This window comes from Hyalella azteca, unplaced genomic scaffold (genome assembly GCF_000764305.2).
Source record: "Hyalella azteca isolate HAZT.00-mixed unplaced genomic scaffold, Hazt_2.0.2 contig10642, whole genome shotgun sequence".
Lineage (NCBI taxonomy): Eukaryota > Metazoa > Arthropoda > Malacostraca > Amphipoda > Hyalellidae > Hyalella > Hyalella azteca.
This window is the reverse complement of record NW_025940673.1, coordinates 18,078-90,166: the sequence shown is the minus strand read 5'-3', so window position 1 is coordinate 90,166 and position 72,089 is coordinate 18,078. Positions and strand designations below refer to the sequence as shown.

The window sequence follows — 72,089 nt, the reverse complement described above, 5'->3', positions numbered from 1 at the left end:
CTTTTGCAGTGAGTTATTAATATTATTATTAATAAAAACTATTATTATTAATAATAGTAATTAATATTATTTGCATGGTATGCAATTTTATAATTTTCATACGGAATAACGAGTAATTGAAACTTAAAATGCATATATGGCGAAGAAATATGTCTTTAACCGCCGAATAAATCATCCAGCGGCTTTTTACTAAAACTTAAATTTTATAACAAAAATAAACACACAAACATTGCCAGAAAACAGACCTTGATTGATCTTCGTAAGACCAGTCAAGGTTTTTTAACACTATTCTTACAAATATATCAATATTATACTTTGTACGTCATTTACCGCGCATCGCAGACTTCACACAGTCTGCAATTGACGAGCGCAACGGAGCGTGAGATGTGACGCTTCGTTTTAATTGAAACACATTCGACAGAATTTCCTGTCCGTCGATAAGTCAAGAGGCGTAAGTCAGGCTTAAATAAGTCAGTCAAAGTCTTCACGCTTCGTTTTAATTGAAACGCATTCGACAGAATTTCCTGTCCGTCGATAAGTCAAGAGGCGTAAGTCAGGCTTAAATAAGTCAGTCAAAGTCTTCAAGTTAGTGAGCTCAAATCTTCATCCTTCACTCAAGATAGGGGCTACATGAGAGCTCAGCCCTGACAGCGGTAGAGATTTGGTGAACCCTGTTAAAAATAATCGATGGATCCAATATGCATGATCCGGCAGTTTAGCCATTAATTTGTTTCGTAAATAGAATAATTAATTAACTTATCATTTAATTAACAATTAATACCTTATCATTAACTTACTATGTTTAGAAACCATTTGCGATGACAGAAAAGAATTTTAAAATCATCTGTGAAATAACAATGACAGATTAAGCCCATGACAATGCTTCAAGTATTTCCTTATGTTATAAGGTGTAATAATAATAACAATAATGATAATTATGATATTAATAATAATAATAATAATAATAATAATAATAATAATAAAAATAATAATAATAATAATAATAATAAAAAACATTATAAAATTAGTATAATTATTTTCATTGTAATTTGTATTATTGACTTCAGGTCAACCTAGCAGTATTGTTGTCTTCCTCCTACGTAGGAGCCTCACCATACACCATCGCACTTCACATTATTTTCTACATCTTGCACGAGCATTAGAAGATGTAAGGAACATGAATATACACGGGCCTATAGAGGGCAGGCTTACTTATCATACATCAATCATTTAATATGACACATGAAATACATGCATGTTTCTAGCAGCCTATCCCAGCACTGTCACGGCCGCCTGTACGGCGACCATTCGATCACAGCATGATAGTGGATAAATCTTTTATTAGTGACTGAATTTGAAAAGTCTAAAAGATTCACTATGGGATTATTGGTGTTGCCTTCTCAACTTCAACTAAGCCTCCTACATGGCACATTATTCCCATTCTAATGATAAGAACGTCGTATAAAACTCGGAAGTTCCACAAAACCTTGTAATCTCACTCCTGGAAGTGTTGTTCCAATGTTTTCTGTTACAGGTCTTTAATCTGCGTGCATTAGAAAGGCAACAAAAAGAGTGATTGGCTTTAAATATTTACGAAGTCGTGTCTCGCAGGCCGCTTAAAACAATCACTTTACTGGCCATCACGTCTCACGCCACCGACGGACAGCCGCGGAAATTTGCAACAATTTCATTTTGTTTTTTGCAACATTTTTGTTTTTTTTTTCATTTTTGTTTTTGCAACAACCGCCTGCACCGACACCAAACACAAGAAAATTTCTCAGAATTCAGAAGTTAAAATGGGAAAATACGCGTATAAATGTAATTCATATATAAGGCAGTTGCCTTCCATCAGCAGGTGGTTATTTTCCAGTATCGGGCAACGGAAAAAAGTTAGTTGCAAGGGTGCATTTTAAAATGGTTTATTATGTTCTGTCATCAAGACCGTCTCTTTTATTTTTCCCTCTCACTGTTCCACTAACTGGCAATCATATATGAAAAGCTATACTGGCAACTGATGTTCATTCTCAACGATCCTTTCCTATATCAGATAGTGAATACATTGGCCAGAGGTTTATTCTTTCCATTCGTAGGTCATTTTTAACCTCGAGTTACAAAATAAATCAGACTTACGTTTCCTCTCGCTTTAGGATAGTTTCTTTTATTTCAAAGACGACCTCATTATCAGTCCAGCTTCGCTCTCAAACTTTAAATAAAAATATTCTTAAAACGTTGACTGAGTTTTTCTAGGTGTTTCTGAGTTTTCTTTTATGATTAGTGAAGAATAATGCTAATTCTTAGTCCGGAAAGCATTTTCCTACCACTGATGCAGCTTGGATATTCAGTACATGATTTAGAGTTTGGAAGGGTCTTTGATATTGGAATTATTAAATGTCACATCGTAACCACACTCTTCATTATTACTGCCATTCAAAAGGGGTGTCTGTAACTGCACACGTGCGGTTACAGTCACTGGACTTTCTTTTTAAATTCCCGTCATTTCAGCGAGCCTTTTTGGATAGACTAAAATTTAGCGTGACCTGAGAAATGTACTCGGTTAGTGAAAACTAAAATGAAACAATTATCAATCTTTTAAATCTGTCGCAGCAAGCTATGATGATATTAAATGTGCTTGAAATAAAATTAGCTCCTCTATAAGCTTTGTGAGATGTTCATAGTTCAGAGGACATTGAGCTGTAACGTTATAACCACACTGACAAAAATGTTACGTTACATCTTGAACCTCGTGCTGAACATACCAGTTTACTGGCTATTTTGGATCCTTTCTTTCCTCTGTGAGCTGAATTCGCGTTGCATCGTTTTTGGTTAAAAAATACTAGTTAAATTTTGTCCGTAAGTGTTCTAATTCATGGAACTGCCGAAAGGCTCGTTTTCCAAGTCGGGTTTAAAGTGCCGAAAATGAGATCCCGGTGAATATGAATTGGATCATGAATTTTGCACCTCAGCGATATAGAACCGCGTTAGCGCTTGTAATACGCCGGGCATAAGTACGTAATTGGTCGCACAAGTTAGAGCAAATTACCGACGTGTTGGGTGACAGACGACAAGATGCTTCATTCAGGTTCATTGGAGGAAATTGAGTGAGGTTTAACGCTGGCAAATCATTGGCCATTGACTGGACATCGATAAACCTGGGATGATTTTCATGAGGGTAGTGTACTTGACACCGCGTTTGTTCGTTTGTATGTTCCGAGATGGTGCAGATGCTCCTTATTTTGCCCTTATCTTGCCCTTATCTTGCCCTTATCTTGCCCTTATCTTGCCTTTATCTTGCCCTTATCTTGCCCTTATCTTGCACTTATCTTGATGAGTTCACATTAGCCTTGAACGCCTGAGCCTTAAGTCACGCCTTACTGGGTTCAGTGAGCGGGCCTTACTGGGTCCAGTGAGCGGGCCTTACTGGGTCCAGTGAGCGAGCCACGGTTCCACGTTTGCAATATTTGTAACAAGCAGACTAAGATGAAGAAGTTCAGTCCCTGTCTTAATTTATCATTTTTTTCTTTGCTTTGCTTTAGGTAGTTGTGCACTGTTATATTTTGCCATCCTCTGCTCTGAAATCCTTTGTTCTGCTCTACTATACTTTGCTCTGCTCTGCTCTGCAATCCTCTGCTGTGCAATCCTCTTCTCTGCAATCTTATGCTCTGCTCTACTATACTTTGCTCTGCTCTGCTCTGCAATCCTTTGTTCTGCTCTACTATACTTTGCTCTGCTTTGCTCTGCTCTGCAATCCTTTGTTCTGCTCTACTATACTTTGCTCTGCTCTGCAATCCTTTGTTCTGCTCTACTATACTTTGGTCTGCTCTGCAATCATTTGTTCTGCTCTACTATACTTTGCTCTGCTCTGCAATCATTTGTTCTGCTCTACTATACTTTGCTCTGCTCTGCAATCATTTGTTCTGCTCTACTATACTTTGCTCTGCTCTGCAATCCTTTGTTCTGCTCTACTATACTTTGCTCTGCTCTGCAATCCTTTGTTCTGCTCTACTATACTTTGCTCTGCTCTGAAATCCTTTGTTCTGCTCTACTATACTTTGCTCTGCTCTGCAATGCATTTCTCTGTTTTGCTTTTTTTTTCAGAGCAGCTCGCATTTGCCTCTAATATTCGAGAAAATCGTCAATAATTACTAGAGTTTAGATGCTTACTCTATTTTGGCTCGTTGTGCTTCTTGAATGAGGAGCGATGCAGCTCTAAAGTTCAAGATTTGAATGCCCGCATTTAAGTCATTATTTGTTGCCACGTAATTGCTGAATAAATAATTAAAAAATATGTTATATATACATATGTTGGGTAATTAGCGACACCACTATTTACGCAAGCCGTGGTTTTGACAGTTACCGTTGCTCTGACCATTATTCATGCAAGCCTATCGTAAGATATATGTGGTGCCAAAGAGGGTAGCCATTCTCAGAAATGCTAAATAAACTTTTTTCTGCTTCTTCTGAGGTACATGGAAGGCTTTATTGCTATTTCTTAATTTAAAGATGAAGGTATACAAGTTGGGAATATAAATAATTAAAACATTCTTCATATATAGTAATTGGAGTAATTATTTAACTATAGTAGAATTTGCAAGATGGGGTTATTTTTTTAATTTAATTCACTTTATCAAGAAAGCTTTCTTACCTTCATGAAATTGAAATGGAACGCTTTCTGATGAAATATGTAAATTATGCGTATAGCAAAGGCAAGAAAAATCTTTGAATGAAGCTTAATAGAAATAATTGTACTATATATACTTTAGATGATAACTGCCTGCTGATAAAGAGATACATTCCCAAAAAACAACGGCCACTATATAGAAACGTATGAACATTTTTGATTAGAACAGAACTTAACTTTGAGTGAAGTAACATGGACGTGGGGAACGTTGCCCGGCTTTTTATAAGGTGCAGGGAAAGTGTCCTAAGCAGAGCGTGACGATAGAGCGATGCATAAATTCAATGGCCCGACCCTAATAAATTGCTGTTGAAGCCGTCATGTACTATCGACGGACTCACTGTAACTAATTCGCTTGCCAATTACAACGAGACTATCGATTATGCAGCTCAATTGGACTATTTGAGCTTAATAGAGGGTAGCTTAATTGACGAAAAGATTGTTAATTATTGTCTTTGTGAGCATAAAAATGTTTCTGAGTACAGGTGACATTTAATGAGAAGAGGTTTATAGATATTGCCAGTATTGCTAATTAAACATGAAATTCTCTGCGACTCATTTTATGGCGGCTGAATTCCACACAAAAATTTGTTACTGGTAAAATTTATTTAATATTCGTCTTTTTAAACCGAGGCAGTCACAGCAACATATGGAGTGCAGTGCTGGCAACATAGAGTGCAGTGCTGGCAACATAGAGTGCAGTGCTGGCAACATAGAGTGCAGTGCTGGCAACATACAGTGCAGTGCTGGCAACATACAGTGCAGTGCTGGCAACATACAGTGCAGTGCTGGCAACATACAGTGCAGTGCTCCATACAGTGCAGTGCTGGCAACATACAGTGCAGTGCTGGCAACATACAGTGCAGTGCTGGCAACATGCAGTGCAGTGCTGGCAGTATTCAAGTATTCATCACACATCCTGGCTACTCCTGGTCAGATTTATGAGTTTCGATTAAAGCTCCGGCCTCCGCGATGTGCAAGAGATGTATGGTCTCGATGCTTCAACGTCACTATTTAGAAGCAATTAGTTATCTTTTTAATTGTCCATCTATTCATCTCGTAGCGTAATTGATGATCGCTATCAAAATCAAAGCTTCTCTGTAAGAGGCGTTCGGACGCATGCATATCACTGATTAGATTTTGCAATAACCCACGTACGATTAAACTGAGTTTTCTTTGCTGTAATATGAAGTATGGTCCGGCGATATGAAGCTTTGACTGCGATGCATAGCTTTATGAAACACTGCATTGAAGTGAATTGGATAAACACTTATAGATGTGCTTACAGGGCCTTATGAATTAGTGTGTGGAGAGCCAGCGTGACTACGTACACATATGGAAGGCTAATAGATGTGCATAGAATGCCTAATGAACTAGTGTGTGGAGAACTAGGGTAACTATATATATATACGTGCACATATATCACCGTGGAAATAAAGGGTCTGGGTCACATGTCGCGATTCTTCACGCCACTTAAATACAGAAGAACGCATATCATAGAGCAATAAAATCACCCAAAATTGAAGGTAATTTTTAGGCAAGTAAGCTTCACTTATTAAATAACCTCACAAGCCCTCAACAAAATTTTCCATGCAATTTTCTAGAGCGAATTCAGTTGTATGAAATTTTTCTATTTCGTTTATCTTATTTCATTCATAATGGTTTTTCCATGACCATTATTGAAGGAGAGGTACAGCGATCGATTTTAAATTTAAAATATGACTTGATTTTGTAAAATAATTCACATCTACACTTTGTAAATGCGTACAATATTCAATTTATGTCTGTTCTTATCGAGCACTAAAATTCGTACGCAAGGTTTTCAGCAAAACTTTTTGATGCGATACGAAGGATCTTTACCTGGCGGGCGTTGAGGTCTCCAGATGAGCGCAAATTTGCATTTAATAGCGGTTTCAACATTTAGTAGGCCGTAGGCCTGTCGCCGATTCTTAACATAGCAGAAAATTCACAGCATTTTGCGGTCTCGAACGCGCAACTCACTGCAACAATTCTGCTGTGCTTAACCGCCCGGCCTCCTCGCCGATTCTGACCAGAAACTGGCGCGCAGAGCTGGGATCGAACCCGCGCCTCTTTGCGCCAATCTTGGTACTCTGGGGCCATACTTTCAAAACTCGCTAAGTGAACGTAAGTGCTTACGCTCTCTTTCCTTGTCTATGATTGGTGGATTTTGCTTGAAAGGCCGTCAATGATTGGCTGATGAACTTACGATCTCTTAACTTTTTTAAAGTATGGGCCCTGAACTGTAACCACTGGGCCACCCTGCCATTTGTTGTGTGCTGGTCTTTCTTCTGTTAGTTAAATTATTCATTGTGCTTTTACTATTCAAAAATAATTTTATTGAATACCTTGTAAAGATTCTATATAATTTGTGGCAAAAGTTCCTAGAATTTTCGAGGAAGGTCGTTTTGAAGAGCATTTATATGTTGAGAACAATTCAACTCATATTTCACTGAGATTCATATACTCATGTGAGGAGAATTTCTGAAAAATCTCTGATTGGAAAATTTTTATGAAAATAGATTTTGATAAAATTATTTTATTTTCATGAGGCTTCTGTAAATAATTTGCATTATCGTCCTCTTAATAATGATGAGCCGCCTAATCTTAAGATGATAATAGGAAAATCAATGATTTCATGCATATTTCAGAAGCATCAGCATTCATATTCATAGGAGTTATAAGTACATAAATTATTATTAGTTTAACGTATAAATATTTAAATTAGTAATAGCTTGATCCGGCAACATGAGAGCTAACCCTGAAAATAACGTTTTGTGTGCACTGTGCATTTGTGTGTGCACAAATCAATTAATTATTAGTTTTGTGTGCCCTTCATCAATTAATTGTGCATTTGAATAAAACGGTGTACATAAATATACACAATATTGGTCAATAAAATTGATTAGAATGATGACATTTGATTTGAAAACATCTTCGGAGTTCAGCTGTTTAATAACTGGTACAACAGTGGGGGTCGAAGAGCCTTAAAATTTCTCAATATAAAACAGCTGGAGAAATTACCTCTACAAACTTCCCGCCGTGTGCCATAGAAGGATAACAAAATGTACAGCAAGTGTAATGTGGGAACTGCTTTTTCTTAGCCGTTCACCTAATAGGGAATAATTTCATGAATGAATTTAAGTTCAATTTGATTTTCATCACGTAAGAAGCGTACACGAATTATAGCAACTACATAATATAGCAGTCAAGTGAGCGATATATTTGATTTATTTATTATTCATATATGATATTTTTGATCTATCATCATATTTGATTTATTTATTTATTCATATTTGAACGATATTCACCGAATCATTGGCTCAGTCAGACGTTCTTGCTGAATATTTCTGGCTAGCTGCATGAACGCCTGATAATACAGGGTATAGATGTGTACTTATTTATTGCGTATAAAATCTTAGGACGCAGCTTGACGTTGTCTTGCCCGAGAAGAAGATGGCATCATGACTACGTTTTCATGCACTCTTTGCGCGAAATAAATTGAAACATATACCGTAAATAACAGTTTACATTTCTGTTACATAAATCATAAGGTTGTGTCATAAGTGAAAGAAACTATCCGCGCTGGGTCTCATTACCAAATAATCTACTGATGTTATTCTACAGGCCACTCATGACGAAGACCAAAATAATATTATGATGTCGATACAGGACCCTTTATGGTGTAATTTATTAATAATATGCATATATCAGCACCCATTTCATTCACTTATTAAATATATGCGTACAGAGATTCTTATTCGCTGCGATGATCTTGGCTCTCCCGACGAGCCTGTCGAAATTTGTCGTCATTAAGTCGCGGCAAAACATCGAATAACATCGAAGGCCGCGCACGAAACTCAACTTTTTGCATATATTGTCGTCGTAATTCATCGATATTTTCCGGACAAGGCGCCTGGCTGAGACAGGTTTGTAATGGTGCATGCAGCATCCATTTGAAGTTTTTCTTGTTGACGCTAAATTGGCGGCTTTTATGCCATAAAGTGCTAGCGGCAACACTATCCAGCAATTTGAATAGACTCCGCCACTGAGGTGCTGAAGTTATCGTCGCTTATCGTTCCTTATCGTCGGTCTAGGGCTCAAGATGAAGGGTGTTCGATGCCAAACGATGTTTCCGTGCTCAAGAGATCTCCTCTTTATTAGCCTTCAGATGTGCGAGAAAAAACTCTATTTACTACCATGCCCGGCCCTACGATCTTAATTTATCTGAAACGTTAAACCTCACGATAAGTATCGCTAAAAATCATAATACTCTTGCGATGCACTTCAATGCTTAAGCACGACAACAAATTGTAATTCAATTAATGTTATTTCATACACAGGGTGTTGAAGCGCCGCAAATAAAACATCAATTGAACAGATTTATAGACGTTTTCATGAATTTTTAATTCTCAGATATCCAGCAACGAACAGGATATTTCCATGCACCGGCGCAAGGTGTATGTGATACACGTCCATTCCATTCCGACATGAACAATTTTGCTGATTCCGACAACAGAATTTATAATTTCGAAGTGAGAAGAGAATCTGAACTGACGTACAAAAGGCAGAGGGTGTGCGTTGGATTGCGACTGATGACGACCATGATATGTCCCCTATGACCAAACAATGACTAGGAAAACTGACCTCCACAAACACTGAGTTCGGAGACTGGCTTCATTTTTGCCGCTGAGTTGTCGACACGAGTAACTGAGAAGCCGGACGCCTCCTAATGATCTTGCCGGCCTTTGCCTTTATCCCGACGTTTGAAACCTAAAAATCCATATAATTTTTTTCAAGTTTAAATTTATTTTTGTTGAAATTTATAATTAATTTATTTATTTTTGTTGAAATTTAGTCACTGCTAGTGACTAAATTTTCTCATTTGATTCAAACTCTGATGGAAACCGAAACATTGCGGCCAAAAGAAGTATACAGTTAATAAGCACGAATTCAAATCATGTGTTAATTTCAACAAATCACAGCTTAAATTGAACGATTAAAAAAATTGATAAACTTGTAAGATTTTTTTTTCAAAGACTTCGTTTAGCCGCTCGGAAATAATGAAAAATTACTCTGTCTGAACATTAAGGCAGGAACAAAGCACCTAAACTATTCTTTCAAAATGTATAGTTAGTTCTTCATTTATTGCTTAATTTAGGCAAGAAATATCAACTTCAAGGCACATGGAAATCAACGTTGAGGCAAGAGTATACGGCAGCGATTGACATTCTGTAAAATATACTGAACAAAATTGCGATTAAATACGCGTTTATGTATTTTAAAACTACCTCTTTGCAGGTAAACCTTAAAGCGTCCTGCCTTGAAAATCGACGCAATTTCTATCCGCCAATTAATTTTAATCTAAAATTGTTAAGTCAGCATTTTGAAAATTCGCTCCCTGTTCACATTATTTCATTGTAGAGTATTTGATAAGCCGCATTCACAGCAACTCTCAAGTATAAATAATAGTTTATGCGACGTAAAATATCCCCCGGTAACAAAGCTTACGAGAGGAATTAGAGTACTAGAGGAATTACGGAGTGCGAACTTAATTTAAAGCTACTCATGAGTCCGCTGTCCCGTTCGCCTCGCTACGTCTTCATGTGTTGGGCTGACGATAAAAAACCGAAATTGAGGCGACACACGGCGCGTCTGAAGGGCTATTGCCGTCAGGACGAATATCGCAGCGAACAAATCGCTTCTGACGACCTGAAAAATGAGAAAAAATCCGCAAGTAAACTCAATTGTTTGGACAAAGTATTGTCGGAATGTCACTTAACTTCACTGCAGCATTTGCATCCTGAAATACTTCAGTTGGCAGTAAAAGAATCATGAGGGTAAAAATGAGTGGCATTTTGTTTTTGGTAGCTAATGCAAGCTTTGAATTCAATTTCAATCAGTAAGACAATTATTATGGTATTATGAAGGGGCACTTGCTGATGGTCGCTCACAGTCTTACTAAGACGAGGGGTTATATATTTCATCGGCCGCTCGCTACCCCTCCAAATTCATTGCTTTATATTACAGCCTTTTTCTCCTCAACATCAAATATTTACAGAAAACGTCATTCAAGAAATGTGTTTTGGGTAATTTTTTCAACACACTGAATCCAATTTATATATATCCAAGAGAAGGTTGCTGAAAAAGTCATCCAAGTAGAAATCATGAAAAAGGAATTGCCTAAAAAGTTCCATATAGAAATATTATGATAAACGGTATGATGTATGAGTATTGTTAAATAATCAACCGACAACAATAAAATTACCAAAAATGTCTCAGATTTCCAATCGCGTGTACTGCACAAAATTAATGCATCGATGTCAGGCATGCTCTCCTCTTACATTGAAATTTATTGGAAATTTCGTGGGAAATTTATTGTATATGAGAGCTGTTGCATAGAATTTACCTTATTACTGTTATCACACCACTATTACATTATTGCTGTTATCGCATCACTGTTACCTTATTTTTGTTATCTCATCACTGTTGCACATCTCACCATCACAGTAAGTGTTCACGTCAGCAACAGTGTCGCAGGTTCGCGTGTCGCAGATCTGCTTGACATGACCGAAGCTGTTCGATCGATACCAGCATTTGCGTACGAGTGTGCGTAGCATAGATACGCATGAGGCGTAACGTTGAGTAAGTCTTCTCGACCGTCGCGTGACGACCGCTCATAGAACTCAGGACGCTTCTACCGACGTATAACAGCCCTTACACCGTACACGTATCTTGCTTTATACTGTGCACGTATCTTGCCTTATATTGTGCACGTATCTTGCTTTATATTGTGAACGTATCTTGCTTTATATTGTGAACGTATCTTGCTTTATACCGTGCACGTATCTTGCTTTATACCGTGCACGTATCTTGCTTTATAGTGTGCACGTATCTTGCCTTACACCGTGCACGTATCTTGCTTTATACTGTGCACGTATCTTGCTTTACACCGTGCACGTATCTTGCTTTACACCGTGCACGTATCTTGCCTTATACCGTGCACGTATCTTGCCTTATACTGTGCACGTATCTTGCTTTATACCGTGCACGTATCTTGCTTTATAGTGTGCACGTATCTTGCCTTACACCGTGCACGTATCTTGCTTTATAGTGTGCACGTATCTTGCTTTACACCGTGCACGTATCTTGCTCTATACACTGTTAGAAAAATTACCGTTAACGGTATTACCGGCGTTTCAGTGGCCGGTTGGCACGTGAAAAGAAACACCGTGTCGCCGTTTTTATTCTAATTTAACACTAGAAATCCGTAAAACATCTGATAAAAACGGCGAAACAGTTTATTTTCACGGGGCCACCGGCCACTAGGACGCCGGTGGGACCGTTTTTTCACCGTTTTTTCTAACAGTGTATTGTGCACGTATCTTGCCTTACACCGTGCACGTATCTTGCCTTATACTGTGCACGTATCTTGCCTTATACTGTGCACGTATCTTGACTTATACTGTGCACGTATCTTGTCTTATACTGTGCACGTATTTTGCTTTATAGTTTGCACGTATCTTGCCTTACACCGTGCACGTATCTTGCTTTATACTGTGCACGTATCTTGCTTTATAGTGTGCACGTATCTTGCCTTACACCGTGCACGTATCTTGCCTTATATTGTGCACGTATCTTGCCTTCCACTGCCCACTTATGGTACGTATCATTGCTCACGTATCACCACGTTCACAGTGTATGTGTACTTGAATAAATGCAGGGTATATCACCAAGTTCATGATAAGATCACAGAGCGATGAGTAAAAAAATAAGCAAAATATACTAAATATTAGCAGGTATGCCCGGCGTTAATCAGGACCGATAATCCTCTGAAACTTTACCAACCCGTTGTCCCGAAACTCATAATTTCTGATGTCTTAAATACCTTAATAACTATGAAGCTCATGGATGGCAATTTCAGAAAATACCGTTCATATCCGTACGTTACATACAATATAGAAATCCCAATTGACTCTGGCATTGAAACATGATTAAAACAATTTAGAATTTTCCAATTAAAAATTCTTTCTTACATTTCCGATCCTATCAGGTACTTCTTAACTTAAACTAAATGTTCAGGTTCCTGCTACTTTCCGACTCGATTAGTATACTGGAAATGCCCTATAGTATACCCTATAGGGCGTATAGTATAGTATATAGTTATAGTATACCTTATAATTAACAGCCCCCAGAACACACACGCCAACAAACAAATTTTGACAAATCCATACGCGACATGACAGGATTCTTCTGAGTGGTCACATCTAATTAAGGATGCCTGTAAATATCAAAGTATTAGAGACTATTTGAAATTACCTTCTTGTTGCACCGGATGGTAAACGTTATATATTCTCGTTTATGTGTAGATAAAACGGGGACTTGGGTAAAAGTATAAGAACATTCTTATGTATTGTATTGTAGTCCCTCTACTATGTAGGAAATATAGATGTTCATATTTTAAGAAGCGAGCCACACAACGCACTTTTAATTGAGTATAATATCACACGTGTGCTGCAGGAATGGGCATGGGGCGCGTCAGGGTTATGCAGTGGCGTAGATACGCCTGTTCAACGTCATCGAAAAAGGTATTAAATGAAATCAATTACCGCTGAATATTAGTGCACATCGCTTCAGGCGTGAAGCTCACTTAGCATTACAATGCTAGGTACAACCAATAGAAGACTGATACTTTATAATGTTGTGCACAATATACTAACAAATAACGGAAACGTACGCGGCACGGCTAACTATAATCACTATCGAACCTAATTTTACGTAATTTTAATTTTATAATTATATATATAATTTTAAAATTTAAAAAATTTATATAATATAAATAATTTATATAATTTATATAATTTTATATAATTTTAAATATTCAAAGCTTGAAAATAACACTAATGGGATTCCTGCAATTAAATAAATAGTACTAGCTATAGTTTATTTCTTTACCAAGATCTTCTAATTTTCTGGATCGTACTGTTTTAAATATCAAACAACGGTAATAGGAATGAAAATTTGTCGTCTAAGTAGTGTAGACTGGATGTAAAAATTATTTACTTTTTCTTTCATTGATAAATGGAATGAATGAAATTTTTCAATGTTATAACTTTGTACGCTCACATCCACGTGCCTCCCAAGAGCCCACACAAAGAAGAATAAGCAATGAGGGTGGTCGTTGACGTGAAGCGTAAATGAGCTGGACAATTCCCAGGGAATTGTACACACACGAATATCAGGAATCGTTGCATTTCAATGCAGCAGCCACGGGCATCAAGCCTTGGCATTGTCCGAACCACTCGCGAAGATAACTGTTCGTTAGGCATCAAAGATCCATGCCTAAGCCAACAAATGCTCCACTTGTGGCAGCCAAACCAAACTTTACAGCTTGCTTTCCGTTAAAATTAGCATCTCTAAACAATGATTTTGGCCAAGGCACTCGAACGTAACCTCAGAGTCTCTTATATTCGCGTCGAATGACGTTAATGTAGCGGCCAACACCGGACTTCGTGCCGCTGCTGAGGTAACGACGGAGCCCAGGCGTGTCACTCCAAAGTAGACTTCGCGGTCCAGTTAGGAGGTGCCGTGTCTCTCCAAAGTGAAATTCGTGGTCCCAGTTAGAGGGCTTTGTGTTACTCCAAAGTAGACTTCGTGGTCCAGTTAGGAGGTGCCGTGTCTCTCCAAAGTGAAATTCATGGTCCCAGTTTGATGCACGGTGTTACTCTGCAGTAGACTTCACGGTTCCAGTTAGAAACGCTCCATGTCCCAGTTGGGAACGCTTCAAATTGGTCTTCGTAATCTCAATTTGGGAAGAGGGGGTAAAGTGTCCATCAAAAATGATCATCGTGACTCCAGTTAGTGATGAGAAGAGAGTCGTGGCAGCCCAGAATTTTCTCTTCAGTTTCCCATTGGAAAGCCATTTCGCATTATAATGGCCTTTGCTGTTATACGCAGGGAGGGCTGGCTGCGTCGCTGCTAAGTAGTTTCTGTAGTGCCTCTCGGTGAGATCTGCCGCACTCGAACGTCCTTCGATCCTTTCAGCCCCCGTGCCTCACGTTGAGACCGACGTTGAATGCATCTGCAGGGACAGGGTATAACTTTCGCCTACTGAGGGTATTTATAGGAACCAAACATTCAGAAGCAAAGAAACCTTGTCGATGGTGAGTTTATCTATAGATAAATGCTTTGCATATTATCTATTGACGGTACTTTTCGTTTCTAGGACTGTATATACGAATATCATTGATGATGGCCAGTGTATCTATCGATGAATGGTTAACAGTCCCGGGAGTACAGACCAGGGGCCATACTTTCAAAATCTGCTAAGTGAACGTAAGTACTTACGCTCTATTTTCTTGTCTGTGATTGATGGATTTTGTTTGAAAGGCCGTCAATGATTGGCTGATGAACTTACGATCTCTTAACTTTTTTTCAAAGTATGGGCCCAGAGCGCTGACTGAGTCAGGGACGTACAGTCCCGCTGCTGTAAGGACCACCATGGCACTTGGGACGCAGCCATTACTGGTTGCGCCCGTCACACGCAACCTGCCTACAGATTGCGCCCGTTACACGCAACCTGCCTACAGGTTGCGCCCGTCACACGCAACCTGCCTACAGGTTGCGCCCGTCACACGCAACCTGCCTACAGGTTGCCCCCGTCACAATCAACCTGCCTACAAGTGACCCAGCTGTGTTGTTTGTCTTTTATTAGCAAAGCATGTGCTTTGAAGTCCTTATAACAACCATGATTCAACTTGATACTTGTTTAGATTGGTCACGAGTTCTCCGTTACATCGAATTTAGATGCAAAATAACCATATTATTTATAGCTTGAGCTTCCGAAGTATGCAATTTGGTTAATGGAATAAGTGATTTTTGATTCGGATGACAGAGCAATTAAACATCTTTATTGCGCATGCTGCCATTTTTCAATTTCATGTTTCGGTCCAATGTCTTCTTCCCCTCAAAAATTTTCATGCATTTTTGTTAGCAAATATTTTCAGATCAGATTAAATTTAAAAAAAATCACGCCATTCACATCCGAATGTATTGCAATTTCTCCGCCCTTCAGGTCTTAAATGAAACTCACAAAGTCTTCATCCCCTTCCCTGAAAGAATACGCTCTATATTCTCATAATGAGATGAGAAACGGAACATTATCTGCAGTAGTCCTAATCAGTAGTCCTGCTAATATATTCCGGGAGTTCATTTACCGCAGGTGATCGCACCACGCGTTGCTCGACACCTTCCCTGTTCACTCGAGCGCGACCTGCTCTTCCATATTTCCAGCGATCGTGGTCCAATAATCCCTTCAATAATTCCTGCCTGTGAATTCCTCTTCCTCCATCAATCGCTAGACTCGTGCCTTTAAAATTAGCCAAACTTGCTAAGTCTATGATCGTGAAGAGCGAAAATTCCTCAAGCGCATCGCAACCTCCCGAAAGTCACGCCTTGAAATGGAATCCAATCGTTCTTGTCAGGTATTAAATTCGATCAAGCTCTATTTCTTGTGCTCTTTTCTTTGGAGCCACAGCTGCATTAATTCCAGCACCGTATAGCTTCACTGAGCAACGTTTTTCTTTACTGTGAATCAACCGAATTTTGTTTTTGCGTCGATTGCCAATTGAAAAAATTCGCATTTTTACCAGCTATGTACTCGCGGGAATACGTTCTAATAAATCTCCAATATAAATAAATCAAAATTTGATTCAATATTTGAAATAAATAAATATATCAATAAATCGCTCATCAAAAAATCTCCTAACAATTGCGTTATTCAGATGATTAAAAAAAACTGTCCCAGGATCTAGTCAAAAAAGTGATGGAACATCCGGGAAAAATTTAAGAATTTAGAGAGATTTGCGGTTGCTTACTTTCACATGGACCACAAAATACAAATAATTTTAAAGCCGCTCTAAATTCTTACATAATAAAATTTGCAATGATGATGTATTCGTTAAAAAAATTATAACAAAATTATGACGAAAATTCTTAGATCAAAGGTTGCCAGGAATAAAAATTCATTTGAATAATAATTCAAAACAATTTGATTCGCATTTGTCAGTCCAAGGGCTGTAGATAATTGAATTATGCCCGAAAGTTTCTAGCACAAGTCAGTGCCTCACATAAATAACACAACAATTTCTATTTACCCGGATTCATAAAAATCCTTTTAAAAGTTACACTGATATTAAACATAATAAACATTTCCCAGAGAAGCACAATCGCTTAAATATCCTTGTGTGCTTGTACAGATCATTGCGGTCTGGCGAGTGACCGGACTCTGTATCAGCGACCGCTTCTAAGATGCTGCTATTACCGATGCGTATCTTGCCCCGAGCACACACAGCAATACTCAAGCTCGTATCTCTGAACTATTAAGAGAAATCTCCGCTCCCATGACGTACAAATGGCTAGCTGCACCGAAGTTTCAGTAAATGTGGCGCATCTTCAGCAACAAGCTCGCTTTTCTGCCTCTTGCGCACATAACGCTTCAGCAGCCAAGCATTGCCACGCGCAGTCTTTTACCACGGGCAGTTGAATCCTTTGGTACACTTAAATCTCTTCCGCAGTACCTTAGTCAAACCGACGATTTCTTCACGAAATTCATATAGCCGCATTCAGGGATAGTTTTACTGAAAGTCGCTGGACATGAACGAAGCAGCGGAGAGCTTTGCCCGTCTGCAGTTCACTGGCCTCCACGAGTTCAAAAATGTTCGAGAAATCCAAAAAGTACGGTGGGATTGGAACCTTCATGAATTCTTACAATAATTTTATGATCTTACAAATTAAGCAGATAATTAACTAAGTTGTGAGTGGAAAGGTGTTCAATAGACCTCGGGAAATGATCCCAAGGCGTATTATTGACTTATCGTTCGATTTAACCGTCGTGAAAACGTAGCAACCTCGTATCTACTACGGACATGTGTCAGCAATCAGTGTTCCATCTCAGTCGAGGGAAGAAATCGACCCTGAAAGTTCGTGATTATTCCTCTTACTCTCTCCCACGTGGTCCCGTCAGAATCGTGTCTACAGATTACCTTCTTTTCATTATACGTAAGGTTGGCCTCTGAGATGGCGCGTTGTCTAATGACCCTTATTGATGCTGCGCCTGTAGTGGTACGTACGGTATCCATTATCCTGTTAATTTGACGAGGAGTTGTATGCGGTCACGGTAAAGTCTCACTCATTAGAGGGTGGAGTGCCACGCTGTGGGAATATTCGTCTCAAAACCTATCTGAAGTTTGCCATCTTGTGCTGGGCTAGTCACACTCAACTACGTTATTTTAAAAGCCCTCAGAACAACACTCTAATGATGGATGCTCTCACCCGAAGAGCTGGCCGACATTCGGAAGCGTTCACTTCCTTTCTTGGACCTGAAGAGTTGTTAGCGTGGGCAAGATGAACAGGCGCCATTAACGCCTAATTACAAACTCGTACAATTTTGAACGCTTCGCCGAGCGTGACACCAAAACGTTTGAAAAATATTGGTCGTAATTTTTAAAAGAACTTAATGATTTTTAGATGAAATAAACTTCGACCGTATGATGAGAAAACTACGCATTATTGAAAAACCATTTCATTGCGATGAAATTTGTCAGGAGTTGGTGGGTAAGGATTAATTTGCAAAACAATACGAAATTGGGTGCTTACTGAATTTAAAAGAGAAATTGCTTCCTGCCATTTTAAAGCACATTATTGCTTGCCATGCGCACGATAATGCGCGTAAAACGAGTACGTAAAATACGAAAGCGCATGTAATATGTAAACATGTAAGTTTATTTTACGAACTAAACAAAAGTTGAGCGATCGTGAGATATTCCACAGAAGCAGAATTTATTTATGACTTATATCCAAGTTTTAAAGGTTGTTGCGAGCTGTAAATCTGCTTGCCTTACGGTTGTTAATTCCTGAAATTATACCATTAATTGCCCGCTACACTCGGCGTCCTCGGCTTTTCAGAAGTTACGGCGTCTTTAGTGGACGTTATTGCGCGAGATCCCCGCCCACGACACGCCGCCCGCCGCCCATCAGAGACGCCACGCGCGGACGTGCGTTGCGCGACACCTTCGGCGTCAGGGACGAAGTGGACGGACAGACATGAGGTGTCAGGGACGAAGAGTACGGACAGACATGAGGGGTCAGGGACCTGTCTCTTATACACATCTAGATGTGTATAAGAGACAGGTTCAAGAGGCCTTCACTCGTAGAAGATATGACGTACAAGAGGCCTTGCAAACTTTGTGACGTTTGGGGAGAGGAGACGGTAACAAAACGGCTTTAAAAAGGCCACCCAGCAAGCAGCGTCAAGTACATTGCTAAACACTGCTTACCTATCAGTTCGCGGAGGACTAAAATCGAAACTCGTTTTATGCATTCGCATTAAACGAGTTTCTTACGAAGGTGAATGAAATTCGGGGATTGTTAATTGCGTAAAGGTTTAGTTAACTCGTCAACTTCAATAAAATTCTTTAGAAACCTTGCCTCACTCCCCGGCGTCAGATGTGCAATTGGTCTCCAGTTGGTCGACTGTCAGTCCTCACCACGGGTTGAACATAGCGAGTGGATGACCATCGCTACGATATACTTAAACCCTGTCTCACCGTGGCATGCGCGTCGTGATTTCCCATCAGTACGGAATGGGCACAAGTCTAATACGCGAGTATTAGACACTGGATACTCTATTTCTGGCACCTAGCGAGAATCAATTCCAGGATACTGCTGTAAGTTAGGTTCGAGGATGCTTGGGTGCGGTATTCGGGATCCTCAGTGGCGCTGGGGAATTTGAGCCGTTCTAATCTCTTTAAATGTTGAAATTTCATTCGTTCGATAACAAAGCTAGAACAAAGACTAACTATAAATAATCCACGAGATTCTCCCTCCACTCAAACTCTGCTTCCAGCTGGTCATCTCTTCCGAGAAATGTACTGGATCAAGGGTGGAATTCGCAGCATGCCCGTACCATGTCTCCTACTTTCAGGGCTATTAGTTCAGCAAAAGTCAAATTATCAAACCCGAGCAGCAAGAATTGACCGATATGCCTCCTATGTTTCGTGGCTAGCTTCATGTGGCTTTCTCCCTGGTAGCCATGAAAACTTAACCTGCCTATGATGTAAGGAGGATACACCCTCATTCGTTTGACAACCGTTCATGATAATTTTGCTCGGAGAGAAACACAAAGAACATTACACATGTTTATTGACGGGTCATACGATTGTTCAAACAATGTGATCATTCTAACTTTAAAAACATCGAGCATGAAGGTTAAGTTAAAATACCTCGCGAAGTTAAAAATGCTGAAAAGCTAAAGTTACAGGGAATTAAAATCTGAACTTCCGACAAATTAGGCTCGAACATGTCAACTATTAAATTACTCTACGTCTTTCTTAGTTATTCGCCGATAGGCATGAAATAATCTGGCATAAAAACTACATAAAAAACAACGACTGAGTGAACATTCATCCCCAACCGGCTAAACGGTCATGAAGAGCCGTTCATCCTAAAATACAGCGTCTCCTCATTGTCTCCTCCAGTACAACGCACACAGAAATCCTATGCAAAACCATATTAGAATGCCGACTATTCTGCCGGCAACCCAAGTCTCTATGGAAACTTGGACTGAGCGTTGACCGAGGCTGGCGCCAGCGTTAGGGTTATGATGGCGGGATAGTTCCTGTAGAGCTTCAAAGTTCACAAACAAGGAGAGCGACATCCCATTCCTGAGGTAGGGGTGCAGAGTGGATGGACCACCGGATGGGCGCATGTCGAAGGTGCCGAGAAGGGCACCTTCGGGGTCCCGCAGTTCGAGCGTGTACTGGAAAAGGTTGTTCTGACTGCCAGCCATTAATGTAAGTTGTCTGCTGGAGACAACTCCTGACGAGTTGCGGCCGGTGGGCACAGACATATTGCCACTGATGTTTGTAGGAAGATCTTGTCCGGTTATCCGCAAGGGTCGTTATCGGGCCTGAAAACAAGTTCGAAAGGTTAGGCACGACTGATTTACTGCTTTATTGCAAATACGTAACACAGCAGCAAGCATTGTTATACCATTAGTATGGTTACATTGGTCTAAGTAAGTCTAAAGTACATCAGATTTGTCCGAGGAAACGTTGTACACCTAAAATTCAGAATCCAAGTCAGTATGCCAACGCTGCGACCGAAAAAAACACCAGTCTAAGTCGAAGCGCAATACGTTTTCAGCAATGTTAGGTGCGTACAAATATGGCGATTTTCCGCAACAACAAATGTTACTCGAGCCTTATCCTCTCGAAAAGGTAAGTCTTGCATTCAACTCCTGCTTATTTTAAGCTAAACCGAGCCAAGCTCAAGCCGCAATAATTCCCCAGAGGCTTGTACACTATGGCAGTAGTCTACCTAGCACGGAAGGGACATAAGACTCTTTAGAACTTATGTTCATCAAGTAGAACCGAACCTCCCGAGGACTATCCGTATGTATAGCCATCGTCGGTGTTAAGCGTAGCTATAAGGGAACACTTTAAGATACAATTGAGGGTTTCTCAACAAGGATTTTGCCGAAGACCAACGACTGCACTCTGTGCCAGTACATATCCAAAATATACTAGACCGTACATTCACTGTACTTGACCACACAACTATGGCGATTGAAAACAATTAGCAAATTTCCTTGCACTAGACACCCACTCACCTGGCCTGTACTGTCACAATGAGAGGTAGAGATGCTGTGAGACGTGAAGATTTGAACGCAGCAAGTTTTATAGTCTGCCTTAGCATTGGCTTGATTCTGTCGAATAAGAATACAACACCGATGTTGTATTCTCCGGCCATAATTAAATAAGCAGGAAGGCAGTTAATCGCATTATAACAGTTGAATAGCGTTTGGGTCGGAGGTAAATTTCCTGTCACTCTAGTGGAAAAGACGGTCGAAGTGATTCTACCTGCAGCCGACTTCCAAATATAAGCAGTGAATAGTATGTATTATAATTCCTCCGCCATTTGCTTGGAATAATGTACAAGCAAGGCAGTTTCGATAATTATTTGTGTTGTGGTTACACTGCCGTCGCAATGTATCGTGAGTATCACCCGCTGTTAGGGACATATTTGAATGCTACTACTTAGATGTAGAAAGAAAATTGTTAGAAGAAGCTAGTATGTGTGAAGTTCCTTTAAGTTTTTTTAGATTCCCTATATATATAGATTGTATGTAAATTTTTAAATGCTAACGTCCAATATTGATATTTATATTTAGAGATATTTAGATTGTAGCCTATATGTAAATTTAAATGCTAACGTCCAATAGTAAGATGTTCGTATAACTTCTGGTGGGTTAAAATTCAATAAATATCTGACGGCGAAGTTTCGAAAGATATTAGATAAGATAAGTCCCTCCGCTTCTGTCCATACTCACAGAAGAGGATGTGAAATTTCAAATAATATCTGAAGTGTTAACCGAGCGCAGAAATGTCCGCTCTCTTATTTGTGTTATTTAGAGTTAAGATATTCTTGCGAAAGATTGTGATCGAATAGAGAGCAGGGGAAAATAATAAATTAAATGTTTCAGCATACAATAAAATTTGTAAACAATTTAAGATGAATAAAAATTTGTGTACCTAAACGTGTTTGTACTGTTGATGTTCTAAGAAAAGTTGTACTGTTTTCGGTCGATACGGATCCAACGACGAACTAATATATGGAAATTAAAATTTTTAAACATTTCTGTCCTGAAACGTCTCCTCTTAAACGAACATTATTTGTAATTAAACCAATTTGACCAAAAAATTCTTCTTGAGACGTAAAAATTTATATGGTAGCAAGCTCAGGCCTTGTACTCTAAGGGCTTTTAAAAACCATGCATATGACTCATAATAATAATTAAAACGCCTTGCAGCATTTGTGATAACCATCCGGCGTTCGCTCTGCATTCTAACGTTCCCGTGAACGTTACCAGCGTTGGTGAGCTGCATAGAACCCTGGGGCCATACTTTCAAAACTCGCTAAGTGAACGTAAGTACTTACGCTCTATTTTCATGTCTATGATTAAGTGAACGTAAGTACTTACGCTCTATTTTCTTGTCTATGATTGGTGGATTTTGCTTGAAAGGCCGTCAATGATTGGCTGATGAACTTACGATCTCTTAACTTTTTTTTGTAAGTATGGGTCCTGATCTAGAACTGGACTTGGTATTCGAGGACAGGAGATTTATACCTCGACAGGATCTGAGAAGTTTTACGTAGTTTGCTTAAATATTGACGTCTGATAAATTCTAATACCCTCGTGCGCCTAATTCGATCGATTTCTTCGCTTTATGTGCTGCTAAAATATTAGTGTTTTATGCACTTAATCAAAAATGGAGTGTAGTAAAGAAGGACTTTGAACAGGGTTGAAAATATGAGAGCTTCAGTCAATATTATTGTTTATGTGCTGCTTAAATTTAAGGGTTTTATGCACTTAATCAAAAATGGAGTGTAGTAAAGAAGGACTTTGAACAGGGTTGAAGATATGAGAGCTTCAGTCAATATTATTGTTTCAATGCTAGACAAAAATGGAAAAAATCAAAAAAATACTGCAAAAATAATTTTTTTCACCGTGATTCGAGTTCACGTGCATGCTGGCTTCTATACATATTACATCGTCTAAATAAGTGAAGCTTCATCTGAAGCAAGGCTCGATTTCAGAAGGTCTTTCGGGGGGAAGAAACATACATGAATATTTTAAACCTCGAGCGTTGATACGGCAAAAGATGTATGTATAGCTATTAGCTACATGTCCATTACACACACACGTGTTAACACTCACAAGTAATTATCAATGTTTGAAGAAGAATCAGGATTTTGATGAAAATGTTCTGCAATTTTTTCATTTATCTGTGCTTGTCAACACAGTTTCTCAACGCAGTTATCAACGCAGTTTCTGGGACGGGAATAATGTGGAATCAACTGTAAAAAAATTATATTACTATAGAAATCTATAGGAAATAATTCATTTCACGAACTCCGACTGACTCAGGTCCCCGAAATAAAATGTACAGCTGTTTCTCTGCCGTATGTTCTTAGATAACCCCGTATTGGTTGTCCAGGAGAGCCCGAGACCACGGAAAGGTAGGAAGTGATTCTTCCTTGCCGTGTGTTCATACATGGCCCGCATATGTGATAGTGGAGAGCAAGGGAACACACATATTAAAAAGAATTTTTTTTAAAGGCCTCCCACACTCAAGATTCCAACAAAAAGGACTTAATTTTATTAATTAAAAACAGGGAATGGTTTCATGTCAATGATCAGGGCCCCGACCTTAACGCCTCTGATGGTGGCCTACACCTGTCTCTTATACACATCTAGATGTGTATAAGAGACAGCTCTTCAAGTGTTCGGGATATCGTTTCATAAAGACTGCAAATGATAGTAAATCGCTTGTTAGTTTTAAATTGCTTAGAGATTCGCTTGATCCTTGGTTGGCATTAAAAGGCTCGTAATTGAAATACGTTGCATGGTTGATTGACATTGACAAATCCATTTCAGGTCAAGAAGATATCGCCCTCCGTCGAACAAATATTGATTTTTCTGAAAATTGAGCAAGCCAATACCCATGCCTCGGAGGAACATGATCATTGACATCGCAGGCTCTGATGAGAGCGATGATAACCTCGTTATAGCGCTTCAAGAACCTGACTGGCCTGGTCTCGACGATTTGATGGAGAGGATGGAGCTCATGAACAGATATTTACCAGAAGAACATAGAATACCACCGCCTGTTGCCCTGAATGTCGAGGTGAGGAGACCCGGGCTTGCGGACCGGACAGCTCCTCCACGCAATAGACGGAGTCGGAGTTTGTCGGCATTAGACTCACGCGACGCTCTGAACCCCGTGGTTTTGAAAGAAGTGGAAGATTTCTTGGACCGCGAGCTGCGGCGTATGCGACGCAGGAAAAGGTACCGCCGCCGCCGCCGCTCACGTCCTCTGCGCGCGACCAGATATCGCCCCCGCGCACAAGTGCAGGAAATCGCATTACGCCCGAATGTTGGGGTGCGATCTAAATTCATCATTGGCATCGTCCTAGCTGCGACCGTCGCCCTTTCGTGCATTTTTTTCTTCAAGCTCTCTGCTTCAATCATGGAGATTTTTAGTCCCTAATGTCACATCGATATTAGCTTAGGTCCTTAGGAGTTTTAATCAATTTAATCATGACTGCGGTAATTTTATGCATCTAGACGTTGGCTTTCCAGGAAGCTTTTACATACCTCGGATTAATTTTGATTATAATTTTCCGTGGTTTTGACTTACTACTGTAATGCGTGACCAAACTGTTTGATTGAACGCATTTATCCATGATTGTAGTAAATTTGACGGAAAATCAAAATTTTCTGTCTTCATTCCCTATGCGTGCGAGCGTTCAAGCTTTCATGGTCACTGACCACAATTGTCCAAATTTTGAGATTCTTCCCTTCAACATTGAGAAAAAACGTGGTTGACTCCCTATGGTACCAGGCAAATGACATTCTGTTCAGAAACATTATGTCAAGGGTACTGAATTTTCAATCATTGGATTCTTAGAGGGTCTAGAAGCAAATTTCTTGCTATACGTCAGAAATTCCAGCCACATATTCAACCTCTTGACCCAAGGGTTCAAACTCAGTAGCATTTCCTGGGCACTGCTGCGAGTCGTCAGAGTGAAGGGGCGATACAACAACGCCGGAACAATGCAGCAACTAATCATGGCTGGCGTGTCGTAGTAAATTTCTTGCCATCGAAGTTACAGATAGTTAATATTAAGTAATTAAGCCGCTCGTCTATATCGCTGAAATATATGTGCATAATGGAACCATTTGCCTCTCCCAGGCTAAGAGCGAAGAGAGGAAGGTATACGTTGCCTTATAAGTTTGGTTCGAAGCAAAGATGTCTTTCCGAACGCTTAATTGAACAGAAAACTTGGAAAATAGAAAAATATATATACAATTATACAGTTTACTTTTTACTTTGGGATTTATTAAAGGGGTCTTGCGACGAGTTTCGATCGAAATGGCTATAACCACGTAATAATTTTCGTCAATTGAAGTATTTAGATTTTCAGTTTTGGACGTCCCATCTTAAAGCGAACATCATTTTCCGTTTCACCTCGCAATGCGATAAATTTATCATGCAGCAAGCTCCGGCATTTTATCCTAGAGGCGTTGGAAACCAAATGACTCATAATAATTCAAAAGCCTCGAAGTATCTGTAATAAACATTGGTTACCTCCCCGGAATAACATTTGTTGTGATACTGTCGTTTTGGCGTTTAAGTACGGAGATCATTCACCATTCAAAGTTGCCGGCGCTGGTGAACTATTACAACCTCGATTTAGAACTGGACTTTGACTCTGAAGAAGTTATTCGAGGAGTTTTTCATTGACTTTTAAGATATTTACGCCTTATAAATACTAATATTTTCCACATAATCCGATCGTTTTTATCGTTTTATGTGCTGCTCGAGTTTCCTTTTGCATGAATCATAACTCAAGAGAGTCTAAGAATATATAAGGATTTTAAAACGCAGGTTAAGTATATATATGAGAGATCCGGTCAATGCGAAAAAAGTCGAGAAAAATTATTGCAAAAGAGAATTACGGTGATTTTATTTTATGTGAATGCTTACTCTAAGGCATCACACATTGTCAGAAGTGAAGCTAAACTTGCAACTTAATCAAGGCTCAATTAATATCAGAAGTGCGTCCGTAAGATTAAACCCAAAAGAGTTCATTTCAAACCTCGTTTGTAGATAACTCAAACGATGTGTAAATACACTTACTCGCTGCCGTGTTAACACTGACGAGTAATAATTATTATTTGAAGAATGATAGATAGCTCATTCGAGCTTGATTTCTCATTATTATAGAATTCATTTTCACAGGAGAACGAAAGTTATACCATTATCATCCGAAATTTCTTAGTGCGATATTTACCAAGGCAGGCTCCAAAAGTCCTTAATTTTTGGTGGCTGTTTTATGAAAAGTGCATTAAAAAATTGAGCCATGTATAATCAACGTAGTTTCTGGAATGTTATTGCGGGTGCTCTGTATTTGTGATACTGGAGAACCTGAGACCACGTGAACTGGAATGTTAATAAAGGTTAAAAAATATAACTCGGTACTCATTAACTGAGTGACAGCTATAGGAGCGCATTTTCTCGTCTACGAAAACGTGAAGTCACGGACGGACGGACATACAGACGGACGGCCATGACGAGCACAATAGTGCATTTTTTCCATAAATGAGAAAATGCGCTAAAAATCGCTCGATTGAGGCATTGCAGTATTCTTGGTACTTTAAATGTGTGGGCAAGCAGCCCCGCGTATTCAAGAAGATGTCCTGGACTCTTCACATAACACATCTTATGGTTAACGCGTTATCTTGTTGATTGAAAGCACTTTGTAGGAATGGTGGAATTTCCGAAAATGTTGGAAAGAGATACCTGATCAAAAAAAGAAATATGATATGCTCCTGGGAAAAACGTTATTATTTTCAATCAGGACACGGGAATGACTGCTCTGTTTTTTCCCCAAATTCATTGAAGGTTATTTCATACGTGCAGAATCATTGTTCTGCAAGGATTGAAAAAAATAAATACATGTTGCCTGCATTGAGTTACTTACTCGTACTTCATCCAGCTACATGTTGCTTGCATTGAGCCTGTTAGGATTTTCAGTAAAATGCTGCCAGCATTGAGCCAGGTAGTTCATCCAATTACATGCACAATGCACATTCTAGCACGTAGAAATAACCATAGCGCTTTCCAGCCACAAATTGTCTACCTATTAAGAATGACGATCAAACGTTAATTACGTCTCAATAACGTCCGAACGCTTGTAACTACATAAGCGATAAACTGTGGCAACATCTGCACACGTGACATTTTATGTCATCGTACACGAAATGCGCATAACGATTTTAACCGCCTAGCTGTAGGGTGAGTGGGGTTGCTGTTAGAAGGGTTGGTAAGATTTTTGACGTGTGACTTGCATGATGACGCTCCTGGTAATTTTTCAGTGAACAGGTCAGACTGGCAGTAAGCAAGTCGGAAATCATTACTTTTATTCAACAGTGACAGGATTAGTCACTGATGTAACACGATTACAACTGAATTTAGACTCTTAAGTTCACTTTCCACAATGGTAATCTGTGTGATAAGTTTTAAGCATGGAAGGTTTTGGGCTGATGGCTTGCATTAGGTGAAGTTTTCAGAGTATGGTCTCCTAGCTGAATTTTGGTCAAGCACCTACTAGATTCCATCAGTCTACTCTAATTTTCAGGCAAAATGGTGCATTAGTGAAGGGTAAAGTTTTGAATGGGTTGAGAGTTGGCAATAGCCCAGAATTTAATTTGAAAAGTTTACAGAAAAAAAGCAGGCAATTTATATTATATTCTTGACTTCTTAATATTAACAACTTAATTTCAGGTTCGGAGGACAGCAACCTTCCTCGAACAGTTTGACATCTTAAAGAAACTTGAACTAGCCAAAAGCCATGCCTGTATGGGATTTGATCTTCGACTCGTCAGACTCTGACTCGCCTGATGAGAGCGACAATAACTACGTTCAAAGGCTTCTGAACATGATCAGGCTTCGTCCCGACAGTTGGATGTCGTCCATCAACAGGAGATTTAACTTGGAAGAACACAGGAGACCGCATGGTGCCCGGAATGCTCAGGGCCTGAAACCCGCATTCGCGGAGCGGACAACTCCTGCAAGCAAAAGACGGAGTCGGAGTTTGTCGGCACTGGACTCCAGCGACGTCCTGAACACTCGGGGTACAAACGACACGGACGAACCCTTGGAACTGGAGCGGTGGCCCCCACGATGTTGTAGGTGCTACCACCTCTCACACCCCCTGCGTGACACCAGGCGTCGCCCCGGCGGCTATATGCAGGATATCGTGGACACCACGAGTGACGAGACGGCATCTTTCTTCATCTATTGCCTTGTCTTTGCTGCAGTAGTTACTCCCTTGTGTATTCTTTTCTACAAGCTCGCAACTTCTATTTTAAATTTTTAGACCCTAGTCTCGGGTTGATTTTGGTTTAGGAGTTTTAATCAATTTAATCATGACGGCGGTAATTTTATGCTATCTATGTAGACGTTGGTTTTCCAGAACGTTCTTACCAACCTCGTATTAAATTTGATTGGATTTGTTTTTGATTGTGAATTTCCGAGTAAAACATGTTTGAACTTGTTGCTCCTTGACTTGTACTATCCATGGAGGTAAATCTTAAATTTCAGACTATATACCGGATACGTGCTAATTTCCCAGCTTTTATTGCCACTGGTCGGGATTGCCCTAATTAGAAGCTTCTTCACTGTAACCATTCAGAACTAAGTGATTTACTTTATTCGGTAGCAATTAGACAATATTGGGAAAAGTATCTTTGAGATTGGGTACAAATTTCTGGTACATTGCGAGACGCATCGTTGAAGTGTCGAAAAGTTGTGTTCTTCCACTTCCGAAATTTCAGCCACTGGGCATTAACTCAAGAGAAAGTCCTTGGGCTCTTCAATGATTAGTCAGTGATGCGTGCTAATCCTCCGACAAGGTGGATCAAATGCTCTTGATGGAAGTAATGCTCGTCCAAGCGGCAGATGGAGTTCATATTAGCAGCATTCGCTTATCAATATCTGTTTGATTTCCGCGAATAAAGAAACCATAACTCTCTCCTGCTAAACCCCTATGCTGTGCAGAGTATTTCTCAACTTCTCGCAAATCAGGCCTCTTTTTCTATTTAGATTGAAGTAAACAAAGAATCTACAGCTTATTGATAGAATTTGAGAGCGAAACTAAAATATAGACTTTTTGCTGAACGTATTGTTGCGGGGGAGGGAGGCGATAGAAAGTGAGAAACGCTGGAAGTGAACTGCAACAATTCACCTTTTCCGTGAGCGTCCCAGCTTTACTTGGTGACGGGTCAAATATTAGCTGGTATTATTTGGCTCTGTGTTCAGGGCGATTAGGGAGGATCGAAACCGTTTTTGCGTTACTGATACATATCGGTTTTCAGAAAGATCGGTTTTCATTTATTAGCGTTTAGTTTTTCTCGTTTAATGCACGCCGGTTCATATTAATTCTCACTTTTAAGTCAGTCAACTCTTAAGTAAGTCAAGTTTTAAGTCAACTCCTAGATCCTCCAAAAAGCTGTTGTTGACAATGTTCGGTGGAACCGGATTTGTTGGACATGAATTTAAAAATTTGCTCGAAACTAGCGTAATCTATTAAAATGGGAACGTAAGAGAAGCTTCTAAGGAGCAATGCTTTTCGTTTGTGAACGTCTTTCATACGATCACATATTCCACCAAATTCTGAGTTTACGCTGATCAGCGTAATTAAGCTACAATAATAATCGGTTTGGCTTTGGTACGGTCGATCGTTGTGTGGGGAAGTCGTTGCCAAGGCAGCATTGTGGCTTCACTACTATCTACATGTGGGAAAAACTCGAGCTTTGTGGCCATCCAGATCATGATAGCAAAATCTGCTATTTGTACGCTGAGTTTTTGTACAGCCTGACATCTATTGTACGGGTATATGCACTAGGTATATAGATCAGGTGTCTCAATTTGGTTGCCAGGATTAGGTATACAAATGTAGTTCCTCTACTACCGCGTTTGTGAGCGTCTAATCATAAATAATTCGCACCGAAATTCACTTAAAGTTGGATTTTAAATCGTCCAAACCTTGACGAAATGAATTTGGAGTTTTCTGAACCGAACTGAAAGCTTGATCGATCGGAAATATGGTGGAATTCAGAAGTTTCTGAATAATGTTCAGCGTAAATACAAACCAGATTTTTAAAGTCATGTCAATCTACCTCCATGAAGCTGACGATATGGTCATTTAATGGAAAGAGAATTAATAGAATAGTAGAAAACTAAGTAATGCTAATAGTAAAGTGAACAAAAACATATACGAGGAATTCAACTCCCGCAGTTGACCAGAGAGGTCGCACAGCTAGTGCTCGCCCCCAGGCCTTGACCTTCTCTCTCATCCCAGAAACTTCTTACATCCCCACCTGAGGGCGGATCATCCCGAAATGAGGGTGGATCCTCAAAGTGAGGGCGACCCCGACCCTCCTTCGAGGTAATTACCCCTCGATCGGGCGCGGCTGCCAGAGGGTCATCGGCAATTATGAAAATCGCGAGTTTTTAGTTCTGTCGTGTTACACTGGAAACTAATCCGTATACGGCGCAAATATTGTTATATGGTGCCTTGTATTCGAGTTTTTAAAAAATTGGTAGGATCGTTATGTTGGCGTTTCCCTCTTCTGCTTACAGCTTTTTGTAAAGCATCACGTAACAATTTTATTACCTACAAAAATCGAAAAAATATACGATCATCTGTACAGTTCTTTCACTATTTTTTTATAATCGCTCAACTTTCGAGTAAGTTATATCAGAATTTTTCATAAAGGGAGGACCCCGTTGTTTCGAGCGTAGTTTCACTTTCGCCGTTTAAGCAAAAAACTAGAAACGACTCAAGTTACCCCTCCGCCCGCCGGCCTTGCTTGCCATGCCGCTGATGGATGGGCCTCGGCAGGTCCTGGGCAAGGTTGTAGTCATGACTGCCTTTATCCATGCAACTACCTGCATATATTTCTCTGTGGGAACGCTATGCATCACGCTTTTTTCTGCTTAACGACATTTTCATGAAGCATGGATCTTCAGCAGCCTCTATGATAGTCTTCTTTCAATATCATCTCACAATACGAAGAGTGTTTTGAACGTACTTTAACCTTCTTTAAAAAAAAGTTACGTTTTCAAAAAAATTCATTCAATGGAATGGCCCTTGCTTACCCAGCTTTTCTACGTCATTGCAATAAATATGGAGGCATTTATCGGATGTTGGGACCTACTATGTAAGCCATTGTCTAAGAAGCTTGCAGCCTGGTAAGACAGTTTCGTGAAGAACACTTCTCGAGACTGCATGAAACTTCCAGCAATGGATCAAGTCGTGAATCATTCATTCTCTTCCTACCTTTAGTAGGCTATTTAAATCAGATCATCGCCTTATGTCAAATGCTTGATCTCTTCGTGAAGGTTGGTACGGTATTGAATTAAAAGTTTCTAGTTTTGCTGTCAAATTAGATTGATGAACGGCTAAATTACTAGTTCAATGTAAGCGGCATAAACGGAAACCTAAAAGCGCATTCCGGGATTCCTAGTGACGAGTAGCACAGTAAGGCAGGTTCAACGGGAGAGAAGAGTGGAATGGTTCCCATTTGCACGTCATTATATCTGAAATTGACGAGCGAGAATTGCTCATATGGAACTTACGCTGCCGCTTGGATGGAAGGAAATCTCGCCAAGACATGCCACACCTCGCGAGTAATTCAGTCACCAAACTGGTGTGTTGCATCGTCACGCTTCAAGCCCGTGAAAGATTCCAGTGCCCGAGACTATTTTGGAGTTTGTGCCCTATAGGTTCGATGGGTGAACCATATCAGGCTAGAATTCTTTAGAATTCTATTCTCTGAAGAATACAGGGAAGAATTCACTATAGGCAGTAGTGGCCAGCTGTTATGAAAGCTTGAACGTTTAAACGAACACTGAATAAAGCCTGAAGCTCGAAATTTTTCTCAAGGTTTATACAATTTAGGAGGAATAACTTCAGCCATGGATAGTTTTGTCGCGTATTACTCGAAAATTCAAAAATATATATACAAATTCAATAAAAATTAATCAGAGGCAGGTAAAATCATTCTGGAAAACCAACGTCTAGATAGAATAAAATCACCACCGTCGTAATTAATTTCAATAAAATTCCCGAGCCTAAATCTACACGAATCTAGCGACTAAAAATATCCTTGATCGAAGTTACGAGCTTGAATAAAAACATGCCCAAGGGAACAACTGATACAATACCAGCCAGGCACAGGACAAAGGAAGTTGGCACCTCATCATCACCCGTGTTGGCTACAATATCCTGCATGTAGGCGCCGGGGCGACTTCTGGTCTCGCGCACCGGGCGTGAGTAGTCATCATAGAGGAGGTAACCTCCAGTCCTGCTTCGCCAGATCCCCCGCTCAGGTGAATCGTCTGTGCCACTCGTACCCGCGGAGTTCGGGGCATCGCTTGAGTCTGTTGCAGATGAACTCTGACTCGGTCCGACTTCTGGAGAAGTCGTCTGGTCCTCAAGAGTGCGTCGGATGTCCCGGGCATGCCGGGCGCTTGGTGGCGTTCTGCTGTCTTCCAGATTTGATCTCCTGTCTGTAGGTGGCATCTGCCCGTCGGGGCCTGGTCTGTTAAAGCTCCTGAGCGTTGGTCATTATTTGCATGGTTGACGTTGATGCCACCTTGCAACACGCCTGTGCTGCATTGCAACACGCCTGTGCTGCCTTGCAACACGCCTGCGCTGCCTTGCAACACGCCTGCGCTGCCTTGCAACACGCATGTATTGCCTTGCAACACGCCTGTGGACGCTTCAAGACCCGTGACAGCGTTGAAAACCAAAGACGATCTCGATGTCGTTTTATTAGGAGTGGGGTCTTTCTTGGGGTGCGTGATTTAAAAGCTCAATTTTTGTTTCGTCCGTCCAAAGAACCTTTTCCCAAAAAGCATAGTCTTAGTCCTTATGCTCCTTGACGAATTTCAGCCTCTCAGGTGAATCGTCTGTGCCACTCGTACCCGCGGAGTTCGGGGCATTGCTTGAGTCTGTTGCAGATGAACTCTGACTCGGTCCGACTTCTGGAGGAGTCGTCTGGTCCTCAAGCGTGCGTCTGATGTCCCGGGCATGGCGGGCACTTGGTGGCGTTCTGCTGTCTTCCAGATTTGATCTCCTGTCTGTAGGTGGCATCTGCCCGTCGGGGCCTGGTCTGTTAAAGCTCCTGAGCGTTGGGACGTTGTTATTGTCGCTATCGTTAGGCGAGTCAGAGTCCGAGTCCGATGACAAACCAAAGATCATGTTCCACAGAGGCATGGTTATTGGTTAGTCTGTTACCTTAAAAGAATTTAAAATTTTCCGAGGGAGAGTGATGTCCTCCGGACCTGAAATGAATGTATTATTATCAAGCAACGTTCAAAATTTATCAAATTCGTTGCATCTTTTTAGTAGCGAAGGATCAAGTGAATTTTGGGCAATTGTTACCTACCAACCGGATTAAATTTTATTCCATCAAAAATGGACTCCCACCAGTGTCCCGAATACGAGAGAAGATTAACAATAAAATACAGGTCCCCGATATTAGCTGCAAGACTAAATCGTTAGGAAACTGCAACGACTATACAAATCTTGACCCAACCAGCATTAAAGCTCATAACCAATCTTGACGATTCCAGTGGTAATCATGTCAACTTCGTGGTGGTCGTAATAACTAAATTGCAGTTAATAGGAACCTGCAATTTCCCAAGTTGAGTGAAATAACGACATAGCTTAATGAACATGCATACCCTGCTTTTAGCCGGATATCTGACGACACTCTTATCCAATCTGCCATTAGTTGCACGCGGGATAGAGGGGCAGTGAATTGTAAAACCTAAGTCATGCTTCTAGATTCCATTATATTGATATCTCTTTTTCCTCAGTCTTCTAAAAACATTGGCAAGAAACCTGAAGACTACCGTTGCTTTGCATCTGACCTGTAAAAAAAATAAACGCCACACGCTTCGCTTGCGCTAACCAGCACCATCGTCTACAATTCTACAACATTGTACTTATTTCCGCGTGCCGTGAAACGGGAAGAAATATATTTCCGAGTTGCCTAGTGTCATTCAAGATCATTCACTAGTACACCAGGCGTGCCATCACGCATACCAAATCCGTAAGTTTCCCCAACTATTCAAGCTGTGTCTCCACTCACCTGCCGGGCGTTGAGTTAAAAACAGTGTGCGTGACTGGTCACTGGTGTGCGAAGATCAAGGTCGTCAAGTGTACCGATGTTGCCACAGTTTAACTCTAATGTAATTGCAGTTCATTTATGGACGCTAGAATCTGCATGCCACTGGGATAACTGACTGGCTCGATGCAGGTAACAATTGGATAAATTAACTGGCTCAATGCAGGCAGCTGGTCAGCGGAGAAATTATGCTTGCTTAACTGTCCGGATATCGGCAGATTCTCTTGTCTTTTTAAAGCCTTGCGGATTTATTTTTGCTTTTCTACAATCGTTTTCGATGAATTAGAAAACGGCAACCAAAGCAGTCGTACCCGTGTCATGATTGAGAATAATTTTGATATTTATATTCCGTGAAATATATCAAATTTCCGAACCTTTTCGAAAAATCCGCTTTTCAGGCAGAGTGATTTTAGCAGGATAACGCGTTAATGCTCAAACCACGAGATGTTCATAGTCCTGTCAAGAGTCTTGAATATGCTGGGTTTCCCATGCCTTGCAAAGTACCAAAAATTACTGCATTTCATCAATAATTCGATATATAAATTTGTCCACAGTTTTAAGCATATGTGTGCTCACTTGGTCTCGGGCTCTCCAGCATCACAAGTACGAGACCATGTATATGAACACATGGCAAGAAAATGGCTTTTCGTGTTTGACGGAACTGACGTGGTTGGAGTTTATGAGATGAACTGATTTTTATAGATTTTGTTCAGTAATTTTTATTAACAAATTCGACGTGGTCCTTCGAAAATCTACTAGGTGCTGTTGATACCACGTTATTCCCGTTCCAGAAACTGAGTTAGTCATTTAACACGTTCCCCGCGTATTGAGCCATATGTGTACCACGAAATGTATTTCTTCAAGACGTAGTGGTGCATAATTCAGGGTTGCCAGCTGGCCTAAAATATGGCCAAGTCCGCGAACCTAAAACGTCAAAAAGGGTCTATAACTCAATATATACTAGTATATTTTAGGTTCCGGTGTAAAAATTCCATTTCCTTCTTATTTAAATTTAACTAGGAAGTACACCTATCATAAATTTTAGCCGGCCAACGCAATTGACAAAAAACTAAATCGCGGAATTTGTCCGAAAAAAAAAGACTGTCTGGCAATCTTGTTTCATAATAGTACAACATTTGAAATAATAGTACGAGATGAAGCAATCGCAGTCAAAGTGTTAATATTCGGGTAAATAAATATAAATTTCATTAAGAGCTGCCAAAAATTACGGTCTTGACGAATTATGGACATGAGTAGTTTGTGTTTTCGTGGAATTAAGGCCCAAAAATTGTGGGCTTTTATAAAGCCTTAATTGGTATACATTGAGATGATGAAATTTGGACGATTGTGATTGAACTTTCGTTCTCCAGCAAAAATGAATTATATGCCAATTAAAGATCCATAGGATAACTCAAACAAATAACTGTTAATTTACCCAAAGGGGGAAATATGTGCACGTAAGCCTTTTCAACTTATTTCAAATAACGTCATACAGTTTCAAGCATGTTTTTTAAATAGAGATAATTCCCGAATAATTTTTGACGACCTCGAATAAGCTATTTTTTCTATACATTCATTAATGCTCGTCAGCGTTAACAAGACTGCGATTAAGTGTAACGGTGCATTTTTTGAAGTATCAACCTACGAGGTTTGAAATTTAACGTTTAGGTTTACGTTCCCTAGGGCAATTCTGAAATTGAGCCTCGGTTTTGTTAATGCTTTCCTACTGACAATGTTAATTACTACTTGAACTTGAAGCTTTACTAGAGACCCTAAAGCAATCATTCACGTAAAATGTAATCGCTTTAAGGAATTTTCCTCTTCTGAAATAATTTTTCTAACATATTCCATAGTTTTTCATATCGAAATAATTACATTCGCCGGATCTCTCATTTCATCAATAAGCCTACCGCTCAAAATCATTCTATATTAGAGTCAATTAACTTGAGAATGATCCAAATGAAACTTAAACAGCACATAAAAAGAAGGAATTTGAAGAAGGAATTGATCAGATTGTGTGCACAATAATAAAGTTAATATTTATCAGTCTTCAATATTTATGCAGATTTTGTGAAGCTCCTCTTATTAGTGATAGGTTTTGGGATAATTTTTCTGTCATGTCACCGAGCGCCGAGGTGAGACCAGTTCAAAATCAGGATAATTGTTCATCAACGCTGGCAACGTTCACAAGAACGTTAGAATGGTGAAACAATCTCAACATGTAAAACGTCAGAATTAAGACAGTAAATGTCTCCAGAGAAAGTACCACTATTTAGCACAGATACTGCAAGGCTTTTCAATTGATATTAGGCTTTTTTCGGTTTGAAGAGCTCATATACGATACTAGACCTGAGCTATAGCTATACAGTAGAAACTTGTACTGAGAGCTTCATATTTTATTCTAACCCAGTTTTTCATGATTCCCCTGTAGCATGAATGAGTGATATGCTTCTAATGATGATTTTAGAAACATCTTGATGCAGGATAAAGCTCTGGAATACCTTGTTTCAAACGACTCAATTCCGTGAAAAAATGTCATTCATTATTTGGAACCAAAATTTGTTTTAATAACAGGAACATCCTACAAATTTATTTTTAAAATTATTTCATTGTGGCAGCCACGCTTGTTCGAAGGCCTAATGAAGTCTTGCCATTTTTAGCGCATTTTGTCATTTATGGAAAAAATGTGCTCGCTGTTGTGCTCGCCATGTCCGTCCGTCCGTCCGTCCGTCCGTCTGTCCGTCTGTCCGTCTGTCCATCCGTGACTTCGCGTTTTTGTCGACGAGAAAATGCGCTAGTGAGTACTTAGTTATATTATTTGCTCCTGGTCGCGTGTCGGCTAAAATCTAAGAGGGAGATCCGCAGAGTTTAAAATATACGGAATATATATTAATAAATCATTCAACGAATGGGTGTTCAGACTTGCGAAAAAAGTGTTTAATATAATGCATTTTCATATTCGTAAATTAATTCGGTGGAAGAATGCTGTTCAACATTTATTTAGGTAATTAGTAATCTTGTCCTTTATTGGCCAATTTATTTGTAAATCTTCACTTCGTATATTCACATTACTCGTGCCCGCGCTTGATATTTTGATTTAATAAATGAGCTGTCTGCGAAAAATTCCTTAAAAAATGTTTAAATTTTTGCAAGTTTCGGTCATTAACTCTAAGTTTGTTTATCGTCTGGTGTCTAACGGATAGCAGAGGAATTTAATTGTCGCAATATTAAGATGTACAGATCATAAAACTGGTAAATTAATAAAAATATCAATAAATAGACGAAATTAAAAACGTAATAAATGAAAGTAAACTCCGCTACAAAGACTGATTTATTGTTTTGGAACCGTGTATGAATCCGCGTGGACCTACAGATCTCAAAAATGTCACTAAATTTTTTAGTTTAATATTAATTTTTCTTCTGTTTTAGTGCTCCTCTAAGCAATTAACCGAAATTAAGCATAAAACCTTTTTCCTCACAGTTTTAAAATAGATATTTCACTGCAGGCGCATATCGAATATTATTTCAAACTTTCTATTGAGCACAGCATAATCATCTAAAAATTCAGAATCACCATGTGCTTCATGATCGCAATGCATGTGCTTCAAAATCAGCTTGAGATTTAAAATCTCAGTAAGCCTTTAAATCTATTTAATCTATTTTTTTTTGCTCTGGGTCTACAAGATTTTTCCATCATTTATTCCACTTTCACTGTGATTATATATGATTATTGTACAGTTTAAAATTTCCTTCCGACAAACTTAGAATCTTTGATAAATGCGATTTTGCCTTTTTGTGAGAATCTCTAGCTCACCTACTGTCCGAAAATTCTACATATGATCTTTTATTCCGTCTGTATGCACGGCAATGTCCAGGAATTCGGCAGAAATCTTGCATGTTCACTCCCCCTAAGACTTATTTCCTAATGTTCATGATAGAAACTACAATGTCGAAAAGCCTCTCCAAGATTGATAACTGCAATGCCATTTCACCTCCCCATTTTACAACACCTCTCTTTAACTTCACTTCTTGTTTGTTTGTCTGTCTGTCTGTCTGTCTGTCTGCTACAAATCTTATAATTGATATTTAACACACTTTATTGATTGATATTTTAAAGTGTTAAATACGTTGATAAGAATAGAAAGACATTGATATTTAACACACGACGCCGTGTCCAATAGATTTGAAATTTTGCACACTTGCATAAAGTTGGAGACAATGCATGAATCTAGTGACAGAATAAATAATTTTCAAATAAAATTTTTTCATAACTGCTGCAACGCCAACAAACCAGGTATATGACGTTGAAATAACGTAGATTATACTTTTTTTCAACGAAATTATCTGTCGTAAACTCCGTTTCAATTTCATTTGCCTTGACGAAATTCACCCTCGCAGTGCAACTATCTTATGAAGTCCAACAACTGTCATGCATTTTGTAAATTAGCACGTTTATTATTAAGGACTCAGTCNTGAGGACCAGTAAGGCCCAGAAGTGGACCATGAAAAGTGAGGACCAGTGAGGCCCAGAAGTGAACCATGCCCAGACAAGTTGTACGACAGCAACTGTCGTGTAACTATCTTATGAAGTCCAGCAACTATCTTATGAAGTCCAGCAACTATCTTATGAAGTCCAGTAACCGTCGTGCGAGGCTCGATCAGCTTAATTCGGATGCGCGAGGACGACCTGAACTCGCGCTAATGCGATGCTGCGTTGTCGAGGACTGAGTGTTTACCGCAAACATTCTGAATGCCGCGCGAATGATTAATTTTCTGAGTTTTGCATTGCTAAATTCAGCTAAAAATTAAATGTTTAGTCTTACAATATCTAGCTAATGGTTTAGAATCTCACCTCAGAGACGGAATGAAATTTAGCATTTAAATCACGCAAAAGAAAATCAATCCATCACAAGTACGTCATACCGAACGCAGAACTTGTCAGAAATAGATTATCTCAACAATATAGCGAATATTCAACTATTAAATATGAACAACGCACAAATAAATTATAAACCCCTATTTGTTCTCCATTTGTCTTTTTGCTGACAATCGAGGAAAAATCAACGTCTCGGATATATTTTTTCCGACATAAATTGAGTAGAAATCAATAGTAATAATAATAATATTAATAATAGTAATAATAATATTCTAGCTCATCCATTTCGATTATTAATCTCTCGTCCATGACCAGTTGACAAAGTTCGTTTGCCTTAACAATTGTTTGCCATGTCAAAGTCCGCACATGAAATTGATATACACATGAAATTGATATACATAATTTATTTATTGACATAAATAAATTTAAATTACATGTGTTATACGCTAATTCCTGGTATCACATGCATCTGAAAATACAAAATAAGGTAAGAAGGACCGCAATGTAATTTGGTTCACCCTCCTCGTGCGATTGTTTTGTAGTGTCCTGCAACTGCCGCGCGCAAAAAATTGTCGCTAAAATAAGCAATGAAGAAAACTCATATCACTATGTGAGTTTTCTTCATTAATTCTTCTTTTTCTATTTACAAATTACATGCTCATTGCTTAATGTTTCGATCTTATACTTTTCTGGTGATCTGTATGCACCATTTTGTATCCAGGTGAGGATTGAAAAATTGAATGTTACCAGATAAAAGTTCTTATATCAATAAATATTTTAAAATTTCATCTGTGTAAATGTAATTCTTAATTTCATATGTGTAAATTATAAAGTAATAACGCATGTCGCCATTTTCGGGGCGCTCCACAAGTAACTACAACTTAGGTTACGAATGAGGATTAAATGATACACACAAGTACAATCAATTAGTAAAGTAAAATGCACTGTCAGGTTTCAAAACGGAAAATAACTAAATAAGACATGAAATTAACGCTAACAAACGGCCTATATATTTACTATTTCAAGAGGAAAGGAACTAAAAGCGACATTCAGTCTAGGCTTCTGTTTGAATATATACAGGGATTGTAAAAATCGTAAATCAGTAACACCGGATGTGGAAGCTAGAATTTTAAGATCACTATCAGATACAGAGGTGTTGCACTGCTTGGCATGAACACGTACAGCAGAATGCGGTGGATGTGCAAGTAGGTTCCCCGTTCTATAACTCCTGCCCTTATGCTCAGCCAGCCTAGTATAGAAATTGCGTGCGTCATACCGAAGTACGCTGATGCGCACTGCGCTCAACTAATCTGTAAACTAGTGACGATCGCATAAGAGCAGGAAGGGTATCCTTAAACCTGAAAAACGAGCCGATTCTAAAATTGTTAACTAGCAACACATGAAGATTTACATCCGGAAGATATTTAGCAAATGAGACTTTTAATTACTTTGACATAGTCTCAGATGCGGGGCCAAAGTAGGGAAAAGAACAGTAAACCACTTTCCTATTGTCACACTTGGGAGCAACTTTATTTTCCGTTTTGAAACCTGACAGTGCATTTTACTTTACTAATTGATTGTACTTGTGTTTCTAGGACTGAACTTCTTCTGAACAGAATTTTGTGTTATGAACTGCCGATGGATCGAGCTGGACTCCGAAACGTTTTCTCTTATAAAGATATGGTGAATTTTTGTGGTATTGTCTTTGCTTTTATATTTCTGGTTTGCTTGCGATTCAAGCAAGCAAGTGATTTTAATGTTCATTTGCATTACAATATTCCTGTACTTTGTCTTCGTCTATGAAATTTACGCTCTTTGAATGTAGATTGTATGTGCATCAAACTCACCTGTACGCAGACGCGCGTATACGGCCGTCAGATCTTCGTCTCAGTGTATGCCAAATAGTTGCTTGTTGCCGAGAAAAAAATGGACGAGTACGCTATTTTTTTCGTTATTTTTATTCGATGCCCACCTGCTATTCTAAGCCTTCGACGCTGCATTGCAATCCAAGTTGAAAGCGCGACCAACAAATTTGGCCGAGAGTTCAACCTTATGCCCTGGCTTTTACGCGCATCCAAATCGGGCTGTGGCAGCGGCTCATCACCAGCTGCACGACCATACCGGGCATGACGGCCTTGCCAAGACTTTCTGGTATTTTGACCTGCGCCTTATAAAGCCTATGCCTCGTACGCCTCGGCATCTATCCTGGCCGTGCCATTGCTCGCAGTCTTGGCATAGGATGGCCACGTGACGGAATCTCAGTGCCTGCATTCCGACACGCGTGCAGAAAACCTTTTTGGTGCTTTATACGCTTGCCCTTATTCGGCCACGTGGCATGAGTGGCCGCAGGTTATAGGTCAGGCCGACATCTTGACTTGAGGTTAGGTATCTGGAGACTCCTTTCAAATAGAAATTCTCTTAGTAATGTGGAACAAAGTATTCAATTTTTTACTTATGACGATTTTTCTTCTATATATGATCTTGACACTGGACAACAGTTCAAGAATATTATGTAAATTTTCGAGTTAATTGTTACTAAACAAATATAACATTCCTAATATTGTCCCAAATCTGAATCTTCTACTGAATACCAAGCAAACACCGCCTGCCCTGTATTCTTTGATAATAATAAGACCTCCATCCCAATATTATTTCGACTTCATCCTTCGACACTAAATATTATGTCTACCGCTCTGTGTGTGAATTTTAATTTTATGAAATTCGCAATGAGTTTTTGCCTATGCACGTGCGGGGGGGAAAATTAATTATAACCGAAGTGAATTTATCGGTTTTAGATCGATCTATAAGAATTTTACGGGCGAATAAAGAATAAATTAAGACGAGAGTTACCTGAATAAATAAAGTTACTCATGAAGGTCAAGTTGAAGAGGGTATTAAGAAATCCTTTTGGTTCCATGAACTAACGAATGACAAACATTTTATAAGCAAATAACATTGATGATAGACGGTATATTGAACACAGAAAACGGGCTTCTGAATCTTCTGATAACATTTTCTAACTTTAAATAATTCTTCTCTTATTCGTAGGCACGTATTTGGTGCCCACAGTGAGTGCAGTATCGCCTCACAAATTTTTCTTAAAATTCGAATAAGAATTCATTTCAGAATTCTATGTTGTATTGAATAATAATTTTTTCAAAAGTAAACTCGTCGTTTTCTTTTCTTTTAATTGTTCACAGAACTTGAAAATAAAATAAATTCCGTGAATCAATTATTTAACATCGATTGATGTATCCCAGATAGCCCGGTATGAGACACTACTCTGCAACTTAATTTTCGGGACACTGCGGGGTATTTGGGACTGTATTGTTTAATACTTATGCTTGAAAATTTTGCTCGTAAAATTTTATTGCATCACTTATTTAATTATATTTTCTAGAACGTTATTATTTCACGTAAAGTTGATAATATCAAATCAATAAACTTGAATTATGTTCCCAAGACATATAGAGCCACAATGACGCCGTCTTGACCCAAAGAACACATGGGTGTCTTTGGGGGTGAATCAGCGGCTGGTAACATGGGTGAGTAAGCGGCTGGTAACATGGGTGAGTCAGCGGCTGGTAACATGGGTGAGTCAGCGGCTGGTAACATGGGTGAGTCAGCGGCTGGTAACATGGGTGAGTCAGCGGCTGGTAACATGGGTGAGTCAGCGGCTGGTAACATGGGTGAGTCAGCGGCTGGTAACATGGGTGAGTCAGCGGCTGGTAACATGGGTGAGTCAGCGGCTGGTAACATGGGTGAGTCAGCGGCTGGTAACATGGGTGAGTCAGCGGCTGGTAACATGGGTGAGTCAGCGGCTGGTAACATGGGTGAGTCAGCGGCTGGTAACATGGGTGAGTCAGCGGCTGGTAACATGGGTGAGTCAGCGGCTGGTAACATGGGTGAGTCAGCGGCTGGTAACATGGGTGAGTCAGCGGCTGGTAACATGGGTGAGTCAGCGGCTGGTAACATGGGTGAGTCAGCGGCTGGTAACATGGGTGAGTCAGCGGCTGGTAACATGGGTGAGTCAGCGGCTGGTAACATGGGTGAGTCAGCGGCTGGTAACATGGGTGAGTCAGCGGCTGGTAACATGGGTGAGTCAGCGGCTGGTAACATGGGTGAGTCAGCGGCTGGTAACATGGGTGAGTCAGCGGCTGGTAACATGGGTGAGTCAGCGGCTGGTAACATGGGTGAGTCAGCGGCTGGTAACATGGGTGAGTCAGCGGCTGGTAACATGGGTGAGTCAGCGGCTGGTAACATGGGTGAGTCAGCGGCTGGTAACATGGGTGAGTCAGCGGCTGGTAACATGGGTGAGTCAGCGGCTGGTAACATGGGTGAGTCAGCGGCTGGTAACATGGGTGAGTCAGCGGCTGGTAACATGGGTGAGTCAGCGGCTGGTAACATGGGTGAGTCAGCGNCCTGTCTCTTATACACATCTTTAAGATGAGACTAAAAACCGGAAAAGCCGAAATCCAAAATTTTACCCTAGACGCTCCCCTTAAGCTCCATCTAAAGCTCTAAAATTAAATGTTCTGTACCTTCATCCATTAAATTATATTTTAAGCGCTGAAAATGATTTATATAATTATTTAACCGTTAAATAAATCTCAAGCACTGAAAATGTTCACTATAATGTATATGTTTGAACTACGTCTGAAGCATTGTGAATGTTTATTTAATAGTTGTTTAAAATACGTCTTAAGCACAGAGAATGTTTTCAAATTAGAGTACGCACAACGTCGAAAATTTGCCCCAATAGAGAGAGTTGGACATCGCTGCCCATTAAATATTATCTGAAGTATTGTAGACATTTGGTTTCGCCGTGACGCGCACGACGTCGTTCATTGCAGCCCAGAAACAAAAAGAAATAACTTGCGACGCTGGCAGCGCTGTTATCACGCCGCCATCTCTGCGACGTCTAACAAATTTCATGGAAAAACGAACCCGTTATACGCAGTTTGCATTTCTACAGCAGCCTGGAATATGATAGAGAAAATAAAGTTAAATATGCTGCGCTCGAACATACAATTCTATAAAAGATCCAACTGAGGCAAATAATTTCAGCTCTGAAGAGTTACAGAACGAGTTTTCATTCTAAACTTTTTTTGACTGATCATTTTTTCAAATAATAATCTTTGCTGAAAAATTTGTGGTGTTTCCAATAGAATAATTTTCAATTGGAATTTGTTCCGGCAGTGCCGTTTCTATTTAATCTACTCTGTAATAATTTAGTATTTTTCTTGTCTGTATATTCAATTCAATAATCATAGTGATTAACTTACAGTTAAGTTAATTAGCATTGAAGTTCAATAATTATTTGAATTGAGATAATCATGAGACAACGTCCATTAGATATTTAACCTTATGTTCGATTTGCAGAGCAAAAACAGATCGGGTTTTTGCGAGAGCATCCATTATATGGGGGCAGCTTTTGTGTGACAGCTCATTCTTTCACAGCAATTCCTGTGTTCAAAACACGACATGTTCAACATGTCCACAAACTCGGGCGCTGGCGCGACATGTTGAACATGTCCACAAACTCTGGCGTTGGCGCGACATGTTCAACATGTCCACAAACTTGGGCGCCGGCGCGACATTTTGAACATGTCCAACAACTCATGTTCTGCTGAATAGAGTTTCTGAACACGCTTCCCTGAACAGCAGCGATTCGAAAGCTTGGACATCTGGAGAACTGGGGGCTGTTTTTCGCCATACCACAGATGCCGAATTTGATTTCATGGAGCACTACACACCCACTTCTTTATCGGGAAATTATCCGGAAGTTCCCTACAGAAAGACGCCCTATATTTTTGACTACAGTTAACCTTACGAGTTTCCTCACAGCTCCGAAGAATTCGTTCCGATTAAATAACAGCAAATTTATTCAAGACCTTGAAATGATGTTTCTCATTCTAATACTATGAGAGAGTGGGCTGCAAAATGAGAAAGAATATGAGACGGTATATGTGACAAAATATGAGGATGCACTTCAAGTGCAGGCACGATAATTTGTGCAGGTCGGTGCAGGCGGAAGTATAAACAAAAGCCACCTTAAGACAACAATTTTCAAGTTTGCCGGATCACGCGTCAATAGTTAACTGGCGTGTTTTCAACCAACCAGCCTCTTGCAACATGCAAGCCGCAGATAACTCTTGAGACATATGTCAATATCGAACTCGAGTTCACATAAAGCACAATAAATACATAAGAAAAAAATATAATTAAGAACTCTAACCACTTCAATATTTAGATTTATCTCATGTAGTTTATAATTTACCTAGATCACCTGTTCGGAAGAATGCTTCTAATACTGACCATAGGAGAGGCAGTTGCAAAAACTGCCCTGTATAACCGCACGAAATGCTCGCAGCCAAGCACCGAAGTTACGATCCACTTGTGAATATGAAACAAGCGACGGATTTGGCCACGATAAGCAGCACCACATGCATGCATGAGCTTCATGAATGAATTTTGCTCGTGGAGGATGAAAAGAGCACAAGTACAGCAATTACATAGGCTTCAGATCGGTCCCAAAACAAAGATTCTGAGATAGAATCGACGCAGGAAATGTAAATTGTTCCTTACGATGAGACAGCACCGATTGAATTTGTTCAGAAACAGGTTAGGAAACAGGTTTTTGGAGGTCATTTTGTGCCACTCTAACTTGTTTGAGTTATAGGGAAAACAAACGCGCGTTTAAATCAGGAACGCTCGTGTAATTCATGAAGACAATTGACTGGCAGGATTGGAGGTCCATATTTTCAACTATGGTGATGTGGTGTGGTGAGGAAGTGTGAAGTGCGCGAGTAATGGTGATGTAGTGTGGTGAGAAAGTGTGAAGTGCGTGAGTAATGGCGATGTGGTGTGATGAGGTAGCGTAATGTGGTGGGGAATAGTGCCTTCAACGTGATTTTATTTTTATGAAAATTGTCACCAGGATTCACTTGAATTCGTTTTTATACCCGAAAATTTGTCATAAAATTGCCTTCGAATCAGATTAGCGTTGAGAATGCAGTTGACTTTGCCACAAATTTTCAAGAAATTTATTCCTCGGGAGTCCATTTGCTTCCTAGTAATTAAAATATTCGCTGTATATACTGCAATATGCAAACTAAAATATTCTAAAGCCGATCATATAAAATATACAATTCAAGCAATGATAGTGACCCGGAAAAAGGAAAATCTAAAACTGGACTGCGAAAGACCGCAGGAAAATTGAGGAAGGAATTGAATCATAGGGATTATTAAAGCCCGCGAATTATTCTGGATGAATAACCAATAGAGGCATAAATGCCAAGTCCCGTGAATGGTAATCAGTGGCCGATGGATGATCCTCGCGCTGAATTATGCATGAAGCATCTGCATAATGCTGGCCGAACCATCTGCATTACGCTGGCCGAGCCATCTGCATAACGTTGGCCGAGCCATCTGCATAACGCTGGCCGCGCCATCGGCATAACGTTGACCAAGCCATCTGCATAACGTTGGCTGCGCCATCTGCATAATGCTGGCCGCGCCATCTGCATAACGCTGGCCGCGCCATCTGCATAACGCTGGCCGAGCCATCTGCATAACGCTGGCCAAGCAACCTGTGTGATTCAACGTGCTTGTACTCTCTTCGACATGACTCAACACGATTCAATCTTCGACATGACTCAACACGATTCAACGCGACGTGAATGCACTTGATTCATTTACATGCACTATTATTACCAATGCGATCGAGATTTTCAAGCCTGTTATTGACTGGCGGGCCACACGAGGCGCTACCCATCATTAAGTTGAACAGCGACAAGCGCGGCACAATTATCATGTTTAGAGATGGTGGGGGAAATTTTTCACCATTCATTGAATTTCTACTTGTTAAACTGAATTTATTTATGCGTAATGTTTGAGTAATATTAAGAGTAGTTTAGGGTAAGTTTTCTTAGAGAATTTTGTTGGCATAGAACTGGAAACCAGTCCGGCCGTGATTGAGTAGAGTTCGTACAGACGTACGTTGAAGGGTAGAGTTGCTCTACAACTGACGAACCCTTTTAGTGCATATACATTGACGCCGTCATACTGTTCATCAACGCCGTTCACAATCAATCCATAAGTCAAATGTCTACCTTGAACTTTGCTGTATACCTTAGTTTGGTGTGCCCTATATAGTTTCATTTTGGTGAGTTGCATATTGCTTACTTTAATTTAATTTTGTATGCCTCAGTCATAAATTATTTCAAACCATCAAGCTCCATATCGTATTAAACATTTAAATTTCCACATGATCAAAATAAGATTTGACGGCATTGACGTAAGCTGTATTATTATTACTGGCTCTTGCCGGCAATCAATTACTTTATCTTCACTCAAAGCAATCTTATTTCCTAAACTTTATTTAACTATTTAATTCCATAAGCATTCATCTTACACTGATTTCACCTCATTTATATTTATGTATTTGCTCTGCTAAAAGTCTAATGGTAGAAGTGTAAAGTGATTTAAATTCTTATTGCTCAAATGTATAATTGAGAATTATTAAACTATGCTGTTAGATGTCATTTCGTCATTTATTTATCCCATCATCATTATGTTGCAGTATCACCCTGCTAAGGTGATTGAAAACTACAAATGACAAAATCAAAATCCTAAACCCAATACATTGCAACTTAAAAATCAGCAATAAATCTATTTCCTCTACATTATTAACTAACTAAACTATCTGGAGAAAATTAATGACAGAATTGTGTAAACTTTCTTCCGTCGTCTGCCTGAAGATTTATGAAGGCGCCTTCTGTCTTCCTCGCTCAGCAGTAAATATCGCCAAACAGAATAGTGACGCAGAGCGACGTAAGTGGTGCCGCTGTGTTGCGTAAATGGTGATGATGGGCAGCGAAAATGGAGACGCTAGGCGGCGAAATGGTGACGCTGGGCAGTAGAAATGGTGGCGCTGGGCAATAAGAATAGTGATGTTGAGCAGCGTAAATCATGACCGTGCATCTGAATTGCTGGGAGAGGTTGCGGTGCTGCAATTTACGATGTCGTATTCAGTGTTTTCATATGCTACTAAAACATCCTTATCAATTTATACCAAGTTCACGGTCAGAAGTTTATTTAATTACTCGTTTATGGAGGATGGATTACAATTGATAATCAAGTTGCTCCTGGAAACAACGTAGCAGGTATTTAGTGTTTTTCACTTCCAGAGTTTTTTCATTTCCCTTCACAACCTGCGAGATAAAAACATAAGCAGATAAATAATGGAATTATTACATCTTTCCGAAATATAATTGTACATGAATTGTTCTTTCCTATGAATTGGATATGAATGGTTCTTTCCTATGAATTGTTCATGAATTGTTCTTTCCTATGAATTGGATATGCATGGTTCTTCCCTATGAATTGTATATGAATTGTTCTTTCCTATGAATTGGATATGCATGGTTCTTTCCTATGAATTGTATATGAATTGTTCTTTCCTATGCACTGAAACTAGTGAAGATTATTGTCAATTTAACACAAAGCAACTCTAATCGCCTTCTGTAACGCAGCTATTATCAGTCAATATGCCATTACACCACATGTGTGAATTTTTCGCGTTATTAATAATGTATTTTACCAAAATGCCAGTGATAGACCGTTGATCAACAACTTAAATAAACGTAAACGGAATCTTAAAGCTCCTTTTCTTGGCAGCTTGAGAGTACCAAGTAATGATAATTAGAATACAATTCCACTTGACAACGAAGCTAATCAAATATGTCCGTGATTTCCAATTAGACCGGAAGCCGGTGGCCGGTTGAATGTAGCCCATCTGCATATCCGGACCAGCGCTGCCCGTCCGGTGAATGGTCCGGGAAATGTCACAAAACGGAGACAAGCGCGCAGGTTTTGTCGTCGTAAAGGTCAAGACTCGAGGAATGTGATGTGGTGACTTGTACAGGACGGGATTGCTTGCCGGCCATCAAAACTGTCGTAAATGTCAACTTGGAGAAGCAAGCCGCAGCGTGGGAGACTAGCCTTCAATTACATACTCTTTATGAATACTCGTGCAGGCATAGATAGCTGTCACAGATATATGTGTACCAATACTTACAATATTTTAACATGCATCATTTCATATTTTTACGGCGGCCAGCATCTCCAGCGGCCATATTTTCAAAACTCGCTAAGTGAACGTATATATAAGTACTTACGCTCTATTTTCTTGTCTATGATTGATGGATTTTGCTTGAAAGGCCGTCAATGATTGGCGGATGAACTTACGATATCTTAACTTTTTTTGAAAGTATAGGCCCAGGGCGTAACTCGAGATTCTAAACAAAACTATCCGCTTTAATAACCCGTATCCGCTAGAACCCGTATAGGTTCATCGCACTTCTCGCAGTTCAACCGGGACAGGAGAATGAAGACGATTGCACATCAAGCTTCCATTCAACAACGAAAAGAACAACAATGTGAGTATGAACTGAAGTCAGGTCTAGACATCGGATTCAGGTTTAGACTTCGGATCGTCAGGTCTAAACTTCGGATTCAGATCTAGACTTCCAAGGTCTCTCTTTCTGCATGAGAAATAAAAAACTGATTTATACAAATGGTTCGCGCCTCAAACTTCTCACTAAAACCTAATAAAAATTTCACATTTGTTCTATACAAGTTAAACTTCACATGTAAAAGTTCAAGGTCATGTAATAAAGAACAGCAGTATTGGCCCTACTTTTGAAATATCAAATGATAATTGATATTTTGACACCGATGAGTACACCACACCAGTAGACACGTATTCATGAACCGAATGACATAGGTAATAGAAGCTATTCCGCATTTCAGGCTCAGTCCGGCAACATTGCGCGGACGTCTGATTCGTTAAGCTGAAATACATCAATATAGAAAACTTCAATATACGGTGTATTTCCCTATTCCACATGATCAAGGTTGAAGACTGACTTTGAATACGAAAAATAACCAATCTGAAAGAGGGGATAGATTTTTATGGATAACAAAATGTTCAATGACATAAATTCACAATGAAAACCTTCCTATTGCTGATCCCGTAAAATATTATAATTAATGGAATACGGAAGTGGAAGCCAGGTTATCATCGGTCTAAAAATGGCGTGAAACTAGCGACAGAAATTTATAATATGTTAATATAAATCATATAACGGCACTAATAATTATGTTAAGGATACATTTTTTCGCGCCTCGATTCTAGATTGCACATTAGATTTTCAACGCGGTTCAACAATGACCACCAGTGCACATAAACGCTGGTTCCCGGATTATGAAATTTTTTTCTGGATATTATCTGCGTGACGACAGGTAGAATAATTATTCTTACCCTCTACCAGGGTGGAGTATACCCTCTAGAATTCCACTTTATAATCAATCTTCACTAAATAAGCTCATGCAATGCAATATTCTGCCGTGTGTTTTCATGCGTGTGCCTCTGTTGCTCTCAAGCAATCACAGGCTGGCACGCAATGAAAATTTTCCTTCAGCGACCACATACGCTGCAATGACAATCATTTTATTGGCTCAAGAGTGGCAAGTGGTTCTTCAGCCAATTATTTATATATTATGATAATTGAATAGCCCAAAAATTGAATTTATATATTATGATAATTGAATAACACTAGTCTAACTAATTGTTCACTGCACTATCTTTTTCCTTCAACGTTTTGGGTGGCACCAACTATGCTACTTCTTAACTGATTGTATAAAGTTATTATAAAAATACGATTCACTAATATTCAGATTTCAAACATTTTTGTTAACCGTACCAATTAATCAGTAATTAAAATCTTCACATTGGTTTTTGAAGCTTGTTACTGTCAATCTCCCGGTTTAAGAACTTTGAATTTAAATTTTGTGTTACCGAATCACTGCCTATTAACAACTGTCACCGTATCCGCTTATTTATCGATCAATAACAACTGATCCTATAACATCAATGTAACTTCGTACGATCGTTATCGCTCAAGCATGCTTTAGATTCGCTTAAAATAGCAAGTCTCCGCTGAATACGGACAACCTTCATCCCTGCCCTAAATTTTTAATCGGTTGTTATAACGATTTTCTCCGCTGTTATCAGTAGTTAGAAATTATCAGTGTAGTTTTCTAGCCGTGCCTCTTAAAAGTTAACTAAAATCTTTGACTTCAGAGTCGCCTTACAACCTTCCACGGACAAAGACTCCGCCTTGAGACCAACTTCCTGTCAAATATTAATAACATGAGTAGCTAGTGATCAATGGTTAAACATATTAAGCTCATATAATGCCTGTGAAAATATATCGTTAGATGTCGACCAACCGATGTCGCGGGGCGATCATAAAGTATGGTCTACATCATACTTCTTGTTCATGCCAGTGTGGCAGTGCTTTTACTATATTTATCCACACAAATCAACATTTCCCATGGTCAAAAGTGTGAAAAAGATATTATTGGACAGCATTTGCGTTAATATTTAATTTTAATAACACGAGCTGTCATAGCTTTAATTGAAGCGCAAATGAAAAAGTATTAATCATTATCGCATTTTTATCTCATTTTTAACATGTACTCATCATACAAAATTATCGATGAGCTGAAAATCATCAAGCACCTCTGCGTGCTTTATCAAAAGACGTTTGCTGTAGATGGCCACCTATAATCTGGCCACCTATGATTCAAATTAAAACTTTATTAACATTCAAAGTATAATTCAAGCCAATCCGAACTCAACCCGACCAAGAGGCCTACAAATGGGACTCCATTCAACCTGCGTATTGCTGCACCCGGCGCCCCGAGCAAAGCTCTAAATTTTCTATAGATTATTAATTTATCATAGTTCGTTCTAGTGCTTGGTTGGTAGAAGCATTTTGTTGGGAGAACAGCTGAAACATCAGCTGCAGCAACACCTGTTGAAGTAACAGGTGCATCAATGGTAGTAAACACAGATGTTGATGCAACATCTTGCATCAACATCAGCTGATGAATGAAGAGAAGCTACAGCTGAAAAAAGACAGCTGAAGCACTTGTTGCTGCAGCAATATCTACTTCTTCCGTTTAAACATCAGGTGCAGCACCTGCCGCTGCTGCACCTGCTGCTGCTGACACGACAGGTGAAGAGCCTGTTGCTGCAGCTGGTCAAACAGCAGCAGCAGGTGCAGCGCTCCAGTTGGCTGCGCGCGAGGATCTCGTGCCGGCGACGTCTTTTTTGTCGTTGCTGTTGTTGTCGTTGTTGTCATTGTCGTTGCTGTTGTTATCTTTGCTCTTGTAGTCTTTGCCGTTGTAGTTTTTTCTGCTGTTGTTGTCGTTATCGTTGTTTTTGTCGTTGTCGTTATGTTTGTCGTTGTTATCGTTTTCGTTGTTTTTGTCGTCGTCGTCGTCGTCATTGCCGTCGTTGTCGTTGTTGTTGTCGTTGTCGTTGCAGTCGTTGTCGTTGCTTTTGTTGTTGTCGTTGTTGTCGTTGATGTTCCGACATATCGTATTCATGGCGGCTGCTGTTGTTACTCACGTTGTCTTAACTTCGTCGTTGCAGTTCGCGTGCATTTAATGTGTTTTAAATTCAAATGAAATTCGGTGATGGACATTTATTGGCAGCATCTCAACCGTGAACAATTATTTGTTGACAATACCGTTATAGCTAACGTACGCATCAATTTGTTTATTGTTCAGTTGTATTATTAATTCATCCTATTGTATTGGTATCTATTGTATTATTTATTGGCTTGAATATCTCTATATCTATAGGAAGTCCATGATTGGAATTATAGCTCAATATATGGCCTTATTTTGACATCGATTGATTACAAATATTGATCCAAACGTTAACATTTTCAGGGTATAATTGTTGAAATTGTTCCAGTATAATCGCTGATGTTTCGAAAGTAATATTGTTGAAATCGTTCCAATATAATCGTTGATGTTTCTTAAGTAATGTGTTGAAATCGTTCCAGTATCGTTTCTATGTTATTGCGACTGAAACCGATCAGGATTATTGTTAAACTTTCTATGATATCATTATCAACATCACTTCACTGTTATAGTTTCAATCGTTGTATTGTTAACCATCTTTTAATTTTCATGGTATTATTGTTATAGTTGATATTCGTGTGTTGTCGACGTAGGGTCGACGCACGGTTCTCATCGTCTCGTCTGAACCGTTAATTTTACGCCGTTTTTTATGAAGTATTATATATGTTATTAGACTCCGCGATTTCCAATAAAATTAATATTCAAACGTACATAAATTTATCTAAGGTTTTTCATTCGTTTCATCGGTCATGTTATTATAAATGTTGATGCTGTGGTTTGGTTCTGGTTGATAACAATGTTGAAGCAGATGTTCAGATGCATGATATCAACTATGATAACACGAGTTGGGTTTCGTCAACTATGAATGTGGAACGTTCGTCAGTAAACTTAAATCTGTATATTAGCAATTAATTATCGAATAACAAAAAAGCTGATCTACGAATTTGTTGCATTAATTAATAATCATTAAATAAATTACTTGAACTTTCATGATTTATCTTCATATGGTCGTTATCAATACTGCACCTCGATATTAATTATTAATACAGCAATTGAAGTTTAAACTTCTGCAGGTTTTAGCAAATTAGCAATTACTGGATGATATCCTCCTTAATAATGAACATCAGGCCGATATTCTTCTTAATAATGAACATCAGGCCGATATCCTCCTTAATAATGAACATCAGGCCGATATCCTCCTTAATAATGGACAACAGGCCGATATCCTCCTTAATAATGGACATCAGGCCGATGTCCCCTTTAATAATGAACATCAGGCCGATATCCTCCTTAATAATGGACATCAGGCCGATATCCTCCTTAATTACTTGCCAAAATAAGTAGGCCTACCAGCGGAAGTCGGCCTATGTTGGCGCCTAATTTATCGCGCAAATTTTGTTTCATGCAAAAATGTTTTCTTTGTTTGGGCGCCGCTTGAGCGGCCACCGCTTCAGCGACCAACAAAGATCAGGAAATTATCTGGATTTTTAGTTTTGGATATTTGATAAATTATGAAGCTTTGAAATTATAGTTGGGTTTTGCTAGGCCGGTCATAACCTCTCATAAATTACATTTTTATGTGCTCGAAGAATTCAATACGAGCGGGAAAATAAAATACAGCGAATATGGGAACGTGTTTTTAATTAAATGCATTCAAATTTAAGATGGTCAAATTCTCATAGAAATTTAATTTAAAATACTTAAGCTAGCTTACATTTTAAATTTTAAATTCAATACGAGGTGGAAAATAAAATACAGCAAATATGGGAACGTTGTTTTAATCAAATGCATTCAAATTTAAGATCGTCTAATTCTCATAGGAATTTAATTTAAAATACTTAAGCTAGCTTACATTTTAAATTTTATTATACAACGTCTTCGAAATAAGAAGCATAATTTATGAAATTTAAATGTCTGGTAATAGTCAGTGATATTATCAAAGAAAACAATAGATGTTTAAATGATGTTTGCGAATTTTACGCTGAAATAATAATTGATGTATGGAAAAATTTATAAACTTTGATATAGAACGTGTAATATTAAATATTATATGTGGGCCTTTCGTAAAACACGATGCGAGTGTAAGAAATCGTGTAGGTATGGTATGGGGATCATCTAGGTATAGGATGGGGATCGTCTAGGTATCGTGGGGGATCTTATAGGTAACGTGTGGGATGGTCTAGGTATCGTGGGGGATCGTCTAGGTATCGTGTGGGGATCGTCTAGGTATCGTATGGGGATCGTCTAGGTATCTGGAGGGATCGTCCAGGTATCGTGTAGGGATCGTCTAGGTATCGTATGGGGATCGTCTAGTTACCGCCGGTATAGCGGATCTTGACTTTGTCTTATATTTTTTTTCGCAAAAAAATAACGATAAAAAACGCAGAGTTTCCGGCCAATGGGGGACGAGCGTTCCTCGCTCACGCCCCCCGTCGGGGGTCACGCCCCCCATCGCTGCAATCTTATTGGTTCGTCAACAACCAATCACAATAAAGCTGTTGACCCCCACGTCTGCTATTGGTCCATCCCCAGCCAATGGGAGGAGAGGCGCCCCCTTCTCTCTCTTCCTCTCTACTTTCTCTCTCTCTCTTTGTATCCGCCCCCCTCCCCCCTTCACCAAATATTGCGATGTTCCTTCATTATTCATCTCTTCATATTCTCTTATTCATGACGTATATCTCGCTCCAGGCCCCCTTCCTCAGTATACCTATACAGGTATACATATACCTATTCCTATTCCTATACCTATACCTATACCTATACCTATACCTATACTGGTGTATTTAGGCAGAAGATTTTCTCTTATGCAAGTTTGATTGAAGACCAGAGCATGCTTTTTATTAACAATCTTCTTGTTCGTTTTTTCAATGAGTCGAACTAAATTTCTTGCTGGCGTCGGGAGATCGAAAAGCAGGTTTCCGAATGACTATACCTATACCTATACCTATACATATACCTATACCTATACCTATACAGTGCAACCTATAGTATCCGTTCTATTTTTATGAAGCTCTACTCATTCACGTTCATTATATACCACTGCGCTCATTCATCTAAATTGTACAACGCTGTTCATTCATCCTAATAATGCTCGTATAACTTTATCAGTTTACCCTAGTGACCTAACTGTACTCATGCACCTTGATTAAACATTTCATTTATTCATTTATTCATTAATTCAACCTTAAAGATCATATACATGAAAAAATATAACTCAGTACTCACTGCGGTGAGTGACAGAGAGCGCATTATCTCGTCGACGAAAACTTGAGGTCACGGACGGACGGACGGACGGACGGACAGACAGACAGACGGACGGACGGACATGGCGAGCACAATAGTGCACTTTTTTCCATATATGAGAAAATGAGCTAAAAATACCTCTTCACTCAGCACTGCTTGATATATCCATTCCTCTTTTCTCGTATATCATCCCTGCTCATCACATATACCTCAGCTATGACAAATGGAAGGTATACATAATGAAGAAGGTATTCCAGTAATGAGGTGCATTCCTGAGAAGGTATTCCTGAAAGAAGGCATTACTGTAAGAAGGTATCACTGAAAGAAGGTATTACTGAAAAAAGGTATTACTGTAAGAAGGTATTACTGAAAGAAGGTATTACTGTAAGAAGGTATCACTGAAAGAAGGTATTACTGTAAGAAGGTATTACTGTAAGAAGGTATTACTGTAAGAAGGTATTACTGTAAGAAGGTATTACTGTAAGAAGGTATTACTGTAAGAAGGTATTACTGTAAGAAGGTATTACTGTAAGAAGGTATTACTGTAAGAAGGTATTACTGTAAGAAGGTATTACTGTAAGAAGGTATTACTGTAAGAAGGTATTACTGTAAGAAGGTATTACTGTAAGAAGGTATTNATAATAAGTTTTCATAAGTAATAAGTTTTCAGGTCTTGATAATAAGTTTTCATAAGTAATAAGTTTTCATAAGTAATAAGTTTTCAGGTCTTGATAATAAGTTTTCATAAGTAATAAGTTTTCATAAGTAATAAGTTTTCAGGTCTTGATAATAAGTTTTCATAAGTAATAAGTTTTCATAAGTAATAAGTTTTCAGGTCTTGATAATAAGTTTTCATAAGTAATAAGTTTTCATAAGTAATAGGTTTTCAGGTCTTGACGCAATGTTACTGCTCCGTTCGAGGCACGCGTTATGGCAGACGACACGCCGTCATTAATGCGTGCCTTACATAACAGAAATTATCTCATGAAATTTTTTCAGGCTTTGGATTTTTCCAAGCATTAAATTTATGGTGCTTTGAAAAAAAATTTTTGTGTAACAAGGAATATTAGATGTTTTTTATTCATTTATTCATATCAATGACACTTTTTTTTCTATCTCCATTGAACAATTTAATACTATATACAAAACGTAACAAATGAAAAGTTGCTAAAACCCCACAACTATGATATATAAAGTTTAATTTTTTATTCCTTAACAAATCAGTTTTGAGACAGAAACAAAGAGCTTGCATTACATTCTTAAAATCTATTGTTGTTAAAGTCCTTTTATTCATTGTTTTATGTATTCATTTCCATGTTAAGTTTTCACATGTTAGCACACGCTTGCCGCCGTGTTCGTATCACTTATTGCAGGCCGATAGATTTAACATATATTATAAACTCATATTATTTGTCAAACTCATATTATAAATTATATTATAATAAGTGACACGAACTTATATAATACACGAATAATATAATATAAAGTATATTATAAAGTATTTTACTGCCGCGCTAAGGTGTTAATATCAGGACGCTGTGAACGCGAAGTTCTTTTAATATGAAAGTTCTTCGTCGCTGACACACTATAAGCTCAGTTTGAGACTTAACTTAAGCTTGATTTTGATTTAGTTTAAACCTTTCACTGACCTCTTCGAGCTGTCGTGAAGGATAACAAGAAGTATTGAAAAATATATTCTCATATGAAGGATACGAGCTTCACATAACCTTACGCACGAACAGATTTCAACTGTGCGTATCAGTCCGTGTGAGACAGGAAGATCGAAAATGTCGACATGGGCGTTCAGGGTAGCCAGAAATGCGTACTAATCTTAGTTGTTGATTTTCGCTGTAAGCCTGAGATGGTTCAACAGTTTATTAGGGCCTAGAAAGTGTTATCTTATTTCAAGTATTTTAAGTATTTATTTGAGTGCAGTGGGAGTGTCAGGAGGCAATATTAAGTACCACCTGACTAATAATATATGTTCAACCTGATGACAGGATATTGTTGACTAAGTGAGTGAGGGACAAGGAAAGACACTTCTCTATACAGAACTTAACTTGATACGGGGTGGTTTGAAGTAAGAAATTAATTGCAGAGGTAGAGAACAATACACCGCTACGACCATCAGGAGGGAGTAATTATAACCAAGTGCTGCATATAGCGGCGATCATACTAACTAATTGGAGGGGACTTATTATAAGGTGCCCAGCCGTTTTATATAGACTACTTCCGCCCACTTGTGTGGTCTGCTTACGTGATGTTGTCCAGACGCTGACTCAGTGTCTAGTACTCTTCCGTATCTAGCGAATATTTCGTCTCTGTTACAGATGATATAAACTTATAATACAATTATAATAAATAGAATGAGACGCCTGACCGACACCGGACGGGGACGACAAGCTTAAGTCAAATCTGTGACGGGAATACCTCTAGAGTAATCCAGACAAAAAAAGTGGCATTTGTTATGCGGGTTCGTTAAACTGGTTCCGTAAACTGTTCACCAACAAGGTGATCTCAGGACGATTAACAGTGTTTGGGATCAAGGTAGCCCTGATGACTGTCATAAATGGATAAAGATCTGATAGGAGCTCGCTAAGACAGAAGAAATTGACAGTATTTGGGACCAAGGTAGCCCTATAGTTTGTAGCTGCGGCGGCTGGTATAGTTTGTAGCTGTGACCGCTGGTATAGTTTGTAGCTGCGGCGGCTGGTATAGTCTGTAGCTGTGACCACTGGTATAGTTTGTAGCTGCAGCGGCTGGTATAGTTTGTAGCTGCAGCGGCTGGTATAGTTTGTAGCGGCGACCGCTGGTATAGTTTGTAGCTGCGGCTGCTGGTATAGTTTGTAGCTGTGACCACTGGTATAGTTTGTAGCTGCAGCGGCTGGTATAGTTTGTAGCTGCGGCGGCTGGTATAGTTTGTAGCTGCGACCGCTGGTATAGTTTGTAGCTGCGGCGGCTGGTATAGTTTGTAATTGCGACCGCTGGTATAGTTTGTAGCTGCGACCGCTGGTATAGTTTGCAGCTGCAGTCGCTGGTTTAGTTTTCACAGTGTTTTTGGGCGTATTGAATCATCAATTTAAACCTATGCTCGTGTATCTGTATATCTATTATCTTCTGATATTGTCTTTAGTAATTATCTAATAAATATTCATAATAGATTGATAATAGATAATTATCTAAAGATATTGCCATGAGCTAGAAATTTACTCACGAGAATTATTTTAACAGCTAGTGAATTCTCTGAAATTTCCACATGACTTCCTATATGAAAGTTTTTTTCCCGCATGTATTAACTGCAAGAACTCTTCTCTAGTCCCTAACACCGAAAGCTGTACATCACACTATAGTCGCCACCTTCTCTTCCGACAATCTCAGCATCTGACTGGTCCGAACTTTAATTCATTTTAAATGAATAGGAATATTGGAAGACGGTCATTTTAATCCTCGCTGATCTTGCGCATGTAGAGAGGCGCGTTAGAATAAAGAAAGGTCCCGTGAGGCCACCCGCGATAAGCGCGCAATAAGTTTGCCGTCGTTATAGAGGCCATTAACATTACAATGATATACAATATTGTATAAAATACAGTAAAAAATACGGACAATACAATGATATACAATATTGTATAAATACACTAAAAAATACGGACAATACAATTATATACAATATTGTATGCAATACAATTCGATAATACGGACAATGGAATGATGTACAATATTGTATATTATTTCTGTTGACGTTCACAAACACTAGCCTTGTAAATCTAGAATAGGATGTTCCCTATTAAAACAATAACCTAAGCTTGAAAGTTTCCCTGAATAAATTTAGTGTTCTCTGCCCTTGCCTTCACCGAGTAGCTTATTTGTTTTCTATGTAACTGTCCTGAATATTACACACAAATACGAGAGCAAGATATCGCATTTGAAAGATTCTGATATTCCTAAATATTTCATGTATATATTTGTGTCGCATTTGTATTTCAAGATCAATAAAATTGATAGCAGTTTGATGGAAGTATTTTCAATTTTCTGATATCTATAAGCCAGGACAAGTTCATGTGAAGAAGAAAGCGCAATATTTCACTGATTTTCTGACGATACCTCTGGCAGCTATGGCCGATAACGGGTTAATGGCGGCCATTTACGTACCGTTAACGACATTAACGGTCACACTTAACATAACGCAAATGATCTTAATCGCTCGTGAGCAATCAATTTGAGCTGATATTGGTCAGTCCGTGACTGCACACTGCGTCACCCCTACTGAAAATCAAGGGCTGGCAGTCGTCGGCCAGTAGCACAATGTGCCACAAAACCCGGTTTACGCGGGGATTTGCTTACCTTTATTCGTTAATTTCAGCCATAATATTATGTGGACTGAATTTAGTTCGATGAAAGCCTTGTTTTTTTCAACAAAAGTAGAATTTCAAATTTAATGTTTAATTGCATATAACATTTACGAGTAATTAACTTAATTGACCGAGAAGTAAGACTCAGATATATATTTTTGCAGATTATTTGAACAACGCATGATGCCAGTCTTTAAATGATCATCATTATGCAATGTTAGCTACTGATACATCAGCCCAGGTAAATCGAACAAACCATCGCGTGATGATCAAAGCATCATTGCATGATGATCATCCTGGCATGTCCATCGATTTTCACATCGTAACATGGTGTCTCGTGACAGCTGTGCATGTTTCCGATCATCGTCAGTCTTATTGTTTCCGCACGTGATTGCGCTAGAATTATCATGCATTTCTTTGCATTACCTCGTATTATTTTGCACAACCTTACATAATTGTTATGTAAGGCTTGCCATCTTCTCGCATTACATTACATTACCTCGTCTTGTATCCAATTAACTAGCGTAATCTCGTATTACCTCGCATTACGAACCTAAGAACCATATAGTTGAATTTTATTTGCAACTTTGAGAAGTAACATAACTGAGAACAAATAGTCCAATGCATGGCATTAATTGGACAAGATCGTACTAAAGGCTGAGAGAAAACAACTTCTATTGTGTAAGTGATCATGTAACTTCTATTGCGGTCACACTGATGAAATTCCTGTATAGGTATGCATCCTCTATATCAGCACCCAACAATGATGTTGAACTTGATGAAGCAAGCTCATGCAGCTGACTCGGCCTCAAAAGCCTTCCGCAAATGTCCATCTGCATCATTTATGTCACTTCTGCTCTTTTCGTGATGTCGATGAGGTTTAGAATTAAAACTTTTATTTTAATTAAAAAATCATCAACGCCAAAGAGAAAATTAGTTCTTATTCCATCAGAGGCTAAATTCTTCATAGACGTATTATCGGAACTATATACAAAACGTGCATGTTTAACTTTATAAGTTTTCTGATAATTCTCCAAAACGCCCAACTTCATTGTTGTTGGGCGTCTCATTGAAATTTAAATTAAGTCAACGGCTGCAGTTATTAAGATGGAAATAACATAACGAGTAAAGAAAGAGGAATTATATTAATGAGTAAATATTAAGAGAATAGGTTCAAATTACAGATCAATTATTGAGGTACAGAAAAGTAGACGGCTCATAAAAACATAATATGAACCCATAATTCAAATGCAAATCAAATGGCAACTGTATATTTGAATAGCAAGTTAATTCGACGCTCAGACAAAGTCGTTATTAAAAAAAATATATTTTTATTGGGTTAAACAAGTCGGTCGGCGCAACTCTTCAAGAGGTGGAAGCATCGTAGAAACTTTGGTCATTCCCTTCCATTCAAAATCAGTGAACAGCTGAAAATTAACCGTGCCTCACTAAAAATTTGAAAATTTGTAGAAAATATGATGAATTGAAATAATTCGAACGGAAATTTTCAAAATTCTGTAACAATAAAACATCAAAGGAATGAAGAATGTCAGAATTAGGAAATTTTATGCCGTAAAGTTTTCACAAACAAAACACACTAAATGACTAAATACAGTGCAATTAATTGTCTTTGTAGATCAAATACAATTAACCAGAAGAATAGAACGGGAAGAGCTAAAAAATAACTCAGTATACTCACTGCAGTGAGTGACAGAGTGCGCATTTTCTCGTCGACGAAAACGTGGTCACGAACGGACAGACGGACAGACAGACGGACAGACAGACGGACAGACAGACGGACAGACAGACGGACAGACGGACTGTCGGACGGACATGACGAGCACAATAGCGCCTTTTTTCATAAACGAGAAAATGCGCTAAAAATGAAAGAAGCGTGCGGCTAATCGTTCACAAACAAAACACAACCAGAGTAAAATAAGAAGAAGCACAATTGCCTTAATAGATCAAACACAATTAACCAGAAGAATAGAACGGTAAGAACTAAGGAACGAGAGAAGCGTGCGGCTAATCGTTCACAAACAATCCACTACCAGAGTAAAATAAGAAGAAGCTGGCCATTAAAGCTCAGCACAATGCGCCACGGAGGAAGAAGTCGGGGTTAGAGTTCTCGTTCCGGTGCTGCGGCGGCGCGACATTACTTAGGGTNATGACAATTCCTGGAGGCAGCACAAGGATATTTATAACAACAAGGATTACAAAACACAACTGAAGATAAAGAAACGATTAAATTAATGGGGGTCTAACGGCAACAGATGAGGCATGATTGATGATTTCAGAATAAATATTTATTATCGAAATTATTCACTAAATACAGTACAAATATTCACAGTTTATGAAAATAACACACTTTATTCTCAACTGGTAATGTTATTTGCCCAGCAAATTGCTGGGCAGAAGCGCAAGTTCTCTTAATAAACGCCTCTCACTATTACGCAGTCTTACACAGTCTTATAAATCAACATATTCTACTCACACTTATATCCAGAAAGGAAGTATTTCTTAAATCATGAAGAAGGTCTATATTGTGTGCCGTGGTATTGATATTGTTTTTTAAGGAAGCATTCATTATTATGCACATATTACGGGGATTCCTAACATTTATAATTTCCACTTGAAATTGTAGATTTGGGGCGCGAATGACTCGGTCTAGATGAGTGACGGCATGACTGGGTTAGTTTTTGATGAGAATTTCTTAGCCACATTAATCACTTTCAGTAATAACACTCACAATTTTCACCGTATCATTCCACATTCTCATTAATTAAGAACTGAGTTGCTGATATAAAGCTATAAGGAGAGCGTCACTCGCTCTGCCACGGCATGAGTGGAAGCGCGAGTGATGAGACGTCACCCTCGAGGGTACACGTGATGATGGTCCAGCGATCTCACCACCGCTTCACCGCCCAAGAGTAAAACGCAAAAAACACGCGCGTCGTTAGCGTGCGCAGTGCCCGACGCGGCGCCTTGCGTACGAACGCAGTGACGGTCACGCGCATGAGCACACATAACATAACATAACATAACATAACTTAACATAGTGATGTCGGCGCTGAAGAGCAGGCCTGATGTGGCCTGTCACCGATTCTTGTACTTTTCGTGACTTGTTCTCAGGAGATCTAAATACAGGTCTTTCGACCGGATCTTTTTCCAGACCGACGATAGTTTGAAATAGCTACTAGACATCCACCGGGTTTGATATGGCGCTAGGCTTTTTAAGTCTTTGCATATATTTTTCCATAGCTTTATCTAGTCTGTACTTGNTATGAAATACTGGATTAGCACCATCGTAGAACATAAGATTGCCTGGATATTTCGCAGAGGATTTAATAACGTGAGCAAACGCATTTTCCTACATCAAAATATAAAAAAAAATCGATTAAATTACCAGGCCCGTTTCTTTTCTGCAGAAGAGGGCTGGAGTCGTTCACTCTCGTTCACAAAATATTAAAGAAAATAAATTAACTTGAATTGAATGCCATGATACATAGGTATCATGGCATTAAAAACAAGATTGGTATACTAGTATTCAGGATACGATTTATAACATAAGTATAATGGTGTTCAGGAAACAATTTGTAACATCGGTAACAAGGCATTCAGCTTGGGGACAATTGGTAACATAGGTGTCAAGGCATTCAAGATACGATTTGTAACGTCGGTATCACGGTATTCAGGACAGAATCCAATGACGTTTTGCTTTCGGGTATTTAAACGAGAATTTCAAAGTTCATTCGTGACGTGGACCGATGAGCTATCTGTAGCCAAAAATAGACCTAAACTTTTCCATCATTGTTGATTAAGCTACGCAAATGCAATGGATATAATGGTATGTTTTTCCGTAAAAAAAGATACTGTGGTTTCAGATGACGTATAAAGTTCAGTCAATCTCGCAACCACACCATCGATATCGATTTTTATTACGATGATTGACGATGATATTTCATAGAAGAGATTTTCATTGATATAATGTTAGTACGTACTTTAGAAATTAATTTTCGCTGCAGCACTCGGAGTTTAATGCGTTTATGAGGCCGCGCGCGAGAGTATTGCGAGGAGGCAGCGCATGTTAACATGTTATTAATGATGTCTTAATAATAAAGAACACGTGTCTCGTATCAACTGACCCCGTATTAATTGAGACTTCGAAGGCATCTTGACTCACTGATTTTTCCTAAGGAATGACTGGCTAAATGATAGACTGGACACATTTTTTAATGAAAAGTGGAAATCATTTTGAAGTTAATTAATATTTCATGAGACCATTCTCATGGTTGATCATGAGACTGGAAAGCGGATGGAACTGAATTAAATAGTTTAATTGCAAAGATTATTCGCCGTGGAAAACACTCTTCCAACCGACCAGTGGACGATCAGGCAACATAACTATTACTGAAAGTTCTCATTGGCTTAGCTCTCCAAACAATATTTATCATTAAACAATTAAACTACTAAAATTAAACTATTTAACCTGACCAATTTTAGACAAACCATAGCCGGTAAACAATTTGCCTTCAGAGATAACCCAAACATTTGGCACGCTAGTATTGCAGGAGTTGGCCTCTGAGAGTCATAGACGAGCAGCATGTAATTAAGTTAATTGCCGCTGCCAAGTAATGAGAAGTTAATTGAATTGACAGTGATATATTAGATCCTACAGCGAGTGTGGTGGCCTAAACGGGCCTAGTCAACTGCACTCACAGCCTACCCTGCACGGTCATCATGCTCGTGCTGCATCGGTCATGTCCCAGTCATGCTGCATCGGTCATGTCCCAGTCACGCTGCATCGGTCATGTCCCAGTCATGCTGCATCGGTCATGTCCCAGTCATGCTGCATCGGTCATGTCCCAGTCATGCTGCATCGGACATGTCCCAGTCTCTCTCTTATACACATCTAGATGTGTATAAGAGACAGGTCTATATTGTGTGCCGTGGTATTGATATTGTTTTTTAAGGAAGCATTCATTATTATGCACATATTACGGGGATTCCTAACATTTATAATTTCCACTTGAAATTGTAGATTTGGGGCGCGAATGACTCGGTCTAGATGAGTGACGGCATGACTGGGTTAGTTTTTGATGAGAATTTCTTAGCCACATTAATCACTTTCAGTAATAACACTCACAATTTTCACCGTATCATTCCACATTCTCATTAATTAAGAACTGAGTTGCTGATATAAAGCTATAAGGAGAGCGTCACTCGCTCTGCCACNCATCAGGCCGATATCCGCGTTAATTATTTGCCAAAATAAGTAGGCCTACCAGCGGAAGTCGGCCTATGCGAGCGCCTAATCTATCGCACAAATTTTATTTCATGCAAAAATGTTTTCTTTGTTTGCGCGCCGCTTGACCGGCCACCGCTTCAGCGACCAACAAAGATCAGGAAATTATCTTGATTTTTTATTTTGGATATTTGATAAATTATGAAGCTTTGAAATTATCGTTGGGTTTTGGAATGCCGGTCATAACCTCTCATAAATGACCGAATTTATGTGTTCGAAGAATTCAATACGAACGGGAAAATGAAATCCAGCGAATATGGATATTAATATTTTAATATTAATAAAATATTAATATTCATTAATATTTTATTATGGATATTAATATTAATTATATGCATTCAAATCCAAGATCGTCAAATGCTCACAGGAATAATTTAAAATATTGAAGCTTACATTTTAATTTTTATTATATAACGTCTTTGAAATAGGAAGCATAATTTTAAAAATTTAAATGGCTGATAATAGTCACTGATATTATCAAAGGAAACCATCGATGTTCAAATGACGTTTGGGAGAATTTAACAGATTTTACGTTGAGATAATAATTGACCTAGGAAAACATTTATAAACTTTGTTTTATTTTAATTTTGAAATAAAACTTTCGTAAAACACGATGTAAGTGTGCGAAATCGCTCAGGTATCGTGTGGGGATCGTCTAGGTATCGTGTGGGGATCGTCTAGGTATCGTGTGGGGATCATCTAGGTATCGTATGGGGGATCGTCTAGGTATCGTGTGGGGATCGTCTAATTACCGCCGGTATAGCGGATCTTGACTTTGTATTGTATTTTTTTCGCAAAAAATAACGATAAAAACGCAGAGTTTCCGGCCAATGGGGGACGAGCGTTCCTCGCTCACGCTCCCCGTCGGGGGTCACGCCCCCCATCGCTGCAATCTTATTGGTCCGTCAACCACCAATCACAATAAAGCTGTTGACCCCCACGTCTGCTATTGGTCCATCCCCGGCGAATAGGAGGAGAGGCGCCCCCTTCTCTCTTTTACTCTCTACTTTCTCTCTCTCTTTCCGCCCCCTCCCCCCCTCCCCCTTTCACCCAATGTCGCGTTACTCCTTCATTATTCATTATTCATCTCCTCATATTCCCTTATTCATCGTGTACATCTCCCTCCAGCCCCCGTCCTCAGTATATCTACCTATACAGTGAGTGCAACCTATATTATCCGTTCTATTTTGATGAACCTCTATATACTCATTCACTTTCATTATATGTCACTGCTCATTCATCTAAATTATCTAACGCTATTTATTCACCCTAATAATACTCGTATAACTCTATCAGTTTACCCTATAGTTACTTAACTGTACTCATTCACCTTAATTAAGCAACTCAGTTGAATCTTATGGATCATATACCTGAAATAATACCTCTTCACTCCGCATTCCTTTATATGTCTACTCCTCTTTACTCGTACATCATCCCTGCTCATCCCATATACCTCAGCTATGCCCCAATGGAGGTATACCTTATGTAGAAGGTATTCCAGAAGTAAGATGCATCCCTGAGAAGGTATTCCTGAAAAGAGGTATTACTGTAAGAAGGTATTAACGAAAGAAGGTATTACTGACAGAAGGTTAAGGAATTACTGAAAGAAGGTAATACTGTAAAAAGGTTTTTCTAAAAGAAGGTATTAACGATAGAAGGTATTAACGAAAGAAGGTATTAACGAAAGAAGGTATTACTGACAGAAGGTCTTACTGAAAGAAGGTATTAACGAAAGAAGGTATTCCTGAAAGAAGGTATCACTAAGGGAAGGTATTAACGAAAGAAGGTATTACTGAAAGAATGTATTACTGAAAGAAGGTATTACTGAAAGAAGGTATTACTGAAAGGAGGTATTACTGAAAGAAGGTATTACAGAAAGAAAGTATTACTGAAAGAAGGTATTACTGACAGAAGGTATTACTAAAAGAAGGTATTACTGAAAGAAGGATTTACTGAAAGAAGGTTTTATTGAAAGATGGTATTCCTGAGAGAAGGTCTTACTGAAAGAAGGTATTTACGAAAGAAGGTATTACTGAAAAAAGGTATTCCTGAAAGAAGGTGTTTCTGAAAGAAGGTATCACTGAAAGGAGATATTACTGAAAGAAGGTTTTATCAAAGGAAGGTATCCTAAGCGAAAGTATGCTCTGGAGAAGACGTTATATTATGAAGTTATACACAGCGAAAGTGTCCCGGAGAAAGTATACCTTGCAGAACAGGTGCGACAACTGCTGCATTAGCTGGCCAAAAAAGCATTTCAGTTGTACACGTGCTGCGTCAGTACATGTAATGGCTGCGAGGTTTTCAGATCTTGATGCACTAGCTGTTACTGTTTCGCTCGAAGCACGCGTTATGGAAGATGACGAGCGGTCAAAGAATAATTTTTATAACGCAAATCCTGTTATGACATTTTTTCGAGCATTCCATTTTTCAATTTGAAATTTCAAATTGCATTCAATTTTCATTTCAAGCATTCAATTTTTATTGTTTTGAAAAAAAATATTGTGTATAAAAGGAATGTTAAATGCTTTTTTATATCAATGACTCTTTTTTTCTCGATCTCCATAGTGAACAATTTAATACTATATTCAAATCAGTTTTGCGCAAAAACAAAGAGCTCACATTACTTGCTTAAAATCTATTGTTGTTAAGTCCTTTCCATTCATTCTTTTATGTTTTCATTCCCATGTTAAGTTTCTACAAGCCAGCACAAATCTGTCACCGTGTTCGTATCACTGATTGCCAGCCGATAGTTTTGACATTAACTGATATTGTACAATATTTTACTTCGGCGCTAAAAAGTTAATATCAGGACGCCGTGAACGCGAAGCATAATGGCTACATTATTCTCATATGCATGAGAGTCCTTCGCCATTAACACACTAAGCTCAATTTGAGACTTAAGCTTGATTTTGATTTAGCTTAAACCTTTCACTGACCTTCTCGAGCTGCCATGAAGGATCACAGGAAGTATCGAAAATATATTCCCATCTAGCTGAAGGCTACGAGCTTCACATAACCTTACGCACGAACAGATTTCAACTGCGCGTATTAGTCCGTGTGAGACACGGAGATCGAAAATGTCGACATGGACGTAGAGGGAAGCCAGGATCTAGAAATGCGTGCTAATCTTAGTTGTTGATTTTCGCTGTAAGCCTGAGATGGTTCAACAGTTTATTACAATAGAAGTGTCGGCATTGAAGAAAATTGGCCCATGGCCTATTTTGGGGCCTAGTAAGTGGTATCTCATCTCGAGTATTTTTTTTAGTGCAGTGGGAATGTCAGGAGGCAATATTAAGCACCACCTGACTAATAACATATGTTCAACCTGAAGTCAGGGTATTGTTAACTAAGTAAGTGAGGGATAAGTAAAGACACTTCTCTCTACAGAACTTATCTTGAAACGGGCTGGTTCTAAGCAGCAAATTACAGATCAATTATTGAGGTACAGAAAAGTAAACGGCTCTTAATTAGGAACATAATATGAACCCACCATTAAAATGCAAATCAAATAGCATGTGTACTTTCGTATCGCAAGATAATTCGACGCTTAGACAAAGTCGTTATTAAATAAAAAAATTTTTTATTGGGATAAACAAGTCGGTCGGCGCAATTCCTCAAGAGGTGGAAGCATCGAAGAAACTTTCGTCATTCCCTTCCATTCAAAATACGTGAATAGCTGAAAATTAACCGTACCTCACTACAAATTTGAAAATTTGTAAAAAAATATGATGAATTGAAATAATTTGAACGGAAATTTTCAAAATTCTGTAACAATAAAACATCAAAGGAATGAAGAATGTCTGAATTAAGAAATTTTATGCCGTAAAGTTTTCACAAATAAAACACATTAAATGACTAAATACAGTACAATTAATTGTCTTTGTATATCAAACACAATTAACCAGAAAAATAGAACGGTAAGAACTAAGGAATGATAGGAGCGTGCGGCTAATCGTTCACAAACAATCCACCACCAGAGTAAAATAAGAAGAAGCTGGCCATTAAAGCTCAGCACAATGCGCCACGGAGGAAGAAGTCGGGGTTAGAGTTCTCGTTCCGGTGCGGCGTCGGCGCGACATTACTTAGGGTGTGGTGCACACGTTGGGAACCGCGTGCCGGCCTCATCTTCCGGTGTCCTCTTCCTCGAGGCGAGGAGCCTCTTCAGGGGAAACATCGCGCCTCTTGAAGGTTAACTGAGCCTCTTTAACCCAGATGGAGGCCCCGCCTTCGAGGCAATCAGGGGAGACAACGCGCCTCTTGAAGGTTAACTGGGCCTCTTTAACCCAGATGGAGGGCCCTGCCTTCGAGGCAGTCAGGGAAACATCGCGCCTCTTGAAGGTTAACTGGGCCTCTTTTACCCAGCTGGATTCTGGAAAATTCGACAGGATTTTTAGGTTTATTTGGTTTTTGTAACTTACAGATGCATAAAAAAGTGAACCTCTTAAAGAATTCGAAAAAATATCAAGTCATCCTGAAGTTTTGAAAGAAGCGTGCGGCTAATCGTTCACAAACAAAACACAACCAGAGTAAAATAAGAAGAAGCACAATTGCCTTAATAGATCAAACACAATTAACCAGAAGAATAGAACGGTAAGAACTAAGGAACGAGAGAAGCGTGCGGCTAATCGTTCACAAACAATCCACTACCAGAGTAAAATAAGAAGAAGCTGGCCATTAAAGCTCAGCGCAATGCGCCACGGAGGAAGAAGTCGGGGTTAGAGTTCTCGTTCCGGTGCTGCGGCGGCGCGACATTACTTAGGGTGTGGTGCACACGTTGGGAACCGCGTGCCGGCCTCATCTTCCGGTGTCCTCTTCCTCGAGGCCATGCAGGAGCTTCTTCGGGGGAAACATCGCGCCTCTTGAAGGCTAACTGGGCCTCTTTAATCCAGATGGAGGCCCTGCCTTCGAGGCAATCAGGGGAGACATCGCGCCTCTTGAAGTTTAACTGCGGCCTCGTTAACCCAAGTGGATTCTGGAAAATTAGACATGAATTTTAGGTTTATTGGGCTTCAGTAACCTATACGCGGGTGATCTGCTAACGATGCACAAAAAAGTGAATCTCTTAAAGAATTCGAAAAAAATAACAAGTCATTTAGAAGTTTTTTCATTCCGAATTTTATCACAGCACCTGTGTATTCATAGTCATAGCACCGGGTGCATAACAAACACACAAACAGTAAATTAAACTCCCACAAATGTTCAACAGATTTCAACTTTAAACATCCCGCTATGTACTTGAAAGAGACATCATCCGCATGAAAGTTTCTTTAGTTTAGGTTATGCAGAATAAAAATGGCAATTTTCATAGCAGATGAGCATTTACAATTACATAGTAATCGCGGACGGCGTTTTAAGTTTGAAACGAGACTTTAATATCACTCGCTAATTGCATACATTATTTTTAAGTAGTGAAGTCAGTTTCTAATTCTTGTATGAATTTAACGCCTATGAATAGTCCTGCGTATACTCATAGCTTGTACATCAAACAGTCCGTGATGTTATTGATGAATTAATACAATACGTAGATAAAAGTGATTGAAAGTAATGGAGATCTAGAGCAAATAAAATCGCTGCGACGAAATGTTATTATTGATTCAGCAGATCCTTATTTTGATAGTTTTTAGAGTACAATACTTGACTTGCAAATTTAAATTATTCAGTAAGTGAGAGCGACAGCTCTGTCAATTATTAGTAAATATGAGGTTGCTAATATTAGTAATTATTTTTTAGTGAAATACAAAAAACGCCTAAAGCGTGATCGTGAGCTTGATTCCGTCACCTGGCTACGAAAAGTTAACAATGCACGTTCACTTGGCTTCGTCAACGAGAGTTCCTGGAGGCAGTCTAAGGCAGAACGATTGCATCATACAACTGATGATACAGAAACGATTAAATTAACGGAGGTCTAACGGCAACAGATGAGGCACGATTGATAATCTCCGAGTAAATATTTATGATCTAAATTATTCATTAATTACAGTACAAATATTCACAGTCTACAAAAATAACACGCACTATTCTCTACTAGTAACAGTATTTGAGCCATGAATAATCGGCTTAAAGAAAACAACGTGCTGGGCAGAAGCGCTTTATGGTTTTCTTAATGAACGTTTCTCACTATACACAGTTTAAACAAATCAACACATTCTACTCACACTTATATCCAGAATTGAAGTATATCTTATATCATGAAGAAAGGCTAGATTGTGTGCCGTGGTATTGATGTTTTTTAGCTAAGCATTTAATATTATGCACATATTACGGGAACTCCCATCATTTTTAATTTCCACTTG

At 39.1% G+C, this 72,089-nt stretch overlaps 3 protein-coding genes and 1 long non-coding RNA gene across 6 annotated transcripts; all 4 read right to left on the bottom strand.

Annotated features, from left to right (window-relative positions):
• Nucleotides 1-19,877: 19,877 nt before the first annotated feature.
• Nucleotides 19,878-21,617, bottom strand: LOC108683299. Its single transcript, XR_001931604.2, has 2 exons — nucleotides 21,363-21,617; nucleotides 19,878-20,660 (listed from the first exon to the last, which is right to left on the bottom strand). It is a non-coding gene; the product is annotated as an uncharacterized LOC108683299 (long non-coding RNA).
• A 10,687-nt stretch (nucleotides 21,618-32,304) lies between these two features.
• LOC108683301 lies at nucleotides 32,305-34,647 on the bottom strand. 3 transcript variants are annotated; one of them, XM_047882516.1, is made up of 3 exons: nucleotides 34,485-34,647; nucleotides 33,513-33,672; nucleotides 32,305-32,939 (listed from the first exon to the last, which is right to left on the bottom strand). In XM_047882516.1, exons 2-3 carry the CDS (start codon nucleotides 33,602-33,604, stop codon nucleotides 32,474-32,476), a joined length of 558 nt encoding a protein of 185 aa, XP_047738472.1. In that variant the 5' UTR covers nucleotides 33,605-33,672; nucleotides 34,485-34,647; the 3' UTR covers nucleotides 32,305-32,473. The 3 variants fall into 3 exon arrangements, with proteins under 3 accessions (XP_047738472.1, XP_047738473.1, XP_018028091.1); XM_047882517.1 differs by lacking the exon at nucleotides 34,485-34,647 and adding an exon at nucleotides 34,075-34,454; XM_018172602.2 differs by lacking the exon at nucleotides 34,485-34,647 and having other exon boundaries at nucleotides 32,305-32,908; nucleotides 33,482-33,901.
• An 8,199-nt stretch (nucleotides 34,648-42,846) lies between these two features.
• LOC108683298 (vegetative cell wall protein gp1-like) lies at nucleotides 42,847-43,803 on the bottom strand. Its single transcript, XM_018172600.1, has one exon. It carries the CDS (start codon nucleotides 43,801-43,803, stop codon nucleotides 42,847-42,849), a length of 957 nt encoding a protein of 318 aa, XP_018028089.1.
• An 8,706-nt stretch (nucleotides 43,804-52,509) lies between these two features.
• LOC108683297 (putative uncharacterized protein DDB_G0277057) lies at nucleotides 52,510-52,857 on the bottom strand. Its single transcript, XM_018172599.1, has one exon. It carries the CDS (start codon nucleotides 52,855-52,857, stop codon nucleotides 52,510-52,512), a length of 348 nt encoding a protein of 115 aa, XP_018028088.1.
• Between the last annotated feature and the right edge of the window lie 19,232 nt (nucleotides 52,858-72,089).

Excerpts from the sequence above, each read along its gene's own strand:
- LOC108683301 (XM_047882516.1), bottom strand. The coding sequence starts at position 33,604 with ATGCCTCTGTGGAACATGATCTTTGGTTTGTCATCGGACTCGGACTCT. Across the intron at positions 32,940-33,512 it reads AACAACGTCCCAACGCTCAG|GAGCTTTAACAGACCAGGCC; the intron begins GAGCTTTAACAG and ends ACCAACGCTCAG.
- LOC108683298 (XM_018172600.1), bottom strand. The coding sequence starts at position 43,803 with ATGTTACCAGCCGCTGACTCACCCATGTTACCAGCCGCTGACTCACCC.
- LOC108683297 (XM_018172599.1), bottom strand. The coding sequence starts at position 52,857 with ATGAATACGATATGTCGGAACATCAACGACAACAACGACAACAACAAA.